Genomic DNA, 71,713 nt, shown 5'->3' on the forward strand with positions numbered 1-71,713 from the left:
ACCAATCCCAGCTAATTTTTTGTATTTTTTTCTATAAAGACAGGATCTCGCCATGTTGCCCAGGCTGGTCTTGAACTCCTGAGTTTGAGTGATCTGCCGGTCTCAGCCTCCCAAAGTGCTAGAATTAAAGGTGTGAGACCCTGCACCCGGCCAAACAAATTTTAACAGAAAAAATATACATATATATTGCTCATAAATTCTGAGGATGTTTGAGCAACACTAATCCATGGAAGGCCAAGGACATATACTTAAGAAAAGAGCTAGATTCATAATCTCTAATAGCACCAGAGTGCTATCTCCAGCTTTCCCCTCACTTATTCTAGTTACATAGCCAGAAACACCATCCCTGGGAGCTCCAAATTTACATCTCACAATTCTGACGCCATGGAAGGGTTGCTCATGTGGTTCATGTGTCCACGTTCCTAACAGAAGCAGATCTGCTGCCTGCCCCCTGCCCCTCACAGTACATGCCAACCCCCACCCCCAGCAAGACACCTTATATGCAAAGCTATTTGGCTGGACACAGTGGCTCATGCCTGTAATCCCAACACTTTGGGAGGCTGAGGCAGGCAGATCACCTGAGGTTAGGAGTTCAGGACCAGCCTGGCCAACATGGCAAAACCCTATGTCTACTAAAAATACAAAAATTAGCTAGGCGTGGTAGCAGATGCCTGAAATCCCAGCTACTCAGGAGGCTGAGGCAGAAGAATAGTTCGAACCCAGGAGGTGGAGGCTGCAGTGAGCCGAGATCATGCCACTACACTCCAGACTAGGTAACAGAGCGAGGCCTCATCTCAGAAAAAGAAAGGAAAGGAAAGGAACGGAAAGAAGAGGAGAGGAGAGGAGAGGGGAGGGGAGGGGAGGGGAGGGGAGGGGAAGGGAAGGGAAACTATTTTCTGGAAAGATGTACAAGACTTAAAGTGGTCACTGGGGATAAGGATGGAGGAGAGGGACTGTCACTTTTTACACTTTTTATTATGTGCATGAATTACTTAAAATTTTTTTTAAAACAAAGTGAATCTTTAATGTTTATAAGAAAAAAATGTGTATGAGAGAAAAGATAGGAAATAAATATTCCAAACGCTAGCAAGTGACAGATGTATTAAGACAATGAAGTCAGCCAGGCTGGTGGCTCACGCTTGTAATCCCAGCACTTTGGGAGGCCGAGGCAGGCGGATCACGAGGTCAGGAAATGGAGGCCACCCTGGCTAAGGCGGTGAAACCCCGTCTCTACTAAAAAAAAATACAAAAAATTAGCAGATGTGGTGGCAGGCGCCTGTAGTCCCAGCTACTTGGGAGCCTGAGGCAGGAGAATCGTGTGAACCCAGGAGGTAGAGCTTGCAGTGAGCCAAGATGCGCTACTGCACTCCAGCCTGGGCGACAGAGCGAGACTCCATCTCAAAAAACAACAAAAAAAAAAGACAATGAAGTCACGTGTGATTGTTTTCTTTTTTCAATTTTTTCCCAAATTTTTTGGTAAACTGATGATATAATTTTATACCAAATATAATTTTTTTAAAAAATAGAACCATATAAAAGCTAAAGAAATCCTTCAGAGATGTTTTTGGAAAGCGAACTTTAAATGAAATAAGCAAATAAATACATACTCTCCTCCCAAATGTGTTATTTTGGGAAAAACATCTGGATTTCCACACCTCGGATGTGCATAAAGCAGGGCTGACCCAGACTCCCTCTGTTCTTTTGGTGCTGGTGGTCGTGATTGCTGCTGGCAAGTATAGCAATCAGAGAACTGAGCAAAGAACACTTTCTGTCATCCATGCTGGCCCAAGTCTGGTTCTGGGGTAATCAGCTGGGAAATAGCAATGAGGTTTTAGAAGCCTAGAGATGGTGATAAAGCTCCTTGATAAGAGAAGTGACGTTAGGATCAAAGCCTGCTTGACTGCTCCAGTGTTGCTGAACATAGTCCACCTGAATCTATTCTACAGAAATCTACTCAGCCACAGACCTAGCTGCAGGGATGACCTTGGATTGCTGTTAGCAGATTCCCTTCAGCCTCAGCCCTCGTATGCCTCTTTCTCCTTTCCTTAGTAATCTCTTATATAGTCCCCATAAGACTCCCAATCTCTACGAGGCTTACCCTTAATCTCTAAACTCTGAACTAACAAAGGTGTCTCGTGATTCCCTCTCCTGAGCACTTGCCATGGCTTTTACCAAATCCATATCAGGGAGCAGAAAGGGTGAGTTGATGACTGAGTAGAAGATGACTAAAGTGACCATATTTCTAACAAACAAGTTTAAGTGTGGACCAGGCAGAGCCAAGTAAAATGAATGAGGGACTGGAAGAAAGCCAGCTCTTTCCTTTCTCTCCAGCACCAAGACTCAGCCCCAGGCTATGGGAGGAGGAATAATATAGTTAAGAGTGGTATTGATTTTCCCATGGGAGTCTCCAAGGACTATTCCAAGCTTAAGAGATATTGCCTTATATTATTTGTTTATTCATGTTGTTACTTCAGCTCGGCCACCATATTTTATACACCAGTGCAAATTGCTTCATAGTTTGCGTATGGTTGTGTGTTAAGGCCAGTACAGGCCATCAAAACCCACAGCATCTCAACATTTGAGGATGTCCCAGGGCTGGGTCTGGTCCTTCTCTTTTTTTTTTTTTTTTTTTTGAGACAGAGTTTTACTCTAGTTACCCAGGCTGGAGGGCAATGACGCAATCTTGGTTCACTACCACCTCTGCCTCCAGAGTTCAAGTGCTTCTCCTGCCTCAGCCTCCCAAGTAGCTGGGATTACAGGAATGTGCCACCACACCTGGCTAATTTTGTATTTTTAGCAGAAACAAGGTTTCTCCATGTTGGTTAGGCTGGCCCTGAACTCCCGACCTCAGGTGATCTGCCTGCCTCGGCCTCCCAAAGTGCTGGGATTACAGGTGTGAGCCACCATGCCCAGCCAGTCTGACCCTTCTAATGCTTCCATTCAAAGAATCAAGCTAACTTCCAAGATGGGGGAATTGAGGAATGTTCCTGTTCACAGAGACATTCTCAACTTTGTGTAAGAGAATAGGATGGCAATGAGAACACATGGACACAGGGAGGGGAACATCACACACGAGGGCCTGCCAGTGGGTGGGGGAACATGGGGAGGGATAGCATTAGGACAAATACCTACAGCATGTGGGGCTTAAAACCTAGATGATCGGTTGATGGGTGCAGCAAACCACCATGGCACATGTATACCTATGTAACCTGCACATTCTGCACATGTATCCCAGAACTTAAAGTATAATAAAATAATAATAATAATAATAATTTTAAAATAAAAGAAAATAGGTGAGTGGCCAAGAGTACTGGCCTGGGACCAAATTCAGAGCTGGCAAACTCCTGGAATAGAAAGTTGTCCCTTTGTAGTATACATCCAGAAGCTCCTGAGAGTCAGCTGGTTTCCTGCTATTAACCTGAATTTGGTTTTACTTAATGGATTCTGGTCCCTTTCTCTGGTCCTGCTTTAAGCTTGGGCCATGATGTCCTGGGGCTTGAGGGTGAGGAGCAGGAACCTCTGTAAGGGGAACAGAAATGGTGTGTGGAGGGGCACAGGGCAGGTAAATCCAGAAAAGTTTTCAGAGGGTGTCTGGATTCCATGTTCCAGTTTCGGGCCTGTACAGAGCTAGGAGCATCTGAGACCGGGTCAGGATTTAAGGAGAAAGAGAGAAGATCCCAGAAACAAAACAACAAAATAACATTATGAAAGCTGAGGGGCTGGCAAATGCAATGTGACATTTTGTTCTTTTTTTTAATTGACATATAATAACTATATATATTCATGGGGTACATAGCGATGTTTTGATACATACACTATATAGTGATTAGATAAGGGTAATTAGCATATCCATCATCTCAAACATTTATCATTTCTCTCTGTTTTTTAATTCTGGTGTATGAAATCTATTAAATTATGATACACATAAAAAATTCATGAGATATTTCTCTTTTGTAATAAACAACGCAGTGGCCAATTATTACTCATGAGTAGCTTTTTTCAGATAAGCTATCAAGTCCGCCCTTTCTCCCTTCTTCTTAATGCCACCAAAGATCATTTTTGTTCCAGGGATGTAATTCTTTGGATTCTCCAAATACTCTATCAGTGTGTCCTCTCCTCAGGTGATGCCTTTGTTCTTACTGGTGTCTCTGTAGCAGAATCCAATGGCCTGATCTGTCTTCCACCCAAAGAGACCGTGGAGATTAGGCTCAGTCTTGTGCTTGCCTCCCTTTTCCATGGTGTGGCACTGGGCACACTTCTGAACACAAATATTTTTGCTTTTCTCAACATCACTCATATTTAATTCTCTCTTTTGTCACTGACACTGTGAAGGTTCCCCCTCAGAAACCAGATGTCCCGCTCTTTCATTTATCATTTCTTTGTGTGGAGAACATTCTATATCTATTTTTTAGCTACTGTTTTGTTTCTTTTTTTTTTTTTTTGAGATGGAGTCTTGCTCTGTTGCCAGGCACAATCTCGGCTCACTACAACCTCTGCCTCCCAGGTTCAAGCGATCCTCCTGCCTCAGCCTCCCTAGTAGCTGGGATTACAGGTGCATGTCACTCCGCCCAGCTAAGTTTTGTATTTTCAGTAGAGATGGGGTTCACCATGTTGGCCAGGCTGATCTCGAACTCCTGACCTAAAGTGATCCGCCTGCCTCAGCCTCCCAAAGTCCTGGGATTACAGGCATGAGCCACTGTACCTGGTTTGTTTTAGCTATTTAAAACTATATAATATATTATTGCTACATCCAGTCATCCTACAGTGGTATAGAACAGGAGTCCCCAACCCCTAAGCCATGGTCGCGTAACGGTCTGTGGCCTGTTAGGACCTGGGCCACGCAGCAGGAGGTGAGAAACAGGCTACAGAAGCTTTATCTGTATTTACAGCTGCTCCCCGTTGCTCACATTACCACCTGAGCTCTGCCTGCTGTCAGAGCAGTGGCAGCATTAGATTCTCACAGGAGCGCAAACCCTATTGTGAACTGCACATGCCAGGCTCCTTATGACAGTCTAATGCCTGATGATCTGTCACTGTCTCCCATCACCCCCAGATGGGACCATCTCGTTGCAGGAAAACAAACTTAGGGCTCCCACTGATTCTACATTTTGGTGAGTTGTATGATTATTTCATTACATATTAATATTATGATGCAATAATAATAGCAATAAAGTGCGCAATAAATGTAATGCACTTGAATCATCCTGAAACCATTCCTTACTCCCTGGTCTGTGGAAAAATTGTCTTCCTTGAACCTGGTCCCTGGTGCCAAAAAGGTTGGGGACTGCTTGTATAGAACACTAGAACTTATTCCTTCTATCTAGCTGTAATTTTGTATCATTTAATGAACATCTATCTCCCACTTCCCTCTGCCCTTCCAGCCTCTAGTATCCTGTTTTACTTTTTACTTTTATGAAATCAACTTTTCTTAGCTTCCACATAGGAGTGAGAACATGCAGTATTTAACTTTCTGTTCCTGGCTTAATTCACTTAACACAACGTGCTTCAGTTCTATCCATATTACTTCAAATAACTGGATTTCATTCTTTTTTTAGTAGCCAAATAGCGTTCTATTGTGTATGCATACCACGTTCTCTTTATCCATTCATCTGTTCTTGAACACCTAGGCTGAGTCTATATTTTGGCTATCGTGAATAGGGATGCAATAAACATAGGGGCACAGATGTCTCTTTGATACACTGATTTCTTTCCCTTTGAATAAATGCCCAGTAGTGGGATTGCTGTATCATATGGTAGTTCTATTTGTAGTTTTTTGAGGAACCTCCAACTCTTCTCCATAGTGGCTGTACTAGTTTACATTCCCACCAACAGTGGATAAGAGTTCCGTTTTTCCACATCCTCGCCAGCATTTGTTATTTTTTTGTGTGTTTCTGATAATAGCATCCTAACCGGAGTGAGATGATACTTCATGGTGGGTTTGATTTGCGTTTCCCTGATGATTAGCAATGTTGAGCATTATCTTGTATATTCGACCATCCATTTGTACGTCTTCTTTTGAGAAATATCTGTGCAGATCCTTTGCCTTTTTTTTTTTTTTTTTTTTTTTTTTTTGAGACCAAGTCTTGCTCTGTCACCCAGGCTGGAGTACAGTGGCATGATCATGGCTCACTACAACCTCTGCCTCCCAGGTTGAAGCGATTCTCCTGCCTCAGCCTCCTGAGTAGCTGAGTAGCTGGGATTACACCCACGTGCCACCACACCTGGCTAATTTTTTATATTTTATATATTTTTTATATTTTTGGTAGAGAGGGGGTTTCACCATGTTGGCCAGGCTCCTGACCTCAAGTGATCCAACTCCTGACCTCAAGTGATCCACCCTCCTGACCTCAAATGATCTGTCTGCCTTGGCCTCCCAAAGTGCTAGCCCACTTGCCCATTTTTAAATTGAATTGTTTGCTTTTTTGCTGTTGAGGTGTTTGAATTCCTTGTATATTCTAGATAATAATCCCTTGTTGGATGAATAGTTTACAAATATTTTCTCTCATTCTGTTGATTGTATTTTCACTCTATTGATTGTTCCCTTTGCTGTGTAGAAGTTTTTTAGTTTGATATAATCCCATTTGTTTATTGTTACTTTTGTTGCCTATGCTTTTGAAGTCTTATAAAACCTTTTCTCAGACCCATCTCCTGAGGCATTTCCCCATGTTTTCTTCTAGTAGTTCTATAGTGTTGGGTCTTACATTTAGGTCTTTGATCCACTTTAAGTTGATTTTTGTATAGGATGAGAGTCAGGAATCTAGTTTCATGCTTTTGCATATGAATATCCAGTTTTCCCTCAACCATTTATTGAAGAGACTATCAATAAGAGTTCTTGGCACCCTTGAGGGTGCCAGTGAGGGTTCTTGGCACCTTTGTCAAAAATCAGTTGGCTGTAGATACATGGATTAATTTCTGGGTTCTCTATTGTTCCAGTGTTCTATGTGTCTGCTTTTATGCCAGTGCCATGCTGTTTTGCTTACTACAGCTTTGTAGGATATTTTAAAGTCTGGTAGTGTGATGCCTCCAGCTCTGTTTTTGCTCAAGATTGCTTTGACTATTTGGGGTCTCTTGTGGTTCCATATACATTTTAAGATTTCTTTTTTCCATTTCTATGAAGAATGTCATTGGTATTTTGATAGGAATTGCATTAAATCTATAAATTTCTTTGTGTAGTAAGATTTTGTTCTGAATGCTAAAACTGCAGGTATAAATAGGATGGCACTGCTGGCTCAGAGGAAGATCTGATTGGCCAGGGTGCCTCCCTAATAGCTCTGATTTCACTAGTTCCAATCTTCTCTCAGTACTTTGAGGGATTAAGACAAAAATTTCACATCATAGGTCTGATGCTGAAACAAGTTTGTTCCTTTAATGAGATAGTTTTTGACAAATTGGATCCAATGTCTCCTGTTAAAATGGAAATACATATTTGGAGTGGTGGTAGGGCAGGTAGACAAGTAACGAGCCTGAGCAGCCATCAGCACATTAGTTTGAATTAATTTAGGAACAAAGAAAAACTTCCTGGGAGGATATGATCTATAGTGGGATGGTTGAGAGCAGGTTGTTAGTGGTGGTGATAATGGGTTATTTTAATTTTGAATGTATATGTTGCAGGGAAGGAAAAAGTTGGTGGAGAGTTCAGAGCCAAAGTCATGCTGAGTGACAGGTGGAAGACAGTCTGATGGATCATAGTCACTGTTCTTAAAGAATACATAATTCAGGTTTGCATGAGACAAGATGAACCACTGACATCCTAATTTCTTAAAGTAGTCATTGGAAATGGAAACAAGAGTCAGGATTTATTGGAGGCTATAGTCACACAGAAGGGATTCCTGAAGGTGAGGGACCCTTTCACCTCCCCACTGGGCAGAAAGCACTTGCCAGAAGAAAGGGTTGCAAAAGAAGGTTGAACTCATCAAGAAAAGTGCCTTGGACCAGTCTCTGTACTGCTAAGTAGGGCCTACCACTCCAGCCTGCCAATCCCTACATAGGCCCTGTCTTCAATAAACACTAGAGTTCACTTATCTTCCATTCCAAGAACGAATCTGACGTCTGTTGTGTTAGTCTGTTTTCACACTGCTGATAAAGACATACCTGAGACTGGCTAATTTACAAAAGAAAGAGGTTTGATGGACTTACAGTTCCACATGGCTCGGGAGACCTCACAATCATGGCAGAAGGCAAGGAGGAGCAAGTCACATCTTACATGGATGGCAGCAGGCACAGAGAGAGCTTGTGCAGGGAAACTCCTGTTTTTAAAACCATCAGATCTCATGAGACTTATTCACTATCATGAGAACAGCATGGGAAAGACCTGTCCTCATGATTCAATTATCTCCCACCAGGTCCCTCCCACAACACATGGGAATTCAAGATGACATTTGGGTGGGAACACAGCCAAACCACATCATCTGCTGTGCCTCATCCTACAGATAGCAGAGCTTCCTAATCTATCAAGAGTTCAGCATTTTGTGAGTGGTCAGGATCTCACCCTTCATTTAGCCAACTAACTACCACCAACCAACCACTACCATCAGAGGTGGGCCTAAGGAGGGCCTTGGGGTCTTTGGGAAGTGGGCCATGCTCAGTCTACATCTGAATGTGCTATGGCTCCTGACAGCCTGGCCAGGGGCACACACCAAAAGAATGATCGGGCTTGAAAAACGTGCCAACTTGCTTATAAATCAGTCTCTTCAGATTCTACAATTCTCCGAGCCATAAAACCTCAGAGCTTCTAAGATCTTTAGAAAATATCAAGGCCAATGTTCCCAGGAAGCCTCAATGCTGCCATTTTACAAAGGAGAAAACTGAAGTGCAGAGAGATTAAGGGGCTTGTCCAAGTCACACAGCTACTTAGTGGCAGATCTGTAACTAGAAAGGTTTCAGTTCATACTCAATGTTCTTTCCTCTAGAATCTAGCCTCTGCCCCCTTGTTATTTTTGGCATGAGAGAGAAGGATTATATTTGTGCCTCTAGAAAAGCTGCGCTCTTGGATTGAATTCTGATTTTCTCTTCTCAAGTCTCATTGAGAACCACATGAAAAAACTTCTCTGCTGGATTTGAGTTTAAAAAAAAAAAAAGAATCTGAAGAAAAAAATAGCAAATCTGGTATCCTAATGAGATAATGAATGCACAAGTACTTTGAAAGAGGTACAGCACTTCAGTGCTTTTCAGATATGAGGTTTTATCATGCTCTTGAAAGAAATGCATAGGCTTTACTGACGTGGGGGCTGGGGCTGGAGCCCTGGCAGAGATGGGGAAGCACAGGCTGTGGCAAGGGGGGTTTCTCCAGAAGGCTGACTCATTTCTTGGCTGTCCCAAGCTTAGAGAGCCAGATTTCTTAGGGTTGTTTACCACCTTAGTAAGGAACTGGTGGAGGGTTTTTTCTGGAGTTAAGCACTGCAGGAAGAGCTGCCCACAGTATGGGGGTGGGTCATCTGCTTCAGGACTGCCCAGGCCAACTGTGGTTACCCCAGTTAACTGTGGTGAGCTGTCCACATAACCAGCCTTCTGGATCTGCCTTTCAAGGAGTCCCGCTGTGCTTCTCCCTGCTGGGGCCGCTGAAAGGAGGGCATAGGCAATTGCTAGAGGTGAAGAAAAAGTCTGTAGCTAAACTATAAAAACAGGCGTCCTGGATCTGGCTACATCCTGGTGATCTTGCATATAGGATGAATCCTAAGAAAAGGTGAGTCTTGTTAATGTGCACAGCACACAAGCTGGTGGGATGGCATGCCAGTCAGTAGATTTTCAGTTCCAAGGTAACTGAAAATCCATTTTTATCTGACTTAGACAAAACGAAACAAAGCACCAAACCAACAAACAACAACCACACAATTTCACTGCTTCACGTAACTGAGAAGTCTAAGGTTAGGGCTTGTTTCGGGCACCACTGATCTTGTGACTCAAACTATGTCACTGGGACTTGGTTTAACCCTGTCTCAGCTCTGCCTTTCCTCAGTGTTACCTTTTCTCTCGGGAGCCCTGGGGTAGCCCCCAGTGGCTGTAGGTCATCTGTAATCCCAGGGGGTCCCAGCAAAAGAGAGGGGGAATCTCTTTCAGTAATGGTCCCACTCCCCAACTAAATTCTAGGCTTCATTCTGATTGGACCAAGTTAGAGCACATAACCATCCCTGGGCTCTGATTGACCAGAACAGAGTCCAGGGCTCCACCTGCCAGGCCTAAGGGTAGATCTCTCCCATGCGCACTGAGCCTGAGACAGAAGGTGGAGTTGCTTCCCAAAGGAAATCTACCGTGCTGGTACCAGAACGGGGAATAGGTGCTGGGCTTGAAAAAATAACAGACAAGCAGTGCTACCCATTTAAGCATTTGAAATAATTTCACCTCAAAATCAGAGTGGTCGAGTCTCAGACACATGAGATTCTGTCTCAGATTTCTGGTGGCTTGAATGGAGGGTGTACAGAATCATGTCTTGATAAATGTTTAGCTTCTAAGGTTTGAAGTGCAGATATTGGGCTGAGTATCCCTCCCAGAAATACTTGCATTTTCTGCATTTTTTTTAAGATTTGATTTTTTTTTTTTTTTTAGACACTCAGGCTGGAGTGCAGTGGTGTGATCTTGGCTCACTGCAACCTCTGCCTCCTGGGTTCAAGCAATTCTTGTGCTTCAGCCTCTGGAGTAGCTGGGACTACAGGTGTGAGCCACCACACCTGGCTAGTTTTTGTAGTAGAGACAGGGTTTTACCATGTTGCCCAGGCTGGTCTCGAACTCCTGGCCTACTATAGGGTTTCACTGTTGCCCAAGCTGGAGCGCAGCAGCACAATCATAGCTCACTGCAGCCTCGAATCCTGGGCTCAAGTGATCCCCCCACCTCAGCCTCCTGAGTAACTAGGACTACAGACACGTGCCACCACACCCAACTAATTTTTTATTTTACTTTTTGCAGAGATAGGGTCTCGCCATGTTACCCAGGCTGGTCTTGAATTCCTGGCCTCAAGTGATCCTCCTGTCTCAGCCTCCCAAATTGCTGGGATTACAGGCATGAGCCATTGCACCAGCCTCTTCTTATAAAGACACTAATTCCATCATAAGGGCCCTACCCTCATGACCTCATCTAAACCCACTTTTCTCCCAAAGGCCCATCTCCAAATACTATCACACTGGGGTTACGTATTTGGTGGAAGGGGTGATTCTGCTCATAGTGATATTATATACCTGCCCAAAAAGGTAGGGGAGCAACTTAAAGTGATACTGGAAACCAATGATCTTATATGATAAATAGCCAGGAAAGGCCAGGAGCAGCAGCTCACGCCTGTAATCCCAGCACTTTGGGAGGCCAAGGTGGGCAGATCACGAGGTCAGGAGATCAAGATCATCCTGGCTAACATGGTGAAACCCCGTCTCTACTAAAAATACAAAAAAGGTAGGCGGGTGTGGTGGCAGGCACCTGTAAGTCTCAGCTACTTGGGAGGCTGAGGCAGGAGAATGGCGTGAACCTAGGAGGGGGAGCATGCAGTGAACTGAGATCGCATCACTGCACTCCAGCCTGGGCAACAGAGCAAGACTCCATCTCAAAATAAATGAATAAATAGCCAGGAAACTTAATGGTACTAGATGCATAAAGACACCAAATGAATGTTTACCACTTTTTTCCTCAATAATTTCTGTATTTTTTGTTTTTTGTGTTGTTGTTGTTGTTGTTGTTGTTGTTGTTGTTGAGATGGAGTCTTGCTCTATCACCCAGGCTGGAGTGCAATGGCAAGATCTGAGCTCACTGCAACCTCCGCCTCTGGGGTTCAAGTGATTCTCCTGCCTCAGCCTCCCGAGTAACTGGGACTACAGGAGCCCCCAACCATGCTCAGCTAATTTTTATATTTTTAATAGAGACAGGGTTTCACCAGGTTGGCCAGGCTGGTCTCGAACTCCTGACGTCAGGTGATCCACCTGCCTCGGCCTCCCAAAGTGCTGGGATTACAGGCATGAGCCACCGCACCCGGCCGGTATTTGTTTTTTGAGTAGCTGGTACAGTCACATGGTTTACAGTCAAAAGAGGCAAAAGGATATGCAGTGAAAACTCTCCCTCCTATCCCTGCTTTCCAGCCACCAGTTTCCTTCCCCAGAGACTGTGGCCGGGGCTTTTGTCTCCTTCCTATGTACATCCAGGTCCCTTGGAGACATGGGTTTCAGAATAGCCTATGTACATCCACGTCCCTTGGAGACATGGGTTTCAGAATCCAGAACGTTTCAGGTTTAGGCAGTAATAAGGTGCATACAGCATGTATTCCGCAACACCCCAGGTTCTGTCTAGGATGGCCAATCATCCCAGTTTGTCCCAGACTGCCCCAGCTTTAGCACTATCAGACAAACCAAGCTGATTTGACCACTTTTTAGTCTAACCAAGTTTTTATGAATGACTTCTTTATCTTTGCTGCTTCTTAATATCTACTCAAGATTGTTTTAAGATCACTTTATTCTTCTTTTTCCTTTGGTTTTCAGGCTTGCCCTCTCTTTCAAACCATCAGGCAAAACATACCCTGATGAACATATCAAATTCAGCATCAAAGTGGTCAGTTACAACTTTAATGTTCACTACAAATTAACCTCAAAATAGCTACATAAATAAAATTAGCAGAATTATCAGAGAATTGTTCAAATAGCAATCACAGAATTCTTTCCCTGTTCTTTAAAACTCCAGAGATTGGCTGGGCACAGTGCCTCACGCCTGTAATCCCAGTACTTTGGGTGGCTGAGGCCGGCAGATCACCTAAGTTCAGGAGTTCAAGACCAGCCTGGCCAATATGGTGAAACCCCCATTTCTATTAAACATACAAAAATTAGCCAGGTGTCGTGGCGGGCACCTGTAATCCCAGCTACTCAGGAGGCTGAGGCAAAAGAATCACTTGAACTCAGGAGGCAGAGGCTACAGTGAGCTGAGATTGTGCCATGCACTCCAGCCTGGGTGACAGAGCAAGACTGTCTCAAAAAATATAAATAAATAAAATAAAAATAAAAACTTCAGACATTGTTCATGATGTTGTTTAGGTCTCTGGAAACATTAAATGTCAGGCTTATTTTTTGTGAAAAATACGTGTTTGTATATGTGTGTGCATGTGCCCAGAGAAAACTCTGAAAGGCAGTGGCAGTGATTTTTATTTTCTTCTTTTTTATTGTTTATATATTTTTATAATGAATATGTCCTAATTGTATAATAGTTTGAAGTAATTTTTTTTCTATTTAAAAAGGTGCTGGTATGTTATTTCTGGAATTATCATGATTCTTTTCAAATTTACATTGTGTCATTATTGGTAAAGCAGAAGTCACTTATGTTTTAAATCCAAACTATGTAGCTAGGCTTGTGGCTAGAACGCATGCTCCTTAGGTCAGGGCTAAGGCTGTGTCGTTCAATTTCAGTGTATGTGCTGCGGAAGTGAGCACCGGCTGCCTCATTCATGTTTGTGCCCTGGCCCTTGGTACAATGCCTGACGTGAAATGGGTGCTCACAGCTTGTTTGCTATGCTGCGTTTGAACACTCCTGTAAGCATAACTTCATTCTGGATGCAAGGATCCAAATTATTTTCACAGATTAAACAGTTTAAATCTGTTATCACAGGTTTTCATCCATGGTGAGTATCCACACACAGTACCACCAAGAATAGTATCCTATTACAAGTACATCACCTTGAAAAGGTGAGTCACACTTCTCCTATAATCAAGGTGACATAAAATCCAAGACTAATCTTAGTCAAAATTGCCAGAGATAATTTCTACCCCCTGCAAGTGCTATCACAAATACATGAATTTAATAATAGAGGTAATATAGTCTATGAAACTCAATTATATTCGACCTTTTTCAACAAGAGACACATTTCATCTTTTTCTTTTTTTTTTTTTTTTTTTTTTTTTTTGAGACGGAGTCTCGCGCTGTGTCACCCAGGCTGGAGTGCAGTGGCGCGATCTCGGCTCACTGCAAGCTCCGCCTCCCAGGTTCAGGCCATTCTCCTGCCTCAGCCTCCGAGTAACTGGGACTACAGGCGCCCGCCACCACACCCGGCTAGTTTTTTGTATTTTTAGTAGAGACGGGGTTTCACCATGTTAGCCAGGATGGTCTCGATCTCCTGACCTCATGATCCACCCGCCTCGGCCTCCCAAAGTGCTGGGATTACAGGCTTGAGCCACCGCGCCCGGCCTTTCTTTTTTTTTAAGACAGAGTCTAGCTCTGTCTCCAGGCTAGAGTGCAGTGGCACGATCTCAGCTCACTGCGACCTCCACCTACCAGGTTCAAGCAATTCTCCTGCCTCAGCCTCCCAAGTAGCTGGGATTACCGGCACCTGCTCCCACACCCAGCTAATTTTTGTGTTTTTAGTAGAGACAGAGTTTCACCACGTTGGCTAGGATGGTCTTGATCTCCTGACCTCGTGATCTGCCCCCCTCAGCCTCCCAAAGTCCTGGGATTACAGGCATGAGCCACTGCGCCCAGCCAATTTCATCTATTTTTATTTAACAAAATCATATCTGTAATGAACCAATCATACTTGAAATGCAAAATTCAGTTATACTTTAATATTTTTATTTCTTTTTCCCATGTCATTCCATTAAGAGTTTGTGATGGACTCCCCTCGCCTGAAGAACCTTTAATGGTCTTCCCCAGAGGTAGATGCTTTGCAAGGGGCTGCGGGTCCCCTTAGGGCTCATCGCTACTACTTTCATTGCTCCTAGACATATACGATATAGCTTATAGCAGGTCCCTCAGAATGAGGTACAAAGTGTAACCTGTGAAGAGACAGAACACACACTGAAGAATTACATTGTTTTACCAATTTATATCAACCAATTCCCAGACTGAAAACAGTTCACAGATGCAGAACCTCTCGCATATACCAATTTATATTAACCAATTTATATCAATCTGGAGAATACGTGTGGGATTGGGTCCTCAGAGTATGGGATAAGGATGAAAGAAATATAAAGTGGGGTTAGGCTAAATGGATTGCTATGAGCTCACTAAGCAGAGATTCTGGATTTCATATTGTTAGCTCAAGTTGCTAGAAATGGTTCTGATAGTTTGTTTGGTTAGTTAACTTGAAGTCTGGACCCAAAGGTGGCTTAGGCTGAATAAAGTTTCCTTGGTATACTGTGGAGCAGAATTTCTCAGTCTTGGCGTTATTAACTATGAAAAAATCAAAATGGAGCCACGTATGTTAAAAACCCTGGCAAATAGAGTGGCAAAGTCCATGAAGAGAGGGTTCTCATGCATGAATGTCTGATAATAAGAACTATTACAAAAAACTCCACAAAACCACAATCTTGCACAAAGGTCGTCTCAACTTTACACAGAAAAATACTTCTGCAGGGATGTACATCTGCACAGCAACCACCCATCCAACCTCCCTTGTTATTGATCCATGTAGCTGAGAATAATTATCTCAAAACAACTATGTAATCCTTCTCATTTTTCCTTTAAAAACCTTTATCTTCCTTTACCTCCCTGAATATGCCTCGGTTACTATGGCACGTGTATTCCTGTTGCAATGCCTCTTCCCCAATAAAATCATTTTATTTTAGAGAGTCTCCCTTTCTGTTTGCTATTTAGGTTGACATAGCATAAGACTTTGTGGTGGGGGACTGTCCCGTGCACTGTAGGATGTTTAGCAGCAGTGCTGAGACTAGGGTGAGTTGAGCGAGACAGCTAGCTTTGGGCCCTGGGTACCTCACTCACCTAATCCTGGTCCTGGCTTCATTTAGCCATAGCTCTGGCTCCTAGATGCTAAGTACCAGTAGCACCCAGCTAGTTGTGACAATCAAAGATGTTTCCAGACATTGCCAAATGTCTCTAGGGGGCAAAATCACCTTTAGTAGGGAAATACTGCTATAGAGGAAAGTTTCCAAAGTTTTCATAATTCCTTGTTTCTATCATGTGTAATATGTGTTATGAAAACTTGCAGTGCAAGGAAAATGCCTGGAATTCTGCCTGGATGTAAACTTATAAGAATGTAATAATGATGACCAGTAAATACATAATTCAAAAACATCATTGCTTCGGAAATGATATGCCATGGATTTACTTCAAAATAGTCCTGTGGTGGGGGCAGTAAGTGAGAGTGGTGATGAAATAAAAATGGCTACAAGTCGATGGCTGTTGTAGCTGGGGTTTGGGCTCATGGGCCTTTGTTGTACTATTATTATCTTTACCTCATATATATTTGATTCCATGATATAAATTTTTTGTTTTTGTTTTTGAGATGGAGTCTCGCTCTGTCGCCCAGGCTGGAGTGCAGTGGCACCATCTCAGCTCACTACAACCTCCGCCTGCCGGGTTCAGGCAATTCTCCAGCCTCAGCCTCCCGAGTAGCTGGGACTACAGGCATGCACCATCACGCCCGACTAATTTTTGTATTTTTAGTAGAGACGGGGTTTTGCCATGTTGGCCAGGCTGGACTCGAACTCCTGACGTCAAAAGTGCTGGGATTATAGGCGTGAGCCATCGTGCCTGACCTATAAAGTGTTTTAAAAATCATCTTTTCCTACTTAAGCCCATTCTTCTGTTTAAATCACTTGTTTCAATTGTTTCACGTTGACGCTGCCTATTATTTCAAGTTCTTCTGATCTTTTATTTTGCTGCCTTTTTTAGCATAACTTTTGCTATATGACATACTTAAACAGGTATAACCATGATGACAAGAACAGACATGCTTAATCTTATCCTCAGGCCTGGTTGGGTAGCCTCGTCTGCCACTCTTTTCACAGGCCTTATGCACGGACCACTGGCTGCCTGCCATTGACCATACATTTGCAACCCTCTGGATCATCATGCACTTGGCTGTCTTCTCTGTTTAGCAAAATCTTCCTCCTTCCTCTAGCTCAGCTCAAATGCCACTGCTCCCTCCTCTTCAGCGCTTTGCTTCCCTTTCATTCCAGCCCACTTCCCTTCTAGCCATGTCAACTTCTCTTTTCCTCCTGCTCCAAAAGAGCTTCGCTCATATTTTCTTTATGCTATTTATTGCATCTTATAGTTTGCCATTGTAAAAATAAGAAGTATTTGGTTGAAAGAAAGAGAAACTAACCTACACTAGATTAACAGGAAGTCTGTTAAAAGAATAACAAGGAAACTCTTCAGACTGAACTGCATGTGGCCAGCTGGGCCTGAGGGATTAATCCAGGAATTAAACACTCTTCTCTCCAAGTCTCTCTCCTTGGTGCTCTTCCCTGGGTGACTGGTTCATTGTCCTGCAGCAAATCAACTATTTCTCTCTTTAGTCCCCACGGTAAAAAAACATGGGTGTCCCTCCACTACCAAGTGTATATGTTGGAGTTTTAGCCACACAAAGAGTGAGTGAGTATCTCTGTGTTTTGAGAGGGAAGGAACTGATTGGCCCAGTTTAGTCAGGACTTATCTGCGGGGAGTGGATGGTTGAGTGGGCAGGATCACATGGTACAAAATAACCACCACCTCTATGGATGGGGATGGAGCAGTTACGGGTACATAGGGACACAGTAGACCATCCAAAAGCTTCCATTACAGTTATACACATGTCTAATTTCCCAGTTAGATCGTGAGCTGCTCAAGGGCACTGACAGTGGCTCCTTCATCTTTGTGAGCCTTTGCCAAGAAATACATATTTATTAAACGAATTTATAACCAATTCCGTGGAGCTTAACTTACACATGAGGCTCACACAAGCATCTGAAATAATGCATACAGATATTCTGATAGACATTTTAACATATAATAAACACTTTGTGGGCCCGGCGTGGTGGCTCACGCCTGTAATCCCAGCACTTTGGGAGGCTGAGGCAGATGGATTGTCTGAGGTCAGGAGTTTGAGACCAGCCTGGCTAATGTGGTGAAACACCATCTCTACTAAAAATACAAAAATTAGTTGGGTGTGGTGGCACATGCCTGTAGTCCCAGCTACTAGGGAGGCTAAGGCAGGAGAATCACTTGAACTCAGGAGGCAGAGGTAGTAGTGAGCCCAGATCATGCCACTGCACTCCAGCCTGGGTGACAGAGAGAGACTCCGTCTCAAAAAAATAAATGAAATAAAATAAACAGTTTGTGGCAGACATTCTAGTTTCCTACTCATATCCTTTCTGGGCTTCTTTCTTTCTTTCTTTCTTTTTTGAGACGGAGTCTCGCTCTGTCACCCAGGCTGGTGTGCGGTGGCCGGATCTCAGTTCACTACAAGCTCCGCCTCCCGGGTTCACGCCATTCTCCTGCCTCAGCCTCCCGAGTAGCTGGGACTACAGGTGCCCACCACCACGCCAGGCTAGATTTTTGTATTTTTTTAGTAGAGACAGGGTTTCACCATGTTAGCCAGGATGGTCTGGATCTCCTGACCTCCGTGATCCGCCCGTCTCGGCCTCCCAAAGTGCTGGGATTACAGGCTTGAGCCACCGCGCCCGGCTGGCCTTCTTTCTTACTAGAACCCCACCTTTTTTTCCTTCCGGAGAGTAGTACACTCAGTTAACAATGTTTACTCAGAAGTGGTGATGTGGCCCAGTTCTAGCCAATGAGATATTAGCACAAGTTACTGGTAAAGCATCTGTGAATATTTTGTAAAAGGGACAAATGTGTCTGGCTTGTAACTTTTGCTTCTGTCTTTCCCTGCCTGGAATGTGAGTGTGATGTTTGGATGTGCAGCAGCTACCTTATGACCATGAGAATGAAGGTTGCTCCCTAAGATGGGTAGCAGAAAAATAGAAGGAGCCTGGCTCCTTGAGGACGTTGGTAAACCTTTGAGTGCAAAGGACCAGCCCTGGACAGTCCATCCCCAGACTTCTTGTTGCCTGAGACAAAAAGCAAATAAAAACAAAAGTTACTGGTTTAAGCCATGGTTGGTTGTTATTCTGTTATTTGCAGCTGAACATAGTCCTAACAAGCTTTAAAAAAAAAAAAAAAAAGATTGGCCAGGTGCAGTGGCTAACACCAGTAATCCCAGCACTTTGGAAGCCTGAGAGGGTGCCGACTACTTGAGCCTAGGAGTTCAAGACTAGCCTGGGCAACATGGTGGAACTCCACCTCTACAAAAAAAAAAAAAATATATATATATATATATATATATAATATATTTATATATTATATATATTTATATTTATATATTATGTATAATATATGTTTTATATATAAATATAAATATATATATATGCCTATAGTCCCGGCTACTTAGGAGGCTGAGGCAGGAGGATCACTTGAGCCTGGAAGGAGAAGGTTGCAGTGAGCCAAGATTGTGCCACTGCACTCCAGCCAGGGCAACAGAGTGAGACCTGTCTAAAAAAAGCAAAACAAAGCAAAACAAAACAAAACAAAAATTAAACTAGAACTTATTTTTTTTAATTGTACAAGTCCTATGCTTACCTGTGGAAAGATACTAGATCCTTTAGAGATGTTTTTAAAAAGTATTGTCCATAGATGATCCACATCAGAATTACACAGTCTGCTTGTTAGAGAAGGTAAATTTTCAATGTGCTTGTTTGCTCAACCTAACCTCTCAACCGAGAATCAGAATCACTGGGGCTAGGGGCTGGAAATCTGCTCTTTCAACAAACTCACCAAACAATCCCTGAGCTCAGAAAACCTTGAGAACCACCAATAAATGATTCAAACAAGTTAAATGTAACTAGTTTACGTTTAACTATGTAGCAAGGTAATGTAACTAGTTGGGTTTTTTGTTTGTTTGTTTGTTTTGTTTGGTTTGGTTTCCTCTTCAGTTCAACACTAATCCCCACACCTACCAACTTAACTTGATTATCATCAAGAAGAGTCCAACCTCTTTTTGAAGAGGAAACAAACTGTCAAGCTTCAATAAGAGCACACAATTTCCTGTGAGGTTGAAGCAAATGTTCTGCTTTCTTTATTAAGTTTATTTTAACTAAATTTGCTAAGCTTCCTCTAAATGTGTCATAATATCCTTACCCCCTTCCTTTTTTGAGCACTGCCAATCACAGTCTCATTTCACATATGCAGTTGTGCTCAGTGTCATATTCTAATTGTCTGATACATTTGAAATCAACATAATCCAATATACTTCCGATTTAATATTCCCTTAGTTTAGGCTCTCCTGAGTTATTAATTCTTTCTAGACTCAGAATACTCTTATCTAGTTTTGCCTTTCTTATTGAACTAAAAGTTACTCTTATGTGAAAAAAAATAAGTAGAAACAATTTTTAAAACCCCAAATCTTGAATTTGAATATGATCAGAGGTCATTTATTAAGTAACACCAGAGGCAAATGACCAATATTAGACCCCCTAAACTATCATGACCCTGTCTTCTGGAGTCTTATTTCTCAAAACATCACAAAGCTTTTTCTCCTCTCTAGTCATTATGCCACCCTGAACTCATTTCCAACTGTTCATCTTTGCTCAGGCTGTGTCCCCACCTAGGGAAGCCCAGCCTCACCTCCTCTTCAATTACTGCAACCCATTCTGCTAGCTCTCTTCTCTAAATTCTTATTCTAGTCACCATCATTACCACCTAATTTTTAAAATCTTCCCAAAGGAGATTTTGACATGTCAGTCTCCAACTAAGAATCCTTCAATAGCACTGTGTTTTCTTTTCTTTCTTTCTTTTCTTTTAAAATAGAGTCTTGCTCTGTCACCCAGGCTGGAGTGCAGTGGCACGATCTCGGCTCACTGCAACATCCACCTCCTGAGTACAAGCAATTCTCCTGCCTCAGCCTCCCAAGTAGCTGGGATTACAGGCGCCCACCATCATGCCCAGCTAGTTTTTGTATTTTTAGTAGAGATGGGGTTTCACCATGTTGGTCAGGCTGGTCTCGAACTCCTGACCTCTGGTGATCCGCTCGCCTTGGCCTCCCAAAGTTCTGGGATTACAGGCGAGAGCCACCGCTCCTGGCCGAGCACCATGTTTTCAACACTGAATACATCCTATGTCCCATGCTTTGCTAGGTGCCAGGGGTACATATACTAATGCAACACAGCCAGAGTCTTACAGGCATTATGGACTGATGGGTTATTATCACTGGGGCTCCCTAGAATTCTCATGTTGTCTACATAGTGAACTTGAACTGGAAACAATCCTCATGGCCCTCCATGATCTGTTTCTAATTTTTTTACTAATTGTATCCCCCACCTTATTCTCTCTCCTTCGATCCAAAATACATGGGGCTACTTGCCACTAGACAAATATACCTGCCCCCTTTCTGTCTCTTTGAATTTGCTCAGGTCTCTGCTCCTGAAGTGACCTCACTTCTCTACTCACGTCGATTCTGACATATCCTTGAGGACTCAGATTTCAAATGCCACCTTCTTCATGAAACATTATATTGCTTACGAAGTTCTAATTAAGTCAGGTTTCTCAAAAAGAACCCCACATAATACCAAATGCAATGACTAGTTCTTAATTAAATCCTGGTTTGAACAAACCAGCTGTAAGGTATTTTGGGGTCAACTGGGGAAATTTGAGTATGAACTGGGCACAAAATTATATTAGGAAATTATTGTTAAACTTATCAGGAATGATAACGTTATCATAGTTATATAAAAAGTCATTATTTTTAGACATGAAAATGAAATTAGCAGGTTAAATGACATGATAGCTCAAAAATGGATGAAGGAAACATGAGAAAATGGGAAAATTTGGTAACGGGAATGCTGTAGATGTTTCTGGATTATTCTTTCTACTTTTCTGTGCATTTGAAAATATTTCTAACCAAAAGAGAAAACAGGAGCTCCAAAAATTTTTCTTGCCAATAAAAATAAAACATATTCACTAAAGAAAATCTGAGGAAAAGGAAAAGCAACACAAATAGAGAGAAACCAATATCCTACCACACAGAGATAATCATTTATATTATGATGCCTTTCCTTCTACACATTTATAAACCTAATTCTTTTCTTTCTTTATTTGTATTGACACATAAAAATTATATATATTTTATGGTATACAACATGGTGTTTTAAAATATATAATTATTTTTATTTTACAAAATTGTTATGGCTCTGGACATATAGTTTTGTACTGATCTCAGATTTTAAAAGGATATATACAAAAGAAAGAAAGCACATAAAACCGGGCTCGATGGCTCACGCCTGTAATCCCAGCATTCTGGGAGGCTGAAGCGGGCAGTTCACGAGGTCAGGAGATCAAGACCATCCTGGCTACTCAGGAGGCTGAGGCAGGAGAATGGCGTGAACCGGGGATGTGGAGCTTTCAGTGAGCCGAGATCGCACCACTGCACTCCAGCCTGGGTGACAGAGCGAGACTCCGTCTCAAACACACATACACACACACACACACACACACACACACACACAAAAGAGAATGCTATATTTTGTAGATATGTTATATGTAAATAAAAAGTTAAAATACAAAAAAAAAAAAATGGTGCAGACAAACCTTCCAATCCTTCCAGAGTTACATACCAGCAGTTAGTTCTCTAATAATCCTAGATCCCACAGATGGGCTTTTCAATGGTGCATTTCAAATGGTGCATCCCAGAATCACTTGCCTCTTTGCAGTTTCCAGCATTTGTAGTTCTCACTGTGGGCTCTCCAGGCTACTACACGCTTTTTTCTTTTTTAATTTTTTCTGAGACAGAGTCTTGCCCTGTCACGCAGGCGGGAGCACAGTGGCCTGATCTCAGCTCACTGCAACCTCCGCCTCCTGGGTTCAAGTGATTCTTCTGCCTCAGCCTCCTGAGTAGCTGGGATTACAGGCGCGTGCCACCACGTCCGGCTAAGTTTTCTATTTTTGGTAGAGACAGGGTTTCACCACGTTGGTCAGGTTGGTCTCGAACTCCTGACCTCGTGATTCATCCACCTCAGCCTCTCAAAGTGCTGGGATTACAGGTGTGAACCACCACGCCCGGCCTACATGCTTTTTGAAGGGAATCACCAGCCTGGCCAACTGGGATCACCACAGTCATCAGCCATGCCACCTGGGCCGTCACTGCTGCTGACCCATCTTGCCTGGAGTCTCCTGCCTTGCTCTACCCAGAACTCCCCTCTCCTAAAGTTCCTCGTCTACACCGTGTCACTGCTCCTCTCTTCACATGCCTTCTTGCAAATGTTAGCTCCAGCAACATGACCCTCTTTCTTTACAGAGATATCATTCAAATATTTTAATTATTTTCATAATCACGTGTAATAATATTAAATATATTTTAAGTAAAAAATTGCTACACATCCTGTCACAACAACACAGCTGATTTTACTTTTATATTTTTTCATCTCTGTTGAAATTTGCCCATATTTCTTACTGTGGATATTTTTATATTGTTAAAATCTTACATACTATTACATATTTTGGGGGGGTTCCATTTTTTGTTTGTTTTCTTTTGTTTTGTTTTTTGTTTTTTTGGAGACAGAATTTCTGTCACCCAGGCTGGAGTGCAGTGGTGCAATCTTGGTTCACTGCAACCTCCACCTCTTGGGTTCAAGCGTTCTCATGCCTCGGCCTTCCAAGTAGCTGGGATTACAGGTGCATGCCACCACGCCCAGCTAATTTTTGTATTTTTAGTAGAGATAGAGTTTTGCCATGTTGGCCAGGCTGGTCTCAAACTCCTGGCCTCAAGTCAGCCGCCCACCTTGGCCTCCCAAAGTGCTGAAATTACAGGCATGAGCCACCACACCCGCTTTGAATTCCATTTTAAATGGCCACATTATATATTATATATATTCCAAATAACTGAAATACCTTTTCCATTGAATTCCATTTTAAATGGCCACATTATATATTCCAAAGAACTTAATGTATTTTCCAAGGACTCGAAATAAATTGAAACTATTCACTGATTGTCAGATACTCTGTATACTTTATTCTACAACCTGATTTTTGCACCTCATATGTCATGGACCTTTTTGCAAGTCAGTACATATATTTTCTATGTTATTTTAAATGGCTGCATAGCATTCTATAGTAAAGAGATATTTTTTCAATTTGTAAATTTTTTTTTTTTTTTTTTTTTTTTTTTTTTTTTTTTTTGAGATGGAGTCTCGCTCTGTCGCCCAGGCTGGAGTGCAGTGGCCAGATCTCTGCTCACTGCGAGCTCCGCCTCCCGGGTTCGCGCAATTCTCCTGCCTCAGCCTCCCGAGCAGCTGGGACTACAGGCGCCCGCCACCTCACCCGGCTTATTTTTTTGTATTTTTAGTAGAGACGGGGTTTCACCGGGTTAGCCAGGATGGTCTCGATCTCCTGACCTCGTGATCCGCCCGTCTCGGCCTCCCAAAGTGCTGGGATTACAGGCTTGAGCCACCGCGCCCGGCCTCAATTTGTAAATTCTTTTCGATTTTTCAATTTGTGTAACTTTTTCATTTTGAATCATTAATACATTCTATGCTGCAAAAAAAGAAAAAAGAAAAGAAAAAAGAAAAAGAAAAAAACCAGAAAGAATAAAATGGCACACAGTGAAGTTTCTCTGCTCTCTTTTCAGTTCTCATCACCATCCCAGTTTGTAACCTCCTTTCTTACTTGATGTCTTACATTTCCTTCCAGAGTTTATTTAGTCACAGGGAAGCAAACACAAACGTTATTCCTTATTTTTGTTTTCTCTCTTTCACTTTAACCAGAATGTAACATATTGTATCTACTGTCCCTCGTTTTGCTTTTTTTTTTTTTTTTCTTTTGAGACTGAGTCTCGCACTGCCGCCCAGCCTGGAGTGCAGTGGCGCGATCTCAGCTCACTGCAACCTCCGCCTCTCAGGTTCACGTCATTCTCCTGCCTCAGCCTCCCGAGTAGCTGGGACTATAGGCGCCCGCCACCGCGCCCGGCTAATTTTTTTGTATTTTTAGTAGAGACGGGGTTTCACTGTGTTAGCCAGGATGGTCTGGATCTCCTGACCTCGTGATCCGCCCGCCTCGGCCTCCTAAAGTGTTGGGATTACAGGCGTGAGCCACCGCGCCTAGCCTCATTTTGCTTTTTAAATGTAATGACCTAACTTGGAGATCGTTCCAACTCAGTACAGAGAGTTTCCTAATCCTTTGTTCTATAGCTGCATGGCTTCCTACTTTGTGGTGCCGTCTATGACTTCCACATGAGGGACACTGTGGTCATCACTTTGAATCCCGATCCCATCTCTACCTGTTAATTCCAAAACCTCATTCCATCCATTATCCACATTAATCCCTCTTTACTGTTTTGTTTCGTTTTGTTTTTTCCTACAAACATGTTAGGTCTCTTCTATGCTAACAGAGAACTTTACCTTCACTCTGGGGTACCTTAAGGCTCCCATAACCTTCAAAGCTCCAGATAGAGATATCCACAGTCTTCGTTCACAGCTTCCATTTCACCACCCATTCCTTCCTTGACACTTTGTGATCTTCTTTCTTCCTGTCTCAGATAAAAATGATCTCTTGGCTGGGCACAGTGGCTCATGTCTGTAATCCCAGCACTTTGGGAGGCCCATGCGGGTGGATCACCTGAGGTCAGGAGTTCAGACCATCCTGGCCAACATGGTGAGACCCCATCTCTACTAAAAATACAAAAACTAGCCAGGCATGATGGCTGGCGCCTGTAATCCTAGCTACTTGGGAGGCTGAGACAGGAGAATCGCTTGAACTAGGGAGGCGGAGGTTGCAGTGACCTGAGATCGTGCCACTGCATTCCATCCGGGATGACAGAGCTAGACTCCATCCCAAAAAAATAAAACTGATTTCTGGAAGATCATCTAATAGAAACATTCAGCATCTTGGTCTATTTCTCTATCCTCCCTGCTCTAACATCTGAAAATGAGCACCTACTCATTCAATCACTAACCTCTTGTAAAATGACTTCTGCCCACCCTACCCTCTTCATACTAAAACTGATCTCCAATGTCAACCTGTTAATGGCCAGTAATCACCCAGTAACCTGGCTAAGTGACTACCTTCTTTAACCTCCACTCTTGCTGCTCCTGTTATGCCTGCTTGTCACCACAGCCTAACCCCTAGAGATTCTATCTTGCCAATGCCTTCCCTTCTATCCTTTCCTAACTATCTATTATTCTATGACTCCTAAATCAGTTCCTCGTTTCTGATTATCTGGATGATAAGCAGCATGCTTCTAACAAATCTTTCTCTCTCCAGCTTCTTTCCCACTCTAACTGAAAACGTGGGTTTTTCATCATCCCTTTCTTCAAAACTCTTATTTCCAAGTCAATTAAGCACTAACTCCCCAATCTGATGTTCAATTACTTCCACAATTTTAACACAATTCCACATGTAACAGCATCGGTCAGCATTACCTCCCGCTGCTATTCCAAGCATACCCTGTGCTCCAGCCACAGCAGTCTGCTTATTTTGCACGAAACACATGGCCTGCTTCTGCACCTCCAGGCTTTGGTTCACCCCTTTTTTTTTAATCCACCTGGATTATGTTTCCCCTCCATCTCTGCTATTCTAAATCTCATCCTCCCCTAATTTCACTTGTCACGCTATCTTCACTAACCTTCTACCAGATGTATTATAATTATTTGTGCAGTTATTTTCCACACTGGATTCTAAATTCTGCTAAAACGAAATACTGTACTGCCTTTGATGAGCCTTTCCATGTGCCAGCCATGTGTTAAGTGAGCTACATGCATTATCTCATTTAATCATCACATCGACACCTAGGTCAGGACTCTCCCATTTAACATTAAACAAACTGAGGCTCCGAGAGATTAAGTAGCTTGTAGCTTTCACGCAGCTAATTATGGTGGAATCAGATCCCTCCCCGAGGTTCACGCTTGCATTACTTAGGGTAGCCAACACAGTATATTCGCCAGCTACACTGCACTCAACCTGTGCGTGCCGGATCAGCATGTTAAAAACGGTGTCTGCAAGTAGACCAAGGGAAGAGGGGCTGCGGGGGCGGGAAGTGACATAGCAATGAATTAGGATGGCGGGATTGGCGGTGATGTTTCCAAATTTCCACTGTTGGGTTGTACAGCTTTTGAAATAAGCATTTTAAATGTATAGTTACTAAACAGAATTGCACCTACTCTTGGTCTAATGTGTAGGTTAGTTTTGTCTCCCTGATTTTATTGTCATCCCCCGGGATTGTTTCTGTTCTGCCGTGTTCCCAGAGCTTTCGGCGCATTGCTCAACACACGGTGTGCGTACTTGTTGATTTTAATGTATGTGTTTGCATATGTGCACAGCAACTGGGCAGCGGACGTGGGTGTGGGATGCACTGTGCATTCCTTCTCCTCATTCTTGTTCCTTTGAGCAGCTGCAGCCTGAATGCTTTCCCTTTGGGGTAGGGGACAGGCAGAACCGCTGACCCTTTAACAAGTTATCCCTCACAAAACAGGTGTCTCCCCCGACTCTCAGTGGAGAGGGATGGCTGGATACTCAGTGACATCAGCCACGAGCCAATGGGAAGTCGGGCTCCGGCCGTCGCGCCAATGGGCGTCCGGGGGCGGGCCGGGTTTCCTGGGCGCCGGGCTGGCCGGGCTGGTCCTGCGGCCGCCGCTGAGTCTCCGCCGCTCGCGCTGCCCACCGCGGCTCCGGCGGCTCCAGGTGCAGTTCCCCGGCCCGCGAGGCTCCCGGTCCCCCGGCCCCCCGGCTCGAGCGCCTCCCGCCGCAGCGCAGCTCCCCCGCCGGCCAGGCTCCTGCGCGGCGCGGCTCATGCCCCCGGGCGCGGGGCGCACAGGCCGGCCGGCCGCCACTGGGAAATAGGCCCCCGGGGGCGGCGGCGGCGGGGCCATGGCGCGGAGACCCCGGGCGCCGGCCGCCTCCGGGGAGGAGTTCTCCTTCGTCAGCCCGTTGGTGAAATACCTGCTCTTCTTCTTCAACATGCTCTTCTGGGTGAGTCTCGGGGTCGAGGGCACCTGGGCGGCGGGGTCCACCCGCGGGGTGGAGGGGTGGCCCGGAGTGCCCCACGCGCGGGAGCCACACTGCCGAGTTTTCTGGGCTGACGGCACTTGGGGGAAATTCATCCTGGGGAGGGACACCCCGGGGACGCCGCGTCTGCAGGGGGCGTTGCAGGGAGGAGGGTATGCCAGGCAATCAGTGAAGACTGAGGGGTATTGTCGGGGTGTCGGAGGAGGGTCTGTGTCAGGCTAGAAATGTAGGTTTGAGGCAGCCTGTTGGCCCAAGGCGGACCCACTGGCACATGATGGGGAGTCGGTGGTGGCAGGTGACTTTCAGGCCTGGGGGCCTGGAGGCCTGGCTGGCAAAGAAGAGGAAGGAAAAACCCAAACCTCTCTCTCCACCACTTCAACGAAGATGGGTTATGGGCATCATCTCTTCCTTTTGCAGGCCTCCTCTACCCCCACCTACACCCCCCCCAAAGTCTGGGAAGAATCGCCTCCAGGCGCAGATGTCTTGCCTATCCCAGCACTGCCCCAAACTTTGCCCCCTCCCCGCCACCCTCCTCAGGACCAGACTTCACCCCTGGAGCCTGACAGTCCCCAGTGTCTTTAAACAGGACCCCGTGTTGGGCCGGAGGGCCAGGGATTCTTTCAGAATCTTCTGCTTGGGGTGGACAAAGTATTGGGCTGGGACTCAGGACACCTGGATTCCCATCCCACTCTGCCGTTCATTGTTGACTCGACCGACCTAAGCATGTTATGTTCATGTCTGCAGGTCTTGCCTCCCTCCCCCACAAATCCAACCTAGTGTGATCAGGGGTGGCAGAAAGACTGCTGAAGCTGAGAACTGAGCTGAACCAGATCATGCAATGCCAGCTCGACCCTATTTCCTGGCTAGAGAGTCCTGGAGGTTCTGGGGTGTGAGAACGTAGGGATGTCCTTCCTTCATTCACCTCCTCTTCTGGCTCCTACCACACCAGAGCTGCTGCTTCTGGAGCTCACCATCCTTCCCCACTTCAGCTGGAGACCTAAAGTTCAGACTTACAGGAGGGAAGAATTGAGTCTAAAATATGTTTCCTAGGGGAGGGAGCAAAAGAGACATCTAAGCCCTTTGCTGTAAAGGTTTCACAGGGCCCGTGGGGTGAAGTGCAGACACAAAGCACGTAAGTGCTGGCCTGTTGGGACAAATGAGAGAAATCTCAGAGGGTGGTGATGACAGCACACTCAGCCATCATACTCCTGGGGAAAATGAAACTTGGGCTCCTATCAAATGCTCAGTTTTAGAACTGGAAAAACATTTTAGAAGACATCTTGTCCAGCATCTGTGTTTATGTCTATAAAATGTAGAAAACTAAAGCACAGAGATGTTAAATGTTTTGTCCAAGGTCCAACAGCTGGTTAGCAGGCTTGGTCTGGTGACCTTTCTACTGAACCACAGTGCCTCTGGGGGAAGTCCTCAGCGCAGATGGCTGCTGCTATAGCTGGGGTATTGGCGGTTTTAGTAGTCAACCAGTCAACCCAAGTTCCCATAGTCTAGGTTCTGCCTCAGCTGGAGGTTAGGAAAGAACACGAGAAAATCCCTTACCACTCTGCCAGTGCTGAGAGTGTACTAAGAGACTCCCCACCTACGGGCAAGTATCAGTGAAGTCTCCTCTGTGCTCACTGAGTGTGCCAGGCCAGTGACGTGCCATCGTCAGAGAGCCAGCAATAGCATCTCAGGGACTTTAGGTCATCACCCTGACTTCCTTTATCTGCCGAGACTGTCTCCCTTGGAGCCATCGGCACCTCACCCTTGTCTGTGCTTGCCAGTGACAACAGCTGGGTGCATCTGTTACACTTGTGTTCCTGGTCTTTTTCTTTTCTCTCGAGCTTCCCTACCCCTTACCTCCACCCTACCCCCCTTTTATCAAATAAATGACTTTGAGAGATCTCAACCAGGAGAGAGTTTGGCTCCACAGACCCATTTACCTTGGTAAAAATGGTTCATTCAAAGTCAGAAGACCCGGGCGGCCAAGCTAGCACCACCCCAAATTAGAATAGAGCCCCTTCTTGGCCCTACAGTAGACTCATAAAAAATCAGAGGCTCTAGAAATAGCACACTGAAGGACAAGAGGCTCAGCATCTTTTTGGCACCAACTTACTGTGTGACCCTAAGCCAATGTATCTGTCTCTCTGACCTTAATAATCTTTCTCCTCTAAAGGAGAAACAATTTCTGCCTTAGTGAACTATTTAAGGATGAATGAATCATTTGGGGGACTGTCATCTTTTTTTTTTTTTTTTTGAGACAGAGTCTCGCTCTGTCGCCCAGGCTGGAGTGCAGTGGCGGGATCTCAGCTCACTGCAAGCTCCGCCTCCCGGGTTTACGTCATTCTCCTGCCTCAGCCTCCCGAGTAGCTGGGACTACAGGCACCCGCCACTTCGCCCGGCTAGTTTTTTGTATTTTTTAGTAGAGACGGGGTTTCACCATGTTAGCCAGGATAGTCTCGATCTCCTGACCCGGTGATCCACCCGTCTCGGCCTCCCAAAGTGCTGGGATTACAGGCTTGAGCCACCACGCCCAGCCGACTGTTTTCTTTCTTCAAGACCTGGAGCTGGATCTAAGGATGAATCTCCCTGTGTCCTGATTGCCCTTCCTAGGGGACAGTACTTTTCAGGTCTTATTGAATGTCCCTTCTCCCCCAAACCCAGTGCTGCACAGGTATATTCCATACAAGAGCAGCTGGAGAGAAAGGGCTGCTTCCCCAGATCAGGGGGCCATCTTTCTTCCTAGCCCCTCTTCAGGGACTGGTTCCCATGCTTTCTTTTTTGTAGACTTCTATCACCCTAATCAAATTCCGCTCTTCGCCCAGGAAGCACCTATGGATGAGACGATGGTCAGCCCACACCCTTGCAGGCAGAGTGCATGCTCTGACCAGCTTCTGGAGTGGCCACGTGGCAGTGGTTATTGTGTCTGTGCCTGGAACCCACTAGGAAGGTGTCTGGCATCCTCTGGGCTCACATTCAGTGGTGCTGGTGGTGATGGTGGCTATGTCTGCTCTTGCTCTAGAAGCCCTGACTCTTGGGGCATTTGGAGTCTGACTCAGAAAGCTAATGAATTTCTGGGGACGGGGACCAGTTCCTACTGTTCGTGTTTCAAAATCTCACTTCCCCTTTGACCTGGGAGTTCTGATTTTCTTCCCTGAATCGTGTTGCTGGGTTACTGACTGTGGGGATTCCATGGCCTGGAGTAGCTGCTCTAAGATCCTAGATGTTGTATTTAAATCAGTTAGGGCGGCTACAGAGCAGCTGCCTCTCCTCACCTCCCTCTGCAGGACAGCTTCTTGCAGAGAAAGACATTGCGGTGGTGCCTGTTTTATCAGCTTGGCCATGTGTTGTCAGGAACATTCAGTGCCGCCCACCTCCTTCCTCACTTGTCCTTTTCCCACTCAGGGCAGCAGTTGGCTGGCTTTTGAGTCAGGCAGCGCCCAGAAGCTCAAACCTCCAGCCCCTGTGTCTCAGCCCAGGCTTCCCTAGCAGCTATGCCTCAGGACTCCCATGGCACCTTCTGTATTCTTCGATTGTCATATCCCTTACCTGTGCTGCAATTCTGTTTACCTCTCCGTCTCCCCTTCTAGATTTTGGGATCTTGAGGCTGAGCACAGCCCTGTTCACCTCTGGATCCCCGGCGCCCAGCTGTGTTTGGCATAAATTGGGTGCTTATTGAATGTTTATTGGATGGCGAGTGAGAGCGCAAACCCCACAGGGTAGAGGCATGGTGCCCATCCTCCCTCCCTCATGGACACTGGCCTGTAAAGATGCAGCTCAACCTGGGATCCTTGAGCACTCTTGGTGATGAGGTACCCAACTGTGTTCTCCTCTGTGATGGGTCTGGTGGCCTGGCATCCCTTCCCTTAAGCCAGATCAGAAACATGGCAGCCATCCCCTCTTCAGAGCCACACGTACGTACTGTCTACAGCATGTGGATTTTCTCACTTCCACTGCTACCTATATGGACCCCCATTCAGGTCTTCCCTAGGCTGAGCCAAGCCATCGGTGGGGCATCTTCTTCAAGAAAGCCACTCTCCCATGCAGGGCTACTGTATTGGAGTCCTTGGGCACTCAGAATCACCCAGACCACTCTCAGCACCATCTCTTTTCGTCTGGCTCAAAAATCATGAGGACGTAACCAGGCATCAAGCCAGCCAAAACCTCTTCTAAGTGGCAGGGGCCCTTTCTGCCATCCAACCTCCTCATCCTATACTTCCAAATACACTAGGAGGCAGAGCCCATCACCTCCTTCCTCCCGCCCCCCATCTTCCCCGTAGACTTGGCTGGCTTCAATAACTGAAGATAGTCAGATGCTTTTTATAAAAACAACAAAAATTACAAAATATGGGAAATGAAGACAAGAACCATCTCCTTTGCTATGCAGGTCGCATGCACACCTTCTTAACTCCCCAGCAGCTTTGTTTGCCTTGGACCAAGTAGAAAACCATAAACTTAAAGCAGCCTTTAAAAAGAAAAAGAGAAGGCTGGGCACAGTGGCTCACGCCTGTAATCCCAGCACTTTGGGAGGGCGGGGCAGGTGGATCACCTGAGGTAAGGAGTTCGACACCAGCCTGACGAACATGGTGAAACCCCATCTCTACTAAAAATGTAAAAATTAACCGGGCATGGTGGTGCACACCTGTAATCCCAGCTACTTGGGAGGCTGAGGCAGGAGAATCACCCGAACCCGGGAGGCGGAGATTGCAGTGAGCCAAGATCGTGCCATTGCACTCCAGGCTGGGCGACATAAGCGAAACTCCATCTCGGGAAAAAAAAAAAAAAAAAGGAAAAAGAAAACATAGAATGCCTCTCAGATCTTGGTAGGAGGCTAGTGCAAGGCCAGTCCCTCCAGGGCTGTGAGTTTGAATGTTTATTTACTGCAAGCCCTTGCTAGACCTCCCTTCCTCTTTCTTAACCTTGGAAGAACAAAGTCAGCCATGGCCTGAGGAAGATGCCAAAGGCTTGGCCCCAGACCTTGTTGAGGAAGGAGCCCTGTGAACTCCTCCATTTCAGAGGGACACTGTCCCCCAGTCCGGAGGGAGAGCGCTGAGAGCCAGCCTCACATGGACAGCCGCCACCTCAGACACCTGTAACAGCAGCGCCACGGAGAGCACAGAAAGACCAGTATGTGTAAGGTTATGGGCAGGGAGAGAAGTGGCCCTGTTCTGGGGCCACAGGCTGAAAGTTCTTTGACTTCATCCAGATATAAGGGTAGGGAGGACTGAGAAACCAGAGGTGGAGACCACTGCCTTGCCCACTTCCCTCTGAGCAGGGACAGGGTTTTGATTGCCACACAGGGAACCACTTTACCCTCAGCTGTCTCCACCACCACCTTCAAAAGAGGAGGAAAAGAGATTCTAAGGAGGGGGTGTGGGCCCTGAGACAGTAGGGTGCCACTGCTTCTTGCAGCCTGGACTTTGGACTATGGAAGACAGACAAGGCTAGGGCTTTCCCTGGAAGCTGCACCTGCGGGTGGCCCCCCTGTGGCAACGCCATGCCTTCCCTTTTCAGAGTGCTGTTCCAGAGACTTCCCTCTGAGCCACCTCCTGGGCCCTGCTGGCATCCTGTCCCTCCCCGCCAGCTGCAGTCTTCCTTCCCCTGCCTGAGCCCTAGCCCATTTGGAGATTATCAGCTGTTCCCCCAAGGGAACCACAAGCAGCTGCTTCCCATCTCCCATGATGGCTGAGGTGAATATGCAAAATCCTGGGGGTGCTGAGAGGCAGAGATAGGAAGGCAGACAAATAGCCAAGCTCATGAGGCTTTGGGGACATCCAGACCTAGGTTCCAGTCCCACTTCAGCCGCTCACTAGCCAAGTGAACTGAGGAAAGTTGCTGAAATTCTCTGAACATCATCTCTATAAAATGGAGATCCTAACGCCCTCTTGGGTTTGTGGTCAGAATTAAATGAGACAGTGTTTAGCCCGGCGCCTGGTCCTTGGCACTCAACAGAAAGTAATGCCACTGCTATCCCTGTAAATGCTCCTAGAGGTCACCTGCTGGGGGTGGACGTGGAGGGTGAGGTTGAGTGCTCCTCCAGGGAGGACGAAAGAGAGTGGCAAGCAGACAGGAACTGGCTAGGAAAGGGCCAGCCTTTGCTCAGCCCTCTTTGCTCACGTTCTCACCATAACAAAGGAAGACTAAAAACAAAGGAAGAAAATTAAAGAGAAAAGAAAAAAAACTCAGCAGGAGACAGTCATTATTGGTAGCTTTATATTTTTTAGTTTATGGAGAAAATTCCTATTTATCCGATGAACAGAGCCACACTGTTGTCTCCGGGGGCCTTCCCTAGGAATCTAACTGAATCTAACTGTGAGGAAACATCTGCTTCTCAAGGCTTGTCACACCACCTTGGCCTTTTAACATTTTTATTTACGTATTTATTTGTTCATTTGTTTGTTTGTTTAGACATGGTCTTGCTCTTTAACCCAGGCTGGAGTGCAGTGATGGGATCACAGCTCACTGCAGCCTCAACTGCCTGGGTTCAAGCAAACGTCCCACCCCATGCTGTTGAGTAGCTCGGACTGCAGGCATGCATCACCATGCCCGGCTAACTTTTTTTTCTTTTTTTAGAGACTGGTCTCACTATGTTGCCCAGACTGGTCTTCAAATCCTGGCCTCAAACGATCTTCCCCACTTTGGCCTCCCAAACTGGTGGGATTACAGGCATGAGCCACCATGCCTGGCCCTACCTTGGTCTTAAATGCAATCCAGTAGAGATGGACTCTGGGAGCGAATTTGCCTGTAATTATTGGCATTTGGGCATAAGCGCCAGGAGAACAACCTTTGTTCAGGACCTCAAGTTGAGGCCCTGCAACCTTTCCTCTCTTATTGCTGATGGCCCTGAAGTACTGTCTTATGGGATAGAATAAGGGTTTTTCCTTTTAAACATCAAATCATGACGATTTTTTCCAAATTTGCAAGAAAAAAAGTCAAGATGAGAAAATTTTCTTCATCTCCTTTCTTCCATGAACATTAGTACCTGCAGCTGTTTATCTGCCTGCAAGTGCTAACAAAAGGCAAACAGAAGAGGACAAGTAGCAACTAACTATTATGGAAAACTAGGAAACAATTTAGAGTATTGCCTGCGTTGTTTTATGAAATGCAGAGACATACACCTAGCAGCCACATCTCTCGGTAATAATTGTTCCTTAGTTCTATAATAGAAATTAACGTTTGTCTCCTCACATGATACAGTGAGTTGGATACAGCAGTATCTGTGTAATATTCCTGTCAAATATGTGTAATCTGAATCTAACTGTGAGGAAACAACCAAATAAATCCAAATCAAGGGACATTCTGCAAAACAATTGGCCGAAATATAAAAACTGTCAGTGTCCAAAGAAGTGTCAGAACAAGTGTTGGGAAGGATGAGAAGACATTGGAACCCTCACACATGGCTAGTGGGGAAGTAAAAAGGCACAGCCGCTGTGGAAAACAGTTTGGCAGATCCTTAAAAAATTAAACATAGAATTACCATGTGACTCAGCAATTCCTAGGTATAGAGAACTTTGAAAACAGGTATTCAAACAAGACCTTTTACACAAGTGTTCATAACAATACTATCCACAGCAGCCAAAAGGTGGAAACAACACAAATGTCCACCAATGGAGGAATGGAGAAACAATTGTGTTATAGTCACACAACAAAGTATTATTCAGCGATAAAAGGAAATGAAGTTGGCAGGGCACAGTGGCTCACGCCTGTGATCTTTTGGAGGCCGAGGTGGGTGAATCACTTGAGGTCAGGAGTGGCCTGGCCAACATAGTGAAACCCCGCCTCTACTGAAACTACAAAAATTAGCTGGGTATGGTGGCGCACACCTGTAATCCCAGCTACACAGGAGGCTGAGGCACAAGAATTGCTTGAACCTGAGAGGCAGAAGTTGCAGTGAGCCGAGATTGCACCACTACACTCCAGCCTGGGTGACAGAGCGAGACTCCATCTCAAAAAACAAACAAACAAACAGGAAATGAAGTTGTAACACATGCTGCAACACAGATGAATCTTGAAAACATTCTGCTAAGTGAGCCAGGCGCGGTAGCTCATGCCTGTAATCCCAGCACTTCGGGAGGCCGAGGCGGGCAGATCATCTGAGGTTGGGAGTTCGAGACCACCCTGACCAACATGGAGAAACCCCATCTCTGCTAAAAATACCAAATTAGCCAGGTTTGGTGGCACATACCTGTAATCCCAGCTACTCAGGAGGCTGAGGCAGGAGAATGACTTGAACCCGGGAGGTGGCGGTTACGGCGAGCCAGAGATTGCACCATTGCACTCCAGCCTGGGCAACAAGAGTGAAACTCCATCTCAAAAAAAGAAAAGAGAAAGAAAACATTCTGCTAAGTGAAAGAAGCCAGACACAGAGGGTCACATAGTGTGTGATTCCAATGACAGGAAATATCCGGAATAGACAAACCCGTAGATACTGAAAGCAGATTTGTGGTTACCAGGGGCTGGGGTCAGAGGACGGGGTGATGGAAATGGGGAGTGATGGTTTAATGGGTACAGAGTTTCTATTTGGGGTGATGATAAAGCACTGCACCCTGATGGTGGTGATGGTTGCACAGCCATGTCAATGTACTGAAGGTCATTGAACTGTTTACTTTAAAATGTCTAAAATGGTACATTTTGTGTCACGTGTATTTTACCATAAATTTTACAGTCAGTGTCTTAAAGACCAAAAACAAAGGAAGAAAATTAAAGAGAAAAGAAAGCCAAGAGACTGTTCCAGGCTGAAGGAGATTTAATCTCTAAATGCATGATCCTTGATTGGATCCTGGATAAGAAACAAAAAAAAGGTTACAAAGGACATTTTGGGGATAATTGCGGAAAGTTACATATGGACTGTAAATTAGGTCACAGTAATAGTGTATTAAAGTTTAAAAAAGAGGTCAGGTGCAGTGGCTCACGTCTGGAATCCCAGCACTTTCGGAGGCCATGGCGGGTGGATCACTTGAGCCCAGGAGTTCAAGACCAGCCTTGGCAATGTTGTGAAACCCTGTCTCTAAAAAAAATTTAAAAATTAGCCCAGTTGGTAGCACATGTCTGTAGCCCCAGCTACTCAGGAGGCTGAGGCAGGAGGATTGCTTGAGCCCAGGAGGTCAAGACTACAGTGAGCCCTTGATTGTGCTACTGTACTCCAGCCTGGGTGACAAAGCGAGACCCTGCCTAAAAAAAAAAAAAAAAAAAAAGAATAATATGACAAAATCTATAATGTACACCAACAGAGCACTGTGACTTCCCAGTGCTCTGTCACTTGAACAATTTTAAGATCCACTACCTTAGCCAAGCCTAGTGGCTCATGCCTGTAATCCCAGCACTTTGGGAGACCAATGCAGGAGGATCACCATATGCCAGGAGTTTAAGATCAGCCTGGGCAACCTAGCAAGATCCAATCTCTACAAAAAATTTAAAAATTAGGTGAACATCGTGGCATGTGCCTGTACTGAGGAGGCTGAGGCAAGAGAATCTCTTGAGCCCAAGAGGTTGAGGCTGCAATGAGCTATGATTGTACCACTGCCCTCCAGCCTGGGCAACACAAGAGTGAGACCTTGTCTGTTGGGTTGGGGGCAGGCGGGGAAGATCCACTGCCTTAAGTTTTGGTGTGATTGATGGGAAATCACCCAGATTAAAGTTTGTAAAACTGTATGCAAGTTAACCCTAGTTTATGAAAATCTGATATTAAAAAATGTATAGGCTGGGTGTGATGGCTCACGCCTGTAATCTCAACACTTTGGGAGGCTGAGGCAGGTGAATCACCTGAGGTCAGGAGTTTAAAACTAGCCTGGCCAACATGATGAAACCCAGTCTCTACTAAAAATACAAAATTAGCCGGGTGTGGTGGCTCATGCCTGTAATCCCAGCTGCTTGGGAGGCTGAAGCAGGAGAATCGCTTGAACCTGGGAGGCGGAGGTTGCAGTAAGCCAAGATCGCGCTGTTGCAGTAAGCCGAGATCGCGCCATTGCACTCCAGCCTGGGCAACAAGAGCGAAACTCTGTCTCAAAAAAAATAAATAAAAAGTATAAACTAACAAATTGGGTGGGGGGTGGTAATAGACTATTTTTTAAGAACAGTTTTACAGAAAAATTGAGAGGATAGCACAGAGATGGACATTTCTCAAAAAAACAAAAAATAAAACTACTAGACAATCCAGCAATCCCACTACTGAGTGTTTATCCAAAGGAAAATAAATGAATATATTGAAGAGAAATCTGCACTCCCATGTTACTGCAGCACTATTCACAATAGCCAAGAAATGGAATCACCTTAAGTGTCCATCTACAAATGAATGGATATAGAAAATATGATTCATATACATAATGGGATATTATTCAGCCATAAAAAAGCACGAAATCCTGTGATTCGCAACATGGATAGAACTGGAGGTCATTATGTTAAGTGAAATAAGCTGGGCACACAAAGACAAATATTGCATGTTCTCACTCATATTTGAGAGCTAAAAAAGTGAAACTCATAGAGGTAGAGAATATAATGATAGTTACCAGAGGCTGGGATCCAGGGTCAGGAGGATGAAAAGAGGCTGGTTCATAGGTACCAACATATGGTTACATAGAAGGAATAAGTTCTAGAGTTCAGCAGCACAGTAGGGTGACTATAGTTGACAACAATATATTGTATTTTTCAAAATAGATTTAAAATGTTTCTAACACAAAGAAATGATAAATGTTCAAGGTGGTGGATGTTCTAAATACCCTGATTTGATCATTAAACACTGTACGCATGTATCAAAATATCATACGTTTCCCATAAATACATACAATTTACATATATCAACTAAAAACATGTTAAGATAGTATTGAGAGTTCCCATATATCCCATACTCAGTTTTCCCTGTTATTAACATATTAGTATGATAAATTTGTTGTAATTAATAGTATTATCATTGTGGTCTACACTTTATTGGGTTTTTTTTTTTTTTGTTTTTTTTTATATCCTTCTGTTCCAGAATCCTATTCAGGATACTACGTTACTTTTTTCTTTCTTTCTTTCTTTTTGAAACAGGATTTTGCTGTGTTGCCCAGGCTGGAGTACAGTGGCACAATCATGGCTCACTGCAGCCTCAACCTCCTGGGGTCAAGTGATCCTCCCGCTTTAGCCTCCCAAGTAACTGGGACTACAGGTGCACACCACCATGCCCAGATTATTTTTATTTTTATTTTTTGTAGAGATGAAGTCTATGTTGCCTAGGCTAGTCTCGAACTCCTGAGCTCAAACCATCCTCTGCCATTGAAAAGTTCTGGGATTCCAGGCATGGCCCCCCATGTTCTGCCCTACATTACATTTAGTTGTCATGCCTCCTTAGGTTCCTCTTGGCTGTGACAGTTTCTTAGACTTACTTTGTTCTTTTCTTTTTTTTTTTTTTTTTTTTGAGACGGAGTCGCGCTCTGTGGCCCAGGCTGGAGTGCAGTGGCCGGATCTCAGCTCACTGCAAGCTCCGCCTCCTGGGTTTACGCCATTCTCCTGCCTCAGCCTCCCGAGTAGCTGGGACTACAGGAGCCCGCCACCTCGCCTGGCTAGTTTTTTGTATTTTTTTAGTAGAGACGGGGTTTCACTGTGTTAGCCAGGATGGTCTCGATCTCCTGACCTCGTGATCCACCCGTCTCGGCCTCCCAAAGTGCTGGGATTACAGGCTTGAGCCACCGCGCCCGGCCTAGACTTACTTTGTTTTTAATGACCTTGACAGTTTTGGGGAGTACTGGTCAGGTATTTTGTAGAATGTCCCTTTATCGGAACTTGCCTGCTGTTTTTCTCATCATTATAATACTGGGGTTATGGCTTTTGGGAGGAAGACCAGAGAAGTTAAGTGCCATTTTATTTTCATCACATCACGTCACATCACATCACATCATACAAGTGATTTGGCAACATGATCATTGTCAATGTTGGCCTCGATGAAGTAGTGTTTATCAGGTTCCTCCGCTGTAGAGTTAGCCTTTCCCCCTGTGTTCCGCACTGTGCTCTTTGGAAGAAAGTCACTATGCACGGTCTGCACTGAAGGAGTAAGGGGTTAAGCTCTACCTCCTCGAGAATCATTTGAAATTCTTCTATGTGGGAGATTTGTCTTTTCTCCACTACTCATTAAGTCATTTATTTATATCAGCATGGGCCCACAGATGTGTATTTTTTATTTTGGGTAATAATTCAATATTTCTTTATTTTGAGGCTCAAATCATTCTAGCCTTGGCCATTGGGAACTCTTTCAGTTGGCTTCTGTGTCCCTTTGGGATGCTCACATTGATGGGGATAGTGATGTGGGGAATTCATTTTTGTTTCTTCGTGAGCATTTCCTTTCTTTGGGGCACTACAAGATGACGTAGGCTCATCTTGTGCCTCTCCTGCCCCCATCCTAGAATCAGCCACTTCTCCAGGGAGCCCAGGGGATGGATATTTTCATTACAAGGTGATCACTCACTTTACATAGGGATAATGGTACTGGTGTGTGCAAATTATTTTATATAATTTGACTGACAACTTTTCAGGAACATATATTTTGCTAAAAGCTAGACTCAGCCATTTTAAAAGTTGTATCTAACTCTTAAAAGTTTCCAGCCAGGCTTCATTCTAGTCAGAATGTGAAAAGCTATCCAAAGAAGAGAAATGTCTTTATCTCCGTCCTCGTCGCGAAAGGAGGTCATTCATGATATTGTGAGGTGCTATAAGGATTTTACAGAAAATTCTGACATAGCGGAAAGAGTTCCAGAATGAGATTAGGAGGTTGGATTTGGTCCAGATGGTGCATTGCACCCGTATGCACTTGGTTAAGTGTTACTTCCTATCTTTTGGCCTCATCTATAAAAAGAGGTGAGTGGCCAAACCCACTTCTAAAGTTCTGTTCACCTCCAAATGTGATGCTATGAACAGCAGCAGCAGCACTAACTTTGGAAGGGCAGTAGTTTTGAGGAATCCAGGGTGGGAAGTGGGGGCAGGAATGGGGGTGTGCAAGGTCAAGCTGTGAAATGCAGAATTTGAGAGCTCAGGGGAAAGACATCATTAATGATTGTATTAATATTAATAATATTAAAGACTTTTTTTTTGAGACAAAGTCTCGCTCTGTTGCCCAGGCTGGAGCGCAGTGGCACGATCTCCGCTCACTGCAAGCTCCACCGCCTCCTGGGTTCACGCCATTCTGCTGCCTCAGCCTCCCGAGAAGCTGGGACTACAGGTGCCCGCCACCATGCCCGGCCAATTTTTTTGTATTTTTAGTAGAGACGGGGTTTCACCGTGTCAGCCAGGATGGTCCCGATCTCCCGACCTCGTGATCCACCTGCCTCGGCCTCTCAAAGTGCTGGGATTACAGGCGTGAGCCACCGCGCCCAGCCAACTTAATCTTGATTTTAATGTAGCCTGCATCTGTGGCTCTAGATCCCTGGCTGATTGTTCTTTAGGCTTGTAGGGTCTCAGACTTGGCTGCACATTGAAATAACCGAGAACATATTCAGAAATACTGTTGCCTGGGTCCCAATGCCAAAGATTCTGATCCACTTGGTTTGGGATGCAGCCTAAGCATTAGCAGTTTTTTAAGCCTCTCTCCCAACAACCCTAAGTCCCAGGCGACTCTAACGGCAGCCAAAGTTGAGCATATGCTTTCGGCTATAAATGTTCTTGTCCCTCCACCATATAGCACATGGATTAAGGGTCCTCAGTGTACTGTCTGCATAGCAGCAGATGAATTGGATTTGGATAATGTATTAGTTTCCTGTTGCTGCTGTAACAAATGACCACAAACTTAGTGGCATAAAACAACACAAACCAAATTTCTTATATTTCTGGTGACCAGAAGTCCAAAACAGGTCTCACCGGGCTAAAATCAAACAGGTCTCACCGGGCTAAAATACGGCAGCACCGCATTCCTTCAGGAAGTGCTAGGAGGGACCCACCTCCTCGCCTGCTCCAGCTTTTAGAGGCAGCCCTCATTCCTCCATCCATAGCACCACAGCAGTCCAGCCTCTGCCTCCATTGTCATTTCCTTCTCTGACTCTGGCCCTCTTGCCTCCTTCTTAGAAGGTCTTTTGTGATTGTATTGAGTCCTCAGGGATAATCTCCCTAGTTCAAAATTCTTAATCACATTTGCAAAGTTCCTTTGGCCATGAAAAGTAACACATTCACAGGTTCCAGGAACTAGGACATGGACGTCTTTGAGGGGACATTATTCTCTCTACCATAGATAGAGACAGAGCAACTGCTGTAATTACAGGCCCATAAATAGAGTTAACTTACTCTATGATGTGTGGCATCTCTTTACTTTGCCCATTTTTTCAACTTTTATTTTAGGTTCAGAGGTACATGTGCAGGTTTGCTATATAGGTAAATTGTGTGTCATGGGGTGATATTTCATAACCCAGGTAATAAGCATAAGTAGTTTTCCATCCTCTCCTTCCTCCTGCCCTTCACTCTCAAGTACATGTGTCCATGTGTACTCAATGTTTAGCTCCCACTTACAAGTGAGAACACGTGGAATTTGGTTTTCTGTTCCTGGGTTAATCTGCTTAGGATAATGGCCTCCAGCTGTATCCATGTTGCTGCAAGGACACGACTTCATTTGTTTGTATGGCTGCATAGTATTCCATGGTGCATATGGACCACATTTTCTTTTTTCTTTTCTTTTTTTTTAGACAGAATCTCGCTCTTTCTCTAGGCTGGAGTGCAGTGGCATGATCTCAGCTGACTGCAACCTCTGCCTCCTGGGTTCAAGTGATTCTCCTGCCTTAGCCTCCTGAGTAGGTGGGACTACAGGCATATGCCACTATGCCTGGCTAATATTTGTATTTTTAGTAGAGATGAGGTTTCACCATGTTGACCAGGATGAGGTCTCGATCTCTTGACCTCATGATCCACCTGCCTCAGCCTCCCAAAGTGCTGAGATTACAGTCATGAGCCACCGTGCCCGGTCCCACATTTTCTTTTCTTTCTTTTTTTTTTTTTTTTTTTTTTGAGACAAAGTCTCACTGTGTCACCCAGGCTGGAGTGCAATGGCGCGATCTCGGCTCGCTGCAACCTCCGCCTCCAAAGTTCAAGTGATTCTCCTGCCTCGGCCTCCAGAGTAGCTGGGACTACAGGCATGTGCCACCATGTCTAGCTAATTTTTGTGTTTTTAGTAGAGATGGGGTTTCACCATGTTGGCCAGGCTGGTCTCAAACTCCTGACCTTGTGATCCACCTGCTTTGGCCTAAGTGCTGAGATTATAGGCGTGAGCCACTGCGTTTGGCCCGGCCCCACGTTTTCTTTATCCCATGCTGTTGGTGGGCATTTAGGTTGATTCCGTGCCTTTGCTATTGTGAAGAGTGCTTGTTTGGCCTTTCTTGTTTTATCTGTACTACGATTTAATCAGAGAACATCTTTGTGGAAAATTATACACCCTGGTAAAAATTTAACATGAAAAACAATGAGAGCCTGGGAGTAACAGAAATCAAGAGCAGATACACGTTTTTCAGTAGTTCAGTTAAATGACACTCAGAACTGTAATTGGCTGTAGGGTTTATTTTATTTTATTATTTTTTTTAGTCAGAGTCTCGCTCTGTCGCCCAGGCTGGAGTGCAGTGGCGCAATCTCGGCTCACTGCAAGCTCTGCCTCCCGGGTTCACGCCATTCTCCTGCCTCAGCCTCCCGAGTAGCTGGGACTACAGGCACCCGCCACCATGTCCGGCTAATTTTTTGAAGTCTTAGTAGAGACAGGGTTTCACCGTGTTAGCCAGGATGGTCTCGGTCTCCTGACCTCGTGATCTACCCGTCTCGGCCTCCCACAGTGCTGGGATTACAGGTGTGAGCCACCGCGCCCAGCCTGCGGTGGGTTTTAAAGGGCAGACGGAGATGCTCACTCACTCTGGCGGAGGACTGGCCACCAGGCCTGGGGAATGACTGGCATCTCTGTCGTGTAGTTTCCCTGCCTCCCCCATGCTCTGTGAGCCTGGCAGTGCTGTGGGACAAGGTGCCAGCTGGCACCTGCAGCTCTGCTAGCAGCTCCCTCCCTCCTGGACAAAGAGTATGAAGGCCGGCAATAACACTTTGGGCCCTGAGTTAGAGGCATGGTCAAATGATGTGAGGTGGGAAGAGACCGGGGCCAGCCAGGTGCAGTGACTCACACCTGTAATCCCAGCACTTTGGGAGGCTAGGGTGGGAGGATCAATTGAGCCCAGGAGGTCAAGGCTGAAATGAGCTATTATCATGCCACTGCACTCCAGCCTGAGCAATAGCACAAGACCCTGCTCCCCTACCCTGCAAAAAAGAGGGGGCAGAGAAGAGTTCTGGAAGATGTGGTTTTAGATAATGATCGCCATTTACTGCTGAATGCACCTGCCGTCCCCTGCCAGATGGCAGAGGACCTTCAACAAGGAGGCCTACAGGAAAAAATGTCTTTGTACCGGGGACTCATCTGACCCTATTACCTGTTCTGGGGGCCTAGCTCCCTTCTTCCACCAAAGCCCCATGGTGGCTCTTTCCAGCTGCTTTCTGTCTTGCAGGACAGTGGTGTCTAGCCAGCCATCTCCTTCCCCACTGAGTTGGTCAAGACCCTGTTGCTGAGAACTCTCTCCTGCCAGAGCTTGGCCCCATCTGTTGCCATGGCAACAGCCAGCTGCTGCTTAGCACCAGCCTGGAGACTGGGCACAAAAAAGGGTAGCCAAGGGAAGTAGGCACTGGAGCTGCCCTGCACCCCTGGAGACCTGGGGGTTGGGGGGCGGATAAGGCCCCTTTGGGGTCTCCTATTAGTCTCTGATGGGTTTGTTCTCTCAGGGAGAAGCCACGAAATTTGAAAGATCTAAACTCCTCTCTATTCCTCCACAATGGAATCAGAGTTTGTGAAGATAAAGGTTCCTTTGCCAAGGCAGTTCCAGTGCTTACACACATACACTCACACACAGTCCTTCACATTGGAGTGCACTTTCTTTTTGTACTTGACACAATATTGACATCTAAGAGGGTTAGAGAGCTGGGAGTATGCAACCGCCCAGGCCTGCTTTAGGTATAAAACCTGCCCTTTGATGCAGATAGATTTGAATTCAAAACTTTTCCATTTCTATGTGACCTTGGGCAAGTTAACTATCAATAATGATAGGTAATATTTATTGTCAGGCATTGTGTTAAATGCTTTCCATGCATTATTTTATTTGATTCTTACAGTAATCTTATCAGATGTTTGTTCTTACTTCCCATCCTCAGATACAGAAACTGAGGCTCAGAAATTTACCCTATATGTACCCAAGTTTGACTCGCTCTGAAGACTATGTTTTTTAATTTTTAACTCAAATTTTTTAGAGACAGGGTCTCGCTCTGTCACCCAGGCTGGAGTGCCATGGCACAGTCATGGCTCACTGCAGCTTTGCACTCCTGGGCTCAAACCATCCTCCTGCCTTAGCCTCCTGAGTAGCTGGGACTACAGGTGCACACCACTGCACCCAGCTAATTATTATTTTGTGTGTGTGTCTAGAGACAAGCTCTCACTATGTTACCCAGGCTGGTCTCAAACTCCTGGCCTCAAGTTGATTCTCCTACCTTGGCCTCTCAAAATGCCCAGCCTGAAGCCCATATTCTTAATCGCTGTTTAGTATTAACCCTGGATTGCCTTAATTTCCTCATCCGTAAAGTGGGCATAATATCTGCCTCACAACCTAATTGTGTTTTGAGGACTGAATGAATAATGAAAAATATAATGTGAGTAAAAGTGTCTCACGGAGGCTGGGTGTGGTGGCTCACACCTGTAATCCCAGCACTTTGGGAGGCTGAGGCGGGCGGATCGCAGGGTCAGGAGATCGAGACCATCCTGGCTAACACAGTGAAACTCTGTCTCTACTAAAAATACAAAAAAAATTTAGCCAGGCGTGGTGGCAGGCGCCTGTAGTCCCAGCTACTTGGGAGGCTGAGGCAGGAGAATGGCATGAACCCGGGAGGCAGAGCTTGCAGTGAGCTGAGATCATGCCACTGCACTCCAGGCTGGGCAGCACAGTGAGACTCCATCTCAAAAAAAAAAAAAAAAAAAAAAAAAAGTCTCATGGAGGTAAAGCCCTGGCAGATTCTATCAGCAGAATCACTGGGGATGTGAAAGATGCTCACCTTTGAGTCCTAGGGAAGTTGTCCTTCTCTGCTTTCCTAGGTTACTCACGGCATTCAGGGCTCTCTGGTTTTCAGAATCTCAGGGTCTGGTTCTTTCCCTGTCTCCACAGGTGATTTCCATGGTGATGGTGGCTGTGGGTGTCTACGCTCGACTGATGAAGCATGCAGGTGAGCTGTAGCTCTCCCTCCCTGCCCCCACCTTGTGCCATGCCCCTTCCCCCTCTGCCTCCTTCAGCCTGGCCCTCATACATAAGCTATGGTGCTGAAGGAGGCAGCCTCCCTGGAGCCAAATCTTCACGGTCTACATAGGTGTCAGACCCCCTCCATACCAGTGCCCCTGGATTTCCCTGAGCCCCCCTGAGTCTTCCAGGATATGCCTATATTGGAGGCTTAGGAAGTGCCTGAGAAAGAAGCTAGGCCCCTGGGAGCAGACAGTCATTAAGGGCTTTAGCCCCTCCCCAGCTCTGTTCTGGAGAAACCCAACCACCATTCCTATTTCACCACACAAGTCTCCAGGAAACAGAATCTGCAAAACTGGTGAGCCTAATGCCATTCTAATTCTTTTCTGGAGGGAAAGCAGCCCCTCCTGTCTTAAGCCCAGGAATAAAGGCTTTTATTTCATTAGTTTCTCAAATTAAATGCTACAACCCTTCTGGCCCCTTTTTGGTTCTCCCCCTGGGACAGGGGTACTGCCTCCGCTTAACCTTCATCCAACCATACTGGGGATTCCCCCACCAGGGGAAGGAGAACAGTTTGGGGCACCCTCCCACCCCATCCATGGGTTCCTCAGTGGGCACTGGGCTCAGGCTGAGGTCCGGCTCCTTCTCCAGAAGCAGCCCTAGCCTGCCTGGCGGTGGACCCTGCCATCCTGCTGGTCGTGGTAGGTGTCCTCATGTTCCTGCTCACCTTCTGTGGCTGCATTGGGTCCCTCCGTGAGAACATCTGCCTCCTGCAGACGGTGAGTGGTCAAGGCCCCACAGGAAAGACCCTGGCCCTCTCCCCATCATGCCTCTTAGCCTCCTAGGGCCCTTTGGTTTCCTTGTCCCACCCTACCCCCAGGCCTGTGCTGTCCACTCCTCAGTGCAGAGCTCAGCCCAGGTGACCCAGCACAGGGTGGCCACCCCCAGGACACTGTCCCAGAGGCAGCTGCCTTTCTCATGTGTGGGGCATCTGGGAGAATTGCCTGGCAGCTCCCAGCATCCCCATGGCCCTGGGAAGGGCCGCTGCCCTGACTGGTCCCAGACGCCTCCTCTTCCTGCTGCTCCACAGTTCTCCCTCTGCCTCACCGCCGTGTTCCTGCTGCAGCTGGCCGCTGGGATCCTGGGCTTCGTCTTCTCAGACAAGGTAATGCTGGGAGCCAGGAGGCCTCCTCAGGTGTGACCCAGAGGGAGGAAGGAAAGTTCCTGCCCATGTTTAGCCTGGTTAATTAACCACAGCGCTCCTTCCCTTGAGAAACATCAGCCGTCGAAAAGTTCATTAAGGGTGAATGAACAGCCTGTAAGATCATCATATCTGAAGAGAATTTTAAGATCATAAGGTGCTTTCCTCTGACAGTCTGAGAAGCTAACAGGGAAGTAAATTATACAAACACAAAGTTAAAATAATTTAGAAACTTTAATGGCAAATGACAGAATCAAACTCAATAATCAAGTGGGCCACTCTTACTTCTTTTAAAAATTGTTTATTGAGATAAACAGAAGGAAGGAAGGAAGGGGGAAGAGAACAATATTTTGTTTTGAGGTTTTTTCTTTTTTCTTTCTTCTTTTTTTTTGTGGGGGGGTGGCGGTTGTTGTTTTTGTCTTTTAAGAGATGGGAGTCTCACTAGGTTGCCCAGGCTGGCCTTGAACTCCTGGACTTAAGTGATCCTCCTGCCTCCATCTCCTAAGTATCTGGGATTACAGTCATGTGCCACCATGCTTGGCTTAAGAAAAGGTTTTGTTTGTTTGTTTGTTTGTTTGTTTGTTTTTAAGACGGAGTCTCTCTGTCGCCCAGGCTGGAGTGCAGTGGTGCAATCTCAACTCACTGCAAGCTCCGCCTCCTGGGTTCATGCCATTCTCCTGTCTCAGCCTCCTGAGTAGCTGGGACTACAGGCACCCACCACCACACCCGGCTAATTTTTTGTATTTTTAATAGAGACGGGGTTTCACCGTGTTAGCCAGGATGGTCTCGAACTCCTGACCTCGTGATCCACCTGCCTCGGCCTCCCAAAGTGCTGGGATTACAGGTGTGAGCCACCGCGCCCAGCCAAGAAAATGTTTTGAACAATGCTTGCCATATCTGGAAATGGTCTGCCATTCAGTGACATTCCTTTTTAAGAACCAGAATGCCTTTCCCAAAAGGCAAATGATTGCCAAGGGCAGAGTACAAAACTATGGAAAGAAAATTTGAGAAAAGTAGTGGGGCAGGAAGGAAGAGACTATGGTAGAAAATTATGAAATTGGGCCAGCCATGCTGGCTCATACCTGTAAACCCAGCATTTTGGGAGGCCGAGGCGGGCAGATCACTTGAGGCCAGGAGTTCGAGTCTAGCCTGGCCAACATGTCGAATCCCTGTCTCTACTAAAAAACACCAAATTAGCTGGGTGTCAGGAGGCTGAGGCACAAGAATTGCTTGAACCCAGGAGAAGGAGGGTGCAGTAAGCTGAGATCATGCCACTACACTTCAGTCTGGGCGACAGTAGAACTGTGTTCTAGAGAAGAAAAAAAAGAAAAGAAAAGAGAAAAGAAGAGGGGAGGGGCAGGGAGGGGAGGGGAGGGGTAGGGACGGGAGGGGAGAAGAGAAAATTATGAAATCGAGAGCCGCTGAGTTAATTCCGAATTTTCTAGTCCTCCTGGCTTAGAAAGATCCTGAAATGATGTATTAAATAGCTGAGTCTAGAGATGCAATTATCTCGTGTCCACTAGAGGGCAGTGCCTCAGCTCAGTAAGCTACTTTCTGCTAAAAAATTAAAAATTAATTTGTTTTCATCAGTCAACAAGTATTTTGTGATAGTAGCATTCAGAGATAGATATGCATTGGAATATCTTGAAATGTGTCTCTGAAAAGCTTCAACAGCAGGTCCAGCATTTCTCCTGCCCACTGGTACCTGAGGGCCTTGGGATGGATGGGCTTTGGAACTGAACTGGCTATCTTCCACCATTAGGACTCAGTTCTGATTTCAAGGCAGACTCAATGAAGAAGGATGACCCCTGTCTACTGTTATTTTTGCAGGAAGGAGCAAGTTAGGGATTAGTCCTGTGTTCTGATTCCTTGCCCATGTCTCCGGCAGGCCCGAGGGAAAGTGAGTGAGATCATCAACAATGCCATTGTGCACTACCGAGATGACTTGGATCTGCAGAACCTCATTGATTTTGGCCAGAAAAAGGTATGGGTCAGCCAGTGGTCTGGGGGACTGTGGGTAAAAGTGAACGTCATCCCAAGAGATGCCTCACCCTCTGTGCCTGTGGAGCTCTTCATTACCTGCCGGGTAATGGCTTCTGGGAAGGGGTTTGGCAAAAAACCATATGTAGCAGAGTGCTTTAAATGTACTTTTAAAGACACAGAACAGTATATTTTGTAATCTACTGTGTTATAAGTGGTTACCCACAGGGGGATGAGGAACTGCGCAGATTCTTGAATATTACCTCTTCGAAAGTGACATTTTCGGCTGGTCCGAAGGGAGTGAGTTATCTCATTTGATTGTTCACAGTCAGCTACAGATCGAACTCCTTGTTCTACTCTTCCCCCCTCTCCCCATTCTCACTTCTGCACTTGACTAAACTAAAAAAAAGAAAGTTACATTTTAAAAATTGTGATAAAATTTACATAATGTAAAATGTACCATTTTTAAGCATATAGATCTGTGGCATGAAGTACCTTCAATTGTTGTGCAGCCATCACCACCCTCACCTGAACAAACACTCATCTTCCCCAGCTGAAACTCTGTATTCATCAAACACTAACTCCCCATTTTCCTCTCTTGAAACTCTGTATCCATCAAACACTAACTCCCCATTTTCCTCTCTTGCAACTTTGTATCCATTAAACACTAACTTCCCATTTTCCTCTCCTGAAACTCTGTATCCATTGAACGCTAACTTCCCATTTTCCTCTCCCCCAGCAACCACTATTCTACTTTCTGTCGGTAAATTTTACAACTCTAGGTACCTCAAATGAGTGGACTTACAGTGTTAATGCTTTTTTGAGTGGCTTATTTCACTTAACATGTCTTCAAGTTTCATCTCTATTGTAGCATGTGCCACAACTTCCTTCTTTTTGAAGGCTGAATAATATTCCACTGTATGTATATGCCACATTTTGTTTATCCATTTATTCACCAGTGGAGACAAGGGTTGCTTCCACTGTTTGGCTATTGTGAACAAGGCTGCTATGAATCAAAAGTTAACATTTAGGCCAGGCATGGTAGCTTACACCTGTAATCCCAGCACTTTGGGAGGCCAAGGCAGGCAGATCATTTGAGGTCAGGAGTTTGAGACTAGCCTGGCCAACGTGATGAAACCCTGTCTCCACCAAAAATACAAAAATTAGCCGAGTTTGGTGGCGCACACCTGTAGTCCCAGCTACTCAGGAGGCTGAGGTACGAGAACAGCTTGAATTTGGGAGGTAGAGGTTGCAGTGAGCTGAGATCGTGCCGTTGAACTCCAGCCTGGGTGACAGAAAGAGACTCCGTCTCAAAAATAAATAAGTAAAAAATAAAAAGTTAACTTCTCCCCCCTCCCAAGACAGAGTCTTGCTCTGTCACCTAGGCTGGAGTGCAATGGCATGATCTTGGCTCACTACAACATCCGCCTCCTGGGTTCAAGTGATTCTCCCTGTCTCCGCCTCCTGAGTAGCTGGGATTATAGGTGGCCCCCAAACCACATCCAGCTAATTCTTGTATTTTTAGTAGAGATGGGGTTTTGCCATATTGGCCAGGCTGGTCTTGAACTCCTGACCTCAGGTGATCCACCCACCTCCGCCTCCCAAAGTGCTGGGATTACAGGCGTGAGCCAAGCACCTGGCCAAAAAAGTTAACTTTTAAGTAAAAGTGCTTTGAGACAAGTCCTGAGTTCCCTTTTCTCTGGTGCAATAGACACTTGACTTTGAGATCCAGTTTGCTCTCATGGAGTAATGATGGACTCACAATATTGAAGATTCCTCTCCTGTGTTTTCTCTATCTTAAGGAGAAGTCTTTCAGCACTGATCCTTTAATTATATCAGTCAATACTTTTGATCACTTCCATTTGCCTGCAAAGCCAAAAACTTCTCTCAAGAAGATTATAGCTGACTATGTAAAACAAAATATATGTACAACTGTAATACCAACAAGCACAGTGGTAAGTTATAACCAGATATACAAAGTAATAGAAATTAAGAAGTGAGAATATCTTCAGGCGAAGGCAACTGGGAAGCTGGAGCTCAAAGTTTAAGGCTGTGTTAAAACACAACCCGAAGTTCCCAGTGGAAGCTTCCTATAGACTTTTGGTGGCTCTGAGAATTCCCCTGGTCACCTCAGTGTGAGGGGTGGGTGATTGTTAACCTCTGGTGGGTTTTGTTGCAGTTTAGCTGCTGTGGAGGGATTTCCTACAAGGACTGGTCCCAGAACATGTATTTCAACTGCTCAGAAGACAACCCCAGTCGAGAGCGCTGCTCTGTGCCTTACTCCTGTTGCTTGCCTACCCCTGACCAGGTAAGCCAGCATCCCACCTCACTTCCTCCTGGGCAGCGAGCTGAGTCACTTTCTGATGGGGGCAGCTTCTATTGGGAATCCCCATCCCCTAGCTTAACCAGTCATGTGGGACAGGTGTCAGGTGTTTTCATTCACCCCAGCCTGATGCTTCTGTTAACCTCGCACTCCTGTAGCCCACATGGAGTTCAGAAGGTACAGATTTAACTTTTAAGTTCAGGTTCAGTACCTGTGCAGATTTGTTACATAAGTAAACTTGTGTCTTGGGGGTTTGTTGTACAGATTATTCCACCACCCAGAGCAAAGAGACCTGGACCCTGACCTCTCACAGGAAGGGAAGTCTGCATTTGGCAACTTCCAACCCTACATCCTCCACATATATTCTCTGACAATTTAGGAGTTTAGGAAGGGTATTCCGGAAGCCCATCAGCTAGGAGTTTAGGAAGGGTGTTCCAGAAGCCCATCAGCTAAGGCCCCAAACAAAAAGTTATTGGAATTAGAGTCCCAACTGGCTTTTCAACTCTTTCCCCAGGCAGTGATCAACACTATGTGTGGCCAAGGTATGCAGGCCTTTGACTACTTGGAAGCTAGCAAAGTCATCTACACCAATGGCTGTATTGACAAGTTGGTCAACTGGATACACAGCAACTTATTCTTACTTGGTGGTGTTGCTCTAGGCCTGGCCATCCCCCAGGTAACTTACCCTGTAAGACCTGTGGGTCCCACACACTCTGTAAAGACTCCTTTGTTTTGGGGAAGGCCCCCGGGGATCAGCGAGGGTGTCAGGCACTGACATGGCTGAGGGTGGGGAAAGGGATAGTGCTGGCCGCACTGGAAAGATCGAGCCAGGGAAAACAAGGCCATCACTCACTGCTGAAGGCCCAATTCCTTCTTGCCTCTCCCAGCTGGTGGGAATTCTGCTGTCCCAGATCCTAGTGAATCAGATCAAAGATCAGATCAAGCTACAGCTCTACAACCAGCAGCACCGGGCTGACCCATGGTACTGAGAATCCATCCTGCACCTCCTCACCATGGCAACTGGCAAGCCTCATCAACCAACAGCAGCGGGTGCTGAGAACAGCACCAAATGGAGATTTGGATTCCAGCCCCCCAAGTGACAGCCCAGTGGGAAGAAGCAAACTCCAGATGGGCAGAAGGCAGGGTACACAGGTGGCTCCGGTCTCAGGAGGATGCGCCCCCTCTCCCCCATCCCAGCCCTCAGCATTGTGCGAGAGTGATACCCTTAAGTGTTTGGGTTTATGTTTTTAGTTTTGTTTGGGAAACAGCAGTTGCACAGAGAATTACGGTGTAGTGCTGCTGCCGTTTCACCGAGGCACTGCCACCACCAGCTCTATCAGGGATGCTCCTGAGCTTGGCGGACATACTTAGATCCTAACGTGCCAGTGAGACCTGGCTGTGGAGAGTAGCACTGGCAGCCCTGCCTGGAGTCCGGTTGGCATGATACCAGCTCCAGAAGGGAAGAGAGTGGAGCAGACAGTGAGGAGCGAGTCTGGGGGTCGGCTGGGGACAGCCGTATGTGCTAGCTGGGAGTGGAGGGGGATATGTTTACCAAATGCCTGCCCTGCCATCCTCCCAGGTAGTCAGAGTGAGCTACATCCTGCCCCGCCTTCATTTCCATGGAAACATGGCAGCTAGGGCACGGGGTACAGCAGCAGCCAAATTCTTCCCCACCTCCCCTGCTTTGAAAAAAAGTTTGGAACCCTGGTCCCTATACTCTGCAGTCAGAAGTGGGACTGAGCCATACATGCCCTTGAATTCCTCCCTGTCTGGCCCTCCCTCTCCAGCAAGTGGGGTTTTCTTTAACTTGGCAGTGTGCAGAGGAGAAGTGGTAACACCCCCACCCCATTCCCCTGCATCGGAGCTCAGTATTCCTGCAGGGTAAGAGGTAGGAATCTTGCTGGGACGAGCGGAGCCAGAAGTGGCAATAAAAAACGTGTTGACCTGGGCTACGCTGGACTCCATGAATTTTCCATTCTGGCAACTGGAAGGGGAGGAGTAGAAGGGCCCTGCAGAGGACGGCACTGGAGACTCCTAAACGCCACACACCTCCCCCTTGCTGCCCCCTACACGCGCGTCTCCTTCAACCGATGCATTGCCACCCTCCCACAGCCTCACCCTCAGCTCTAAATTAGGTCGAAAGAGTCCCAGTTCCGATCTAGGAACAGCATAATTTTGTTCCAAAACCTGATGTGTTTTTTCTAATTAAAATTGATTAAAATTAATTTGTCACCCAAAACAGGAGGGGAATGGGAAGGAGGGACATGAGCACTCCGCTGGGGCCGGGACGGGGGATGAGGAGGAAGAAGGCCCTTTCCCCTACCCGGGCCCTCCACGCTGTTTTCCCCTAGTCTGCTGTAGGGAGGACTCCGAGGAAGCTCGGCGCGGTGTGCTGGACCTCCTGGCGCCGGGAGGAGCAAGCGAGACAGGCGGGGCGGGCGCATCCGGGGCGGGGAGCTGGGCTTCGTGGGTGGTCCCCGCCCCCGCGGCGGCCTCTGCCCACGCCTGGGTCCCCCCACCCGGAGGAGCTGGGGACTGTGCGAGCCGGTTTCCCACCTAGTGTTCCCGGAGTCCCTCGACGCACCCCGCTATCGGGTGCTCAGACCAGGGGCTCGGCCTGGCGGGGGGGAAAGCCTCGACCGAACTGCTGGGGGCACAAAGAGCCGCGAGTTCGCTCCCTGCCCCCAGTGTCTCCTAAGCGAGCCTTCTGCTCCTAGGAAGGCGCCTTTCCAGCAGCCGCCTGGAACCCCGGCCAGTGTTTAGCTCCCAACTAGTAACAGACGGAAAGAAAAAATAAAATCATCTAGAATCTAGAATAAAAAGTAAGGGCCCTTTATTCTGGGAGAGTTAAAAAGCGCGCTTTCTTGCTAACTTGCCTTTCTTGCTTAGTGCCAGAGACGTGCACTTTATAAACTTCTTTAAGTGACACGGACCCAGAAGTCGATGTCTTGGGTTAGAGGCCAGAGTGATGCGCCCTCTGGGTTCAGCGGCTTTGAGGAGCTCACCCTGCAGCGGGCTCCGTTTGGGGCCCCTTGGAGGAATTAAGAGACCAGGAACCCTGACCCTCAGAATGATCATTCAAATCTGGATCAAACTACACTTTCACCATGGCCTCTACTGTCTCTCAATATCTAGCCTCCTGGGTCTGGACTAAAAGGCTAGGAACTTCTGCTCATGCCCCAGACTTTATAACACATAGAGCAAATGTTCAGTATAGTGCAGTTCAAGGTTCCTAGCTAGATTGCAAATTGCCAGTGTCTCTGATTCTCAGTCTCTAGCTTTCTTTCTCTTCGGCCGGATGCTGGGGAAGAAAATGGGTGAAGTTTTATATTTCATGTTTGCTCCTTGAATTTCTACCTATTTCTAGTAACTCTCCTCCCAAGCACACACTGTTACCAGACAGGAATCCTGATCCAGACCCAAGACAGGGCTCTTGGATCTGACACAAGAAAGAATTCAGGGCAAGTCCATAAAATGAAAGCAAGTTTATTAGGAAAGTAAAGGAATAAAGAATGGCTACTCCACAGACAGAGCAGCCCCAAGGGCTGCCGGTTGCCCATTGTTATGGTTATTTCTTGATGATATGCTAAACAAGGAGTGGATTATTCATGCCTCACCTTTTTAGACCATATAAGGTAACTTCCTGACATTGCCATGGCATTTGTAAACTGTCATGGTGCTGGTGGGAGTGTAGCAGTGAGGATGACCAGAGGTCACTCTCGTCACCATTTTGGTTGTAGTGGGCTTTGGCCGGCTTCCTTGCTGAAATCTGTTTTTATCAGCAAGGTCTTTCTGACCTATATCTTGTGCAGACCTCCTATCTCATCCTGTGACTTAGAGTGCCTTAATCTCCTAGGAATGCAGCCCAGTAGGTCTTAGCCTTATTTTACCTAGCCCCTATTGAAGATGGAGTTGCTCTGGTTCAAACGTCTCTAACACCACTACTTTAGAATAGCTTCTTGGGGACAGCAGAAATCAGGCTGGGTACGCAGACAGAGGTGGAGAGAAAGGCCTGAAGGATGGCAAAAACCTGGCAGGGTGGCACGCCAAGTAAGGCACCACTAAGTTCTGTGGGCCTCAAGCCCTGCAGTTAAACAAAGACTTGTGTCCAGAAGAGCAAATTTTGCAGAATGTTCAGTGAAATTCTGATTTCCTCCTATCAATTTTTTATTGCTACTGTTACAAATTACCAGACATTTAGTAGTTTAAAGCAACACAAATTTATCTCACATTCTGGAAGTAAGAAGTTCAAAATGGGTCTCATTGAGCTAAGATCAAGGTGTGAGCAGGGCTGCATTCCTTCTCTGGGGCTTCTGGAGACCACCTATGGGTGGTCCCTTTCTCCAACTTCTGTCATCACATCTCCTTTTTCTCTGATGCTCCTACTACCCCCTGACAGGACCCTTGTGATTGTATTGGCCCATCTAGATTATCCAGGATGCCCTTTGTCAGGCCTGTGAGCCCAAGCCAAGCCATCGCATCCCCTGAGACTTGTACGTATAAGCCCAGATGGCCTGAAGTAACTGAAGAATCGCAAAAGAAGTGAAAATGCCCTGCCCCGCCTTAACTGATGGCATTCCACCACAAAAGAAGTGAAAATGGCCAGTCCTTGCCTTAAGTGATGACATTACCTAGTGAAGTCCTTTTCCTGGCTCATCCTGGCTTTAAAAGCTCCCCCACTGAGCACCTTGTGACTCCCACTCCTGCCTGCCAGAGAACAACCCCCCTTTGACTGTAATTTTCTTTTACCTACCCAAATCCTATAAAACAGCCCCACCCTTATCTCCCTTCGATGACTCTCTTTTCAGACTCAGCCCGCCTGCACCCAGGTGATTGAAAAGCTTTATTGCTCACACAAAGCCTGTTTGGTGGTCTCTTCACACGGACGTGCGTGACACCCTTCCCCAATGAAGATCGTGAATTTCACCACATCTACAAAGTCCCTTTTACCATATAAGGAAAGAGATGCATCAGTTCTAGGGATTAGGGCATGGACATTTTTGGGGTGGCAGGATTTAGCTCGTTACATCCCCCTTTTCAGCCTCATGCATGCCTTCAGGTGCAGGGCATTTGGGAATGAGCTGATGTTGGATGCTAGCAAGAGTTTGAGGTGTTCTCTGGCCTTTGTTCTGATAATTATGTAACATATATCGAGTGCTTACTATGCACCAGGCACATATTTATTATGAAGTTTAATATGCAACCTTTGCCATTTTCTGACTTATCCTCATCTTGAAGACCAGATATGTTAACAGGGCCAGACACCGGGTTCAAAAAAGAGAGCAGGCCAGGTGCAGTGGCTCATGCCTGTAATACTGGCACTTTGGGAGGCCAAGGCAGGAGGATCACTTGAGCCCAGGAGTTTGAGACCAGCCTGGGCAACATAGGAATACCCTGTCTGTACAAAACATAACAATTAGCCAGGCATGGAGACATGTTGGCCTCTACTGTCTCTTGATATCTAGCCTCCTGGGTCAGTCCCAGTTACTTCAGAAGCTGAGGTGGGGAGGATCACTTGAGCCTGGGGATGGGTAGGGGTGGAGGTGGGAGGCAGGGAGGTGGGTGTTGGGGCTGCAGAGAGCTGTGATCACCCCCACTGCACTCCAGCATGGGCAACAGAGAAAGACTCTTTCTAAAAAAAAACAAAAAACAAAAAAAACCAGCAAGCAGCATAGCTTCTTCTACCAGCAGTTCTTCTGTTCTATTTTGTAAACACGCCCACCTCACCCCCAAAAATAAAAGTAATTAGATCTTTCAAATCATCATAGATAAAGCACTTAGGGGAGGGAATAAAGTAAGGGGTAACCACGGTCTAGAACTCAAGTTGGAAATTAAGCCTCCAGAGTCTTCTCACTACCGTATTGGGAACCTGGAAAATCAATCAAATGAATGGAAATAGCAAAGGGATTCCAGAAATATTTTGGACATCGGTGCTCACTGTCTAATAAACAAGAAGCAATGCAATGTTGAGAAGAAGCTGTGATTGTAATCACTAATAAATGCTATTAGACAAATGAATTATTACAGTGTGGAAAATAAATAACAGATTTCTACCTCACACTGTGCACTGCAAAGCATTCCAGAAGGGTAAAAGAGCTAAGATTTTAAAGTAAAACAAACAAGAAAACGGGAATAGCAATCTGTCCTAGCTCTAGGAAGCTAGAGTAGACAGCTTTTCAGTGTATCTGCCCAACTTGCAATGATTCCTTCTTCTTTGGAAACTTCTTTGTCTACCCCTTAAGCCACAGAGGTGAGTCTTGAGGAGCCATATTTATCTTCTAAGGCCTGGTCCCCTAGGCATAGCTGATTGGATCCAGCTCAGGCACTCTATTCGTTTCCTAGGGCTCCCATCACAAAGTGCCACAAAATAGATCGCTTAAAACAACAGATATTTATTGTTTCACAGTTTTGGAGGCTGGAAGTCTGAAATCGAGGTGTTGACCAGGCCATGTGCCCCTGAAGCCTCCAGGGGAGGATCCGTCCTTGTCCTTTCCAGCTGCTGGTAGCTGGGTATTCCTTGGCTTGTGGCAGCGTAAATGCAGACTCTGCCTCCCTCTTCATCTTCCCCCAGTGTCTGTGTCCCAATTTCCCTCTTCTCATAAGGATACCAGTCTTATTGGATCAAGGCCCACTGTACTCCAGTATCCTTATCTTTTTTTTTTTTTTTTTTTTTTTTTTGAGATGAAGTCTTGCTCTGTCGCCCAGGCTGGAGTGCAGTATCACGATCTCGGTTCACTGCAACCTCCGCCTCCTGGGTTCAAGCAATTCTCCTGCCTCAGTCTCCCTAGTAGCTGGGATTACAGGCACACACTACCCTGCCCAGCTAATTTTTGTATTTTTAGTAGAGTCAGGGTTTCACCATGTTTGTCAGGATGGTCTTGAACTCCTGACCTCAGGTGATCTGCCCATCTCGGCCTCCCAAAATGTGGGGATTACAGGTGGGAGCCACCATGCACCTGGCCTCTGTATCGTCATCTTAATTAATTACTGCTGCAATGACCCTATCTCTAAATAAAGTCCCAATCTGAGGTGCAGGAGTATAGGGCTTCAACATACCTTTTTTGAGAAGACACAGTTCAACCCACAACAGGCACCTAACCCAAACAGTAACAAACAGAGTTATTTCCCTGGGACTTGGGAATTGAGAATGAGGTTCTAGTCACAGCCTGGGCTGGTCTCATAAAGAAAGAAAGTGAAGGGAGGCTGAGGTGCCAGCCCTCTTAGGCTCCAGGACTGATTATGGAGAAAGTCTAGTCCCAGAAAGAAAAAAAGGAAGGAGTGAGGTGGGGTGAGGAGGAAGAAGAGGAGTCCTGGAAGCGCCTTTCCTCTATGATCCCAGAACCTTTCTGCAGCAACACTGCTTTCCCTGTCTGCTTACAGTAAAGCCTGTTTTGTTTGCTTAGGGAAGCTCAACTGGTTTCTCTTGCTTGCAAGCCGAGTTAATAGAAAAGCTAGAATCAGAGTAAGATGCTGTATTAGTTCTCTTTTGCTGCTGTAACAACTTTCCACAAACTAAGAGCTCAAAACAACACAAATTTGGCTGGGCATGGTGGCTCATGCCTGTAATCCTCACACTTTGGGAGGCCAAGGTGGGCAGCTTACTTGAGGTCAGGACATCAAGACCAGCCTGGCTAACATAGCAAAACCCGGTGGCACATGCCTCTAATCCCAACTACTTGGGAGGCTGAGGCAGAATCGCTTGCATGTGGGAGGCAGAGGTTGCAGTGAGCCAAGATCATGCCACTGCACTCCAGCCCGGGTGACAGAGTGAGACTCCATCTCAAAAAAAAAAAAAAAACGGCCGGGCGCGGTGGCTCAAGCCTGTAATCCCAGCACTTTGGGAGGCCAAGACGGGCGGATCACGGGGTCAGGAGATCGAGACTATCCTGGCTAACATGGTGAAACCCCGTCTCTACTAAAAAATACAAAAAACTAGCCGGGCGAGGTGGCGGGCGCCTGTAGTCCCAGCTACTCGGGAGGCTGAGGCAGGAGAATGGCGTAAACCCGGGAGGCGGAGCTTGCAGTGAGCTGAGATCCGGTCACTGCACTCCAGCCTGGGGGACAGAGCGAAACTCCGTCTCAAAAAAAAAAAAAAAAAAAAAAAAACCAAGGCAACACAAATAACACAAATTTCTTATCTTACGTTCTGTTGGTCAGAAGTCTGCTATGAGTCTCACTGGGTTGAAACCAAAGCATCAGCAGAGTTGCATTCCTTGCTGGAGATTCCAGGGACAATACATTTCTTTGTCTTTTCCTGCTTCTTGAGGATACCTGCTTTCCTTGGTTGGTGGCCCCTTCCTCCATCTTCCAAGTCAGCAAAGGCAGGGCAGGTACTTCTCACACTACTGTCTGTCTGCAGCCAGGAAAGATTCTTCACTCCTGTAATTAGGTTGGGCCCATCTGCATAATCCAAGATACTTTCCCCATCTCAAGGGATGTAACCTTAATCACACCATTTGTAAAGTCCCTTTTGCCATATGAGGTAATGTATTCACAGGTTCTGGGGATTAGGATATCGATATCTTTAGGGCCTATTATTTTGCCAACCACAGATGCACAATAGAATATATTATGACCATTTGTAGTAAGATAGATGACCAAGCATTTCTTTGTACTGTTTCTTTCTCTTTCTTTCTTTCTTTCTTTTTTTTTTTTTTTTGAGACAGAATCTCACTCTGTTACCAGGCTAGAGTGCAGTAGCGCAATCTCCGCTCACTGCAACCTCTGCCTCCTGGGTTCAGGTGATTCTCCTGCCTCAGCCTCCCAAGTAGCTGGGACTACAGGAACATGCCACTGCGCCCCACTAATCTTTGTATTTTTAGTAGAGATGGGATTTCACCATGTTGGCCAGGATGGCCTCAATCTCTTGACCTCATGATCTACCTGCCTCGGCCTCCCAAAGTGCTGGGATTACAGGTGTGAGCCACTGGTACTGTTTCTTTTTCTTACAAAATTGCTGCATTTCAACAATACAGTCTGAAGCTCTTTTTGAGGAATATAGGGTCAATTCTGTGACATTCAAGGACCTCTATTTAGCTGCCTTCTCATAGCAGAAGTTTTAACTCTCCCAGAAAGACATAAAATGAGTACATATTCCCAAAGGCCTCATTGGAGCCAGGGAAGAATAAACAGAATTGGGTGAAATATGTATTTCTCACTAAAGAATTTCATTTATGGCTGGGCACGGTAGGTCATACCTATAATCCCAGCAATTTAGGAGGCTGAAGTTGGAGGATCACTTGAGCCTGAGAGTTCAAGACTAGCTTGGGCAACACAGGGAGACTCCATCTCTACAAGAAAAAATAAAAAATTTAGCCAGGCATGATAGTGTGTATCTGTGGTCCCAGCCAGATGGGAGGCTGAGGTGGAAGGATCACTTGAGCCCAGGAGGTCAAGGAGGCTGCAGTGAGCCACGTTTGTGTGCCACTGCACTCCAGCCTAGGTGTCAGAGAAAGACTGTCTCAAAAAAAAAAAAAAAAAAAAAAAGCATTTATGAAAATGTAATTACCAGCAAAAGGCTATTTGAAAAAAATGTGGTGGCCAGGCACAGTGGCTCACACCTATAATCCCAGCACTTTAGGGAGCAAAATGGGAGGATGACTTGAGCCCTGGAGTTTGAAACCAGCCTGGGCAATATAGGAAGACCCCCTCTCTGCAAAAAATTTTTAAATATTAGGTGAGGCTGGTGGCAAGCACCTATAGTCCTAGCTACTGAAGAGGCTGAGGAGAGAGGATTCCTTGAGCCCAGGAGATTGAGGCTGTGGTGAGTCGTGATTGCACCACTGCACTCCAGCCTGGGTGGCAGAGGAAGACCCTATCAAAAAAAAAAAAAAAAAAAAAGAAAGGAAAGAGGGAAGGGGAAAGGAGAGGAGGGGAGGGAAAGGAAAGGAAGGGGAGGGAAGGGGAAGAAAAAGGGAAAGAAGAAAGAAAGAAATGTGAAATCTCTGAACTGGGCCGGGCGCGGTGGCTCAAGCCTGTAATCCCAGCACTTTGGGAGGCCGAGGCGGGTGGATCACGAGGTCAGAAGATCGAGACTATCCTGGCTAACATGGTGAAACCCCGTCTCTACTAAAAATACAAAAAACTAGCCGGGCGTGGTGGCGGCGCCTGTAGTCTCAGCTACTTGGGAGGCTGAGGCGGGAGAATGGCGTGAACCCGGGAGGCGGAGCTTGCAGTGAGCCGAGATCACGCCACTGCACTCCTGCCTGGGAGCACGGCGAGACTCCGTCTCGAAAAAAAAAAAAAAAAAAAGAAATCTCTGAACTGAGAGTCTGGGGTGAATACCTTAATAAAAGTTATGTCTCTGGCAGGGGGCTGTAAGGTCTAATTTCTGTATAGATACAATAAATGAAATGGACACCTGTAGGAAGCCAGGTACACCCACACATTCACTCAACAAATGCAGTGTGCCAGGTGCCATTCTAGCACCAGAGAGAGAACATAACAAATGCTTGCCCTCCTAAGTTTACATTCTACTGGAGGAGACAGATGTATGCAAATATATGTTATAGCTTATCCATTATATATAATATAAAGTCAGATATAGGCTATGAAGATATAGACTATGAAGAAAAATACAAGTTGAGAGGAAGGAGAGTGATGGAGGGAGAGCTATTTTTGATGAGACATTTTTTGTTTTGTTGTTTTTTTTTAGAGACATGGTCCTGGTCTTGCTGTGTTTCTCAGCCTGGCTTCAAACTCCTGGGCTCAAGCAATCCTCCTGCTTCAGCTTCATGAGGTGCTGGGAAAAAAGGCACTTCTTAAAAAAAATTTAATTTTGTTGTTGTTGTTGTTGTTAAATTATTACAGACTCACAAGAGGTTGCAAAGAAATGCACAGGGAAGTCCCATGCCCTTTTTCCCAACCTCCCCCAATGTTAACATCTTATACAATTACAGTACAATACATTATCAGAACCAAGGAATTGACACTGGTACAATGTATAGAACTTATTTGGATTTCAGAAATCATACATGCACTTATTTGCATATGTGTGCATGGCTCTATGTAATTTTATCACATGTAACTTTGTGTAATCACCACTACAATCAAGGTATACTCAACTGTGTATGTGAATTACATCTCCATGAAACTGTTACCAAAAAATACTCAACTGTGCCATCATCACAAGACACACTGGTGTTACCCCTTCATAGCCACACCCATTCCTCCCCACCATCACTAACCTCTGGCAACCACCAATCTGTTCTCCACCCCTATAATTATGTTATTTCATAAATGTTACAGAAATGGAATCATGCAGTAGCTATCCTTTTGAGACTGGCTTTTTTCACTCAGCATAATTTCTTTGAGCGCCATCCAAGTTGTTGCATGTATCAATAGTTTGTTCCTTTTTATTTCAGAGTATTATTCCATGGTATGGATAAACTACAGTTTGTTTAATCACTCACCCATTAAAGGACACTTGGTTGGTTTCCAGTTTTGAGCTATTACAAACAAAACTGCTATGACCATTTGTGTACAAGTTCCTGCGTGAAAATAAGCCTTCATTTCTCTTGGAGACATGCCCAGGAATGTGATTACTGGGTTGCATGGTATATATGTTTTTTCCAGAAACTGACAAATTGTTTTCCAGAGTGGCTCATTTTATGCTCCCCAGCACTGTACGAGTGACTCAGTTTCTCTGCAGCCTTGCCAGCATTTGGTGTTCATCACTACTTCTTTGGGTTTTTTTGTTTGTTTATTTGTTTTTTTTTGTTGTTTTTTGTTTTTTGTTTTTTTTTTTGAGACGGAGTCTTACTCTGTCCCCAGGCTGGAGTGCAGTGGCGCGATCTTGGCTCACTGCAAACTCCAACCTCCCAGGTTCACGCCATTCTCCTGCCTCAGCCTCCTAAGTAGCTGGGACTACAGGTGACGGCCACCACGCCCGGCTAATTTTTTGTATTTTTAGTAGAGACGGGGTTTCCCCGTGTTAGCCAGGATGGTCTCGATCTCCTGACCTCGTGATCCACCCGCCTCGGCCTCCCAAAGTGCTGGGATTACAGGCGTGAGCCACCGCGCCTGGCCTGTTTATTTGTTTTTAAGACAGAGTCTCACACTGTCGCCCAGGCTGGAGTGCAGTAGTGTGATCTTGGTTCACTGCAACCTTCACCTCCTGGGTTCAAGCGATTCTCCTGCCTCAGCCTCCCGAGTATCTGGGACTATAGGCGTGTGTCACCACGCCTGGCTAATTTTTTGTATTATCAGTAAAGATGGGGTTTCACCATGTTAGCCAGGATGGTCTCGATCAATCGCCTGGCCTTGTGATCTGCCCGCCTTGGCCTCCCAAAGTGCTGGGATTACAGGCGTGAGCCACCGCACCCAGCCCAGAATGTTTTATTTTAGTCGTTTTGATCAGTGTGTGGTAATATCTCATTATGGTTTAATTTGCATTTCTCTAATGGCTAATGATGCTCAACACCTTTTCATGTGTCTGTTTGCCACCTATATATTCTCTTTGGTAAAATGCCTGTGCATGTCTTTTTCCCATTTTCTAATTGGATTGTTTGTTTTTTTAAGTACTGTTTTTAAGTTCTTTGCATGTTCTAGATACAAGACTTTTGTTGGACATGCAATTTACAAATATCTTCTCCCAGTATTTAATTTGTCTTTTCATTCTTTTAACAGTGCCTTTTGCAGAGCAAAAGTTTTAAATTCTGATGAGGTCCAATTTGTCAATTTTTCCTCTTCTGGTTTTGCTTTTTATTTTTTATTTTACTTTTATTTAACTTCTTTAGAGATGAGGTCTCACTATGTTGCCCAGGCTGGAGTGCAGTGGCTGTTCACAGCTGCAATCATCGAGCACTGCAGCCTCAAACTCCTGAGCTCAAGTAATCCTCCTGCTTCAGCATTCTGAGTAGCTGGGACTACAGGTGTGCATCACTGTGCCTGGCTCTGGGTTGTGCTTTCGGTATCAAGTCTAAGAACTCTTTCCCTGGGCCGGGCGCGGTGGCTCAAGCCTGTAATCCCAGCACTTTGGGAGGCCGAGACGGGCGGATCACGAGGTCAGGAGATCGAGACCATCCTGGCTAACACGGTGAAACCCCGTCTCTACTAAAAAATACACACACAAAAAAAACTAGCCGGGCGTGGTGGCAGGCGCCTGTAGTCCCAGCTACTCGGGAGGCTGAGGCCGGAGAATGGCGTAAACCTGGGAGGCGGAGCTTGCAGTGAGCTGAGATCCGGCCACTGCACTCCAGCCCGAGCGACAGAGCCAGACTCCGTCTCAAAAAAAAAAAAAAGAACTCTTTGCCTGGTATAAGTCCTGAAGATTTTCTGTGTGTTTTCTAGAAGTTTTATAGTTTTATATTTACGTTTAAGTGCATGATTTGTTTTGAGTTAATTTTTGTTTAAGGTGTGTGAGGTTTACATAGAGTTTTATTTATTTATTTATTTTGCATATGGATATGTAATTGCTCTAGCACCATTTATTGAAAAAGTTCTCCTTCACCATTGAACTGCTTTTGCTACTTTGTCAAAAACTAATTGGCCATATATGTGGGCATGTTTCTGGGTTCTCTATTCTGCTCTATTGATCTATGTGTTTATCCTTCTACCAGTACCACATTGTCTTGATTACTGTAACTATATAGTCAACCTTAATATCAGCCAGTGATTCCTCCCACTTTAATCTTTTTCAAAAATTGAGTAAGGCCTTTCACTTTCCATATTAGTTTTGGAATAAGCTTGTCTATGTCTACAGAGAAACTTGCTTTCTTTCTTTCTCAAAACTTGAGACTTTGATAGGAATTTTGTTAAACTTAGAGCCTTAAGGAATCAACTTAGGGGAAAGTGACGTCTTTGCTATGTTTGATCTTTTGATTCATGAACATAGTATGCCTCTCCAAGGATTTAGGTTGCATTTGATTTCTTTCATTACCATTTTATAATTTTCATCATATAGATTCTTTATAAGTTTTGTTAGATTTATACTTATTTCATTTTTATTCTTTTTCATTTCTCTTCTTTTTCTTTTTCTTTTTTTTTTTTTTTTTGAGACAAGTTTCACTCTTTCACCCAAGCTGGAGTGCAATGGCACAATCTCGCCTCACTGCAACCTCTGCCTCCTGGGTTCAAGTGATTCTCCTACCTCAGCCTCCCCAGTAGCTGGGATTACAGGCACCTGCCATCATGCCCAGCTAATTTTTGTATTTTTGTAGAGATGGGGTTTCACCACATTAGCCAGGCTTGTCTTGAACTCCTGACCTCAGGTTATCTACCCACCTCAGCCTCCCAAAGTGCTGAGATTACAGGCGTGAGCCACTGTGCCCAGTCAAGTATTTCATTTTCTTTGGAGCAGTTTGTTAGGAATGCCTTCTTGAGAAAGGATATTCAAACGAACCTAAATGAGAACGTAAGAGTAAGCCTGAGTGCCAAGATCCTGAGGCAAGTGCTTGCTTGGTGCGTGTAAGGACACACAGCAAAAACTGTACCCATTAATCAGTAAAAAGGACAGCATGTTCAAGGTGGTGTGAGCTAGAAAAAGAGTGGCAGCAGATGAGATCCAGGTGGTTGCCAGGGGTTAGCGGGACCTTGGTGAAGTCCTGATGAGAAATTGAAATTTTACTCTAAGTGTGATGGAATGCCATCAAAGTGTTGAACACAAGAATGATATAATCAGACATATTTTAGAAGGATGACCCTGGCACTTGAATGCAGAATAGGTTGTAGGAGGGTAAGGGGAAACAGGAAAGCTATTAGCTCTAGGAGTGGCCCAGAGGACAAGTGACAGTAGCTCAGATGAAGGTGGCAGTGTGAAGGGGACAAGGAGTAGTTGGAGTCTAGATATATTTTGAAGGTGTAGCTGTCAGGATTGGCTGATGACTCGGTGTGAGTTGTTAGAGAAAGAGAAGAGGCATGTATAGCTCCAAGGATCTTGGCCCGTGCAGCTGGGTGAACAGTGGTGCCATTTACTAAGAAGAGAACTACATTCTTCAATATAAAAACAGAACTGTCAGCCAGCACAGTGACCTTGCTCCTATAGACCTAGCGATTTGGAAGGTTGAGGTGGTGAGGGGTTATCATTTGAGCCAAAGAGTTTGAGGCCAGCCTGGGCAATATACGACCCCATTTAAAAAAAAACAAAAAAACAAAACAAAAAACAAAAAACTGCCACTACCCAGAAAAGACCTGAAACCTAATATCTCAGTGTGCAGTCACACACTGGCATAGGGTAAGATTACCTTTCCCAAACCAGCCACATTTCTACAATGTTGGCAACTAGTTGGAATTCCAGAAACCACTGAGATGGTACCATAAGATGGATGTTGGAGATGAAAGAAAAGGTAAGGGAAACCAGTAGTTCTCAAGCACGTAAGAACCAAGCTTTTTCATGTTACTTCACACTAATCTTCATTAGACTCCTTATAGCTAAGTAAAAATACACTTGTTTTTCCCTTTTTTTCTTTCTTTTTTTGTATTTTTTTTTGTATTTTTCTTTTTTTGCAAATTTTTGTATTTTTAGTAGAGATGGGGTTTGACCACGTTGGCCAGGCTGGTCTCAAACTTCTGACCTCAGGTGATCCACCTGCCTTGGCCTCCCAAAGTGCTGGGATTACAGGCATGAGCCACTGTGCCCGGCTTCCGTATTTATTATTGTAACTATTTGTAAATTTACAATTCACTGGCATTAAATATATTCACAATGTTGCATAACCATCACCATCGATAACCAAAAGTCTTTCATCATCCTCAACAAAAACTCTGTACCTGTTAAACAATAAACTCCCTTTTACCACTTTCCCCAGCCCCTGGAAACTTCTATTATTTTCTATTTCTATGAATTTGCCTGTTCTGGGCACCTGAAATCAGTGAAATCACACAATATTTATTCTTTTGTGTCTGGCTTATTTCGCTAAACATATTGTTTTCAAGGTGCATCCATGTTATGCATATGTCAAAATTTCATTCTTTTTATGGCTTAGTAATATTCTATTATTATGGATATACCACATTTTGTTTATCCATTCATCCACTGATAGACACTTGGGCTACTCCCACCCTTTAGCTATTGTAATACTGCTGTGAACATTGATGTACAAATATCTCTTCAAGTCTCTGCTTTCAATTCTTTCAGATTACATATACCTAGGGGTGGAATTGCTGGATAACATGTTAGTTCTATGTTTAGCCTTTTGATAAACCACCAAACTGTCCTCCACAGCAGATGCACCATTTTACATTCCCACCAGTAATGCATGAGGGTTCCAGTTTATCCACATCTTCACCAAGACTTGGTATTTTCTCTGCTTCTTTAAATGTGTGTGGTTTTTTTGTTTTTTTGTTTTTTGTTTTTGAGATGGAGTTTGGCTCTGTCACCCAGGCTGGAGTGCAGTGGTGTGATCTCAGCTCACTGCAACCTCCGCCTCCCGGGTTCAAGTGATTCTCCTGCCTCAGCCTCCCGAGTAGTTGGAATTACAGGCGCCTGCAACCACGCCCAGCTAATTTTTTGTATTTTTAGTAAAGACGGTGTTTCACCGTGTTAGCCAGGATGGTCTCGATCTCCTGACCTCGTGATCCACCCGCCTCGGCCTCTCAAAGTGCTGGGATCACAGGCGTGAGCCGCAACGCCCTGCCTGCTTGTTTTAATAATAATCATCCTGGCTGGGCTTGGTGGCTCACGCCTGTAATCTCAACACTTTTGAAGACCAAGGTGGGCGGATCACTTGAGGTCAGGAGTTCAAGAGCAGCCTGGCCAACATGGCGAAACCCCACCTCTACTAAAAACAAACAAACAAACAAAAAGCGAAAATTAGCCGGGCGTGGTGGCACGCACCTGGAATCCCAGCTACTCAGGAGGCTGAGGTAAGAGAATTGCTTGAACCTGGGAGGCAGAGGGTGCAGTGAGCCAAGATCACGCCACTGCACTCCAACCTGGGGGCAGAGCGAGACTCCGTTTCAAAAAAAAAAAAAAAATTTATAATCATTCTAATAAATGTGAAGTGGTATCTCACTGTGGTTTTGATTTGCATTTTCCTTATGGCCAATGATGTTGAGCATTTTTTCATGTGTTTATTAACTATTTGTGTATCTTCTTTGGAAAGATATCTACTCAAATCTTTGCTCCCTTTTTAGTTGGGTTATTTCTCTTTTTATTGTTACTGAGTTTCAGGAGTTCTTTATATATTCTGGATATGATGCCTTATCAGACATATGTTTCATAAATATTTTCTCCCATTCTAAAGGTTGTCTTTTTGCCTTCTTGACAGTATCCTTTGATGCACAAAAGTTCTTAATTTTGGTGAAGTCTGATTTCTCTAGTTCTTCTTTTATATAGTCTCTTTTTTTTTTTTTTTTTTTGAGATGGAGTCTCTGTTGCCCAAGCTGAAGTGCAGTGGCGCAATCTCAGCTCCCTGTAACCTCTGCCTCCTCGGTTCAAGTAATTCTTCTGCCTCAGTCTCCCAAGTAGCTGGAACTACAGCTGTGTGCCACCATGCCTGGCTAATTTTTGTATTTCTAGTAGACACAGGATTTCACCATGTTGGCCAGGCTGCTATCGATCTCCTGACCTCAAGTGATTCACCCGCCCCGGCCTCCCAAAGTGCTGGGATTACAAGTGTGAGCCACTGCGCCCAGCTGCTCAATTTAACTAATTTTTTCTTTTATTGCCTGTGCTTTTGGTATCATATCCATAAAATCATTGTCAAATTCAATGTCGTGCAGATTTTCCCCAATGCTTTCTTTCAGGAGTTGCATAATTTCATTTTTAAGTTTAGGCCTTTGATTAATTTTGAGTTAATTTTTGAATATCGTGTAAGGTAAGGGTCCAACTTCATTCTTTTGCATGTGTATATGCAGTTTCCCCAGTTCTACTTGTTGAAAAGACTGTCCTTTTTTCATTGGTGTTGGCACCCTTGTCGAAAGTCAATTGGCCACATATGTGAGGGTTTACTTCTAGGCTCTCTATTCTCTTCTATTGACTTGTATTTCTGCCCGTACGCAAGTGGTATAGGTGGCATAGTGTTGTTCTGTTTTGTTTTGAGACAGAGTCTCACTCTGTTGCCCAGGCTGGAGTGCAGTGGGGCAATCTCAGCTCACTGCAACCTCTGCCTCCCAGGTTCAAGCGATTCTCCTGACTCAACCTCCTGAGTAACTAGGATTACAGACATGCAGCACAATGCCTTGCTTTTTTTTTTTTTTTTTTTGAGACAGAGTCTCGCTCAGTCGCCCAGGCTGGAGTGCAGTGGCGCGATTTCGGCTCACCGCACGCTCCACCCCCAGGTTCACACCATTCTCCTGCCTCAGCCTCCCTAGTAGCTGGGACTACAAGCGCCCGCCACCACGCCCGGCTATTTTTTGCATTTTTAGTAGAGACGGGGTTTCACCGTATTAGCCAGGATGGTCTCAATCTCCTGACTTCATGATCCACCCGCCTCGGCCTCCCAAAGTGCTGGGATTACAGGCATGAGCCACCCCCAAAGTGCTGGGATTACAGGCATGAGCCACTGCGCCCAGCTTTTTTTGTATTTTTTAGTAGAGACAAGTTGTCCATGTTGGCCAGGCTGGTCTCCAACTCCTGACCTCAGGTGATCCACCCGCCTCAGTCTCCAAAAGTGCTGGGATTACAGGCGTGAGCTACTGCATCTGGCCATGGTGTTTTAATTACTGTAGCTTCAAAGTATATTTTGAAGTTGGGAAAAAGTGTGAGTCCTTTTTTGAAGATTGTTTTGGCTATTCAGAGCTCCTTGCAATTTCATATAAACTTGAGGACTGGCTTTTCCATTTCTGAAAAAGAGGCTATTGGAATTTTGACAGGGATTGTGCTAAATCTGTAGATCAATTTGAATTATATTGACTAACACTATTAAATCTTCCTATCCTTGAATGCAAAATGTCCTTTCACTTATTTAGGACTTCTTTAATTTCTTTAAGCAACATTTTGTACTTTCCAGTATCTGAGTCTTTTACCTCCTTGGTTAGATTTATTCACAAGTATTTAATTCTTTTTTTTTTTTTTTTTCTCCCGAGATGGACTCTTGCTCTGTCGCCCAGGCTGGAGTGTAGTGTCACAATCTTGGCTCACTGCAACATCTGGCTCCTGGGTTCAAGCAATTCTCCTGCCTCAGCCTCCCAAGTAGCTGGGATTACAGGCACCCGCCACCACGCCCAGCTAATTTTTATATTTTTAGTAGAGACAGGGTTTCACCATGTTGGCTAGGCTGGTCTCAAACTCCTGACCTTGTGATCCACCCATCTTGGCCTCCCAAAGTGCTGGGATTACAGGTGTGAGCCACCGTACCTGGCTGTATTTAATTGTTTTAGATGTTATTGTAAATGGTATTACTGTTTTACTTTCCGTTTCAGGTTGATCATCACTAGTATATAGAAACACAACTGATAATTTTCTCATTTTGGGGAAGGAAGACATTGAGGCTCAGAATAAGTTGCTCAACAGTGCATGGCTAGTAAGGCCCAACTCAGGGCTCTAATTCTGAATCTATTGTGCTGTCTCTCTGAAGAGGTTGCTTACTGGGGCCCTTTACCATTTTGCCCTTTCCCTTTGACTCAATGCTCTTAGTTGCAAAATAGGAAGCACTGGGAAAAGAAAGAACTGGAGCACAGCCAGGTGTGGTGGTTCACACCTGTAATCCCAGCACTCTGGGAGGCCGAGGTGGGCAGATCACCTGAGGTCGGGAGTTGGAGAGGAGCCTGGCCAACATGGTGAAACCCCGTCTCTACTGAAAATACAAAGATTAGCTGGGCATGGTGGCAGAAGCCTGTAATCCCAGCTATTCCAGAGGCTGAGGCAAGAGAATTGCTTGAACTCGGGAGGCAGAGGTTGCAGTGAGCTGAGATTGCACCACTGCACTCCAGCCTGGGCAACAGAGCGAGAATCCATCTAAAAAAAAAAAAAACTGGAGCACTGCAACAGTTATGCTCTGAATTTCGCCAGTGTAACAACTGAACCATAGGAGGCAGCCACAGTCTCAGGGATACCTATGAATACGTTCACATCAACCCTCTTCGACTGGAGGGCCCACAGGCAAATAACAGTCAACATTGAATGTGTGACCTAAAAATGCCAAAATACTTGATGAGAATGACTCAGAAATCAAGAAGCTACTTGTAACAAATCAAGTACTGAAATGCATTGTCAACACCGGACAGCCTCTCATCCCTGACAAAAGGATTGTGTTACGACATGTAGTTGGGGCTAAGACTCTTGAGGAACTGTGTGGGGCGTGGCTCAGGCTTGGGAGAGAAGCACTTTGCAGCCTGCCACCAGGCTGGAGACCTGAGTGTGCCAAGTCACG

At 45.5% G+C, this 71,713-nt stretch overlaps 1 protein-coding gene and 1 pseudogene across 1 annotated transcript; one reads left to right on the forward strand and one right to left on the reverse strand.

The window, feature by feature from the left end:
- Positions 1 to 3,979: 3,979 nt before the first annotated feature.
- LOC112621140 lies at positions 3,980 to 4,297 on the reverse strand (annotated as a pseudogene).
- Positions 4,298 to 27,314: 23,017 nt separating this feature from the next.
- On the forward strand, positions 27,315 to 53,413 carry TSPAN33 (tetraspanin 33). Its single transcript, XM_025380569.1, has 8 exons — positions 27,315 to 27,679; positions 45,889 to 45,946; positions 46,609 to 46,736; positions 47,048 to 47,122; positions 49,047 to 49,142; positions 51,318 to 51,446; positions 51,976 to 52,137; positions 52,349 to 53,413. The coding sequence occupies exons 1-8, from the start codon at positions 27,578 to 27,580 to the stop codon at positions 52,448 to 52,450; spliced, it is 852 nt and encodes a 283-aa protein (XP_025236354.1). The 5' UTR covers positions 27,315 to 27,577; the 3' UTR covers positions 52,451 to 53,413.
- Positions 53,414 to 71,713: the final 18,300 nt, after the last annotated feature.

This window comes from Theropithecus gelada, chromosome 3 (assembly GCF_003255815.1).
Source record: "Theropithecus gelada isolate Dixy chromosome 3, Tgel_1.0, whole genome shotgun sequence".
In the NCBI taxonomy this organism is placed as follows: Eukaryota; Metazoa; Chordata; class Mammalia; order Primates; family Cercopithecidae; genus Theropithecus; species Theropithecus gelada.

Excerpts from the sequence above, each read along its gene's own strand:
- TSPAN33 (XM_025380569.1), top strand. The coding sequence starts at position 27,578 with ATGGCGCGGAGACCCCGGGCGCCGGCCGCCTCCGGGGAGGAGTTCTCC. Across the intron at positions 47,123-49,046 it reads GCTTCGTCTTCTCAGACAAG|GCCCGAGGGAAAGTGAGTGA; the intron begins GTAATGCTGGGA and ends TGTCTCCGGCAG. Across the intron at positions 51,447-51,975 it reads GCTTGCCTACCCCTGACCAG|GCAGTGATCAACACTATGTG; the intron begins GTAAGCCAGCAT and ends CTCTTTCCCCAG.